Genomic DNA, 72,089 nt, shown 5'->3' with positions numbered 1-72,089 from the left:
TTTGCTGTATTTGTCATTATCCTTTTGAGCTGAGGCTCCTAATCCCTCAATTGAAGGCAGCATTTGTCCCCAAAGTAAAATAATTGTCCTTACAGTGCCCTGACCCTTCTGGGCTTTAGCTTTCCATCCTTATGATGATGATTATTAATCTTTTCCAATCATTCCCCCCCTTCATCATCTGTTTAGGGCAGGATGCCTGAAATACAGCCGTTAGTGCAAATGGCCGGGCCCCGTAAGAGAGCCCTAGATTCTAATCCCAGCTGTGACCACTGAGTCACTCAGTGTGAACAGCAAACAAGTCTGTTGCTTGACCTCTTTGTAACTGCTCAAACCCAGATAAAGCCAGACTACAAGTAGGACATCCTGAACAACAAGACATAGCATTTCCCACTAAGCTGGCCTGGAATGAGAAATGACAAAGCAATGCTCTTTCTTGAGATGAGAATCTGGAGGAGTGAGAGGTAAACCTAAAAGTGTGCAGGACTTTCAGAAATGACTACAACTTATGCCTCCCACTCCTCTTGCAAACTCTCTTAATGAGTCCCTTGCCACCAATGTAAGGTAAAAGGACCCCTGACCATTAGGTCCAGTAGTGGCCGACTCTGGGGTTGCGGCGCCCATCTCGCTTTATCAGCCAAGGGAGCCGGCGTACAGCTTCTGAGTCATATGGGCAGCATGACTAAGCCACTTCTGGCAAACCAGAGCAGCACACGGAAACGCCGTTTACCTTCCCGCCGGAGCGGTACCTATTTATCTGCTTGCACTGTGATGGGCTTTTGAACTGCTAGGTGGGCAGGAGCAACAGGAGCTCACCCCATCACAGGGATTCGAACCGCCGACCTTCTGATCGGCAAGCCCTAGGCTCTGTGGTTTAACCCACAGCACCACCCGCGTCCCTTTGCCACCAATGTACATGGAGCATTAAAGAATAATGTTAGTGAAGAAGGAGGAGGTATGGAGGAAGAGGAGGAGGAAGAGAAGAAGAAGAAGAGTTTGGATTTGATATCCTGCTTTATCACTACCCGAAGGAGTCTCAAAGCAGCTAACATTCTCCTTTCCCTTCCTCCCCCACAACAAACACTCTGTGAGGTGAGTGGGGCTGAGAGACTTCAAAGAAGTATGACTAGCCCAGCAGCTGCATGTGGAGGAGCAGAGACGTGAACCCGGTTCACCAGATTATGGGTCTACAGCTCTTAATCACTACACCACACTGGAGGACAGGATATTGCCAGGGACTGGTTGGACGCAGAGGAATGGTGGGAGGAACCAGCTGGGGAACCACCAATGGAAGAAGGCTCAGAGGCAGCGGAGAGCTTGGGAAAAACCCTAGAGAGGAGGGGACTTAAGCAGCTGTGGGAAGGTGGGGCCCTTCAGACTCTGCAAGCCATTCACAGGGGTGAGACCTACCAAAGAGTTGCTTTGCTCATTAGGCCTGACACTCCTGTGCAGATCCTGGTTTTTCCTTGGGTGTTGTAATCAACCAAGGTACAAGCAGTGCCTCTGTTGTTCAGCCTCCATGGCAAGAATTGGTCTTAAGTTGCCCGAAAACATTCTACCAGATATAGGAACTCTGGCTGCATTTTTTCCCATTTCCCAGTTCTCCATTATCCAAGGTGACTTTAGAGGATGCCTGCAAAGAGGTTTTGTTTGGGGGTAGCTTTTATTTTTCTTTCTTTTTTGCTGATGGCTCCATGTATTTGTTTCATCAGCACAAAACCCAAAGGAGATCATGATGACAATACTAAAGGCGGTCAGAAAAGACCCAGCTGGATCAAAAATAAAACAGAGGCCAGCTGTTCTCAGCAGTAGTAGCTGCCGGTTTATTTTTTTTATTTTTGCAAAGGGCCTTTGTGGGGTCACTCTTCTTACTTCTTCTGCATACCGACTTTACGAAATAAATGCAGGGCCACCAGCAAAACAGAGTGCAGGGAGTTTTGTATGTTCAATACTTTGGTTCAAGCATGTGCTCAGTTGGAAGATACATCATTGACAATTGCGCAAACAGACCACATTTTACTGTTATACAGGGCTGACCTCACCATTATTTATTTTGTTTTACCAACCCATCACTATAAGGTCCCAGCACATATATTACAACAATAGAATGAATATTAAATGTAAGGGGAGTGGGGAGGAATGAAGGTGAAAATGAAGGTACAAAGAAGGAGAAGAGACAGGGAATGTGTTTGAAAAAGGGAAGCAGAGGCATGAAAGGATATGAAGAACAGGAGAAGATGGTGGCTTCTCAATTGGGTGGGAAATGAAGAAGAAGAAGAGTTTGGATTTGACATCCCACTTTATCACTACCCGAAGGAGTCTCAAAGCGGCTAACATTCTCCTTTCCCTTCCTCCCCCACAACAAACACTCTGTGAGGTGAGTGAGGCTGAGAGACTTCAGAGAAGTGTGACTAGCCCAAGGTCACCCAGCAGCTGCATGTGGAGGAGCGGGGAAGTGAACCCGGTTCACCAGATTATGAGTCCACCGCTCTTAACCACTACACCACAATATGAAAATGGTGCTTGGTAGTTGCAATGTGTGGGAGGAGGAAGATGCAGAAAGTTACTGTGGGGGTGGCACAGAAGGATGCAGGGGACATGGACGTAGGGAGTATGTGAAGGTGAAAATGGGTGAGGCTGCAGAATAGAAGAGAGAAATGGTTTCAGAAATGGGGTCGGGATGAGCTTAGTAGCTGCTTGAGGTTGATTTAAGTCAGGAGTGGACAACCTGTGGCCTCAGGGCCATTTGTGGCCTTTGCACCAATTTAATGTGGGTGGCAAAAATTGGGGAAGCTGGAGGAAAAGGGGGTGGGGAGAGATACACAGAGATATACACACAGAAAGAAGGGCATGTCCACTTTGGACTTTGGGACTCCCTCCAGCACATGCTGTCTCTGAGAGATTACCCATGGGGGATTGCAGCTCTCAACATTCCCTGTTCCTGATTTAAATGATAGATTTCATTGGGACAATATCACTTCAAGGTAACATTTCCCCATTTCCTCGTGGCACTACCCATCCATTTATTTCAGATATGGCTGCCATGAGTCTATATACTGATACATCTCTACCATCTCTTTCCTTGGCCAGGAAACCTACACCTCTGGATGTCCAATTTCCAAGGTCCAAACGTAACTTTTAATGAGTGCTAAATTAATTTTAAACGAGCTGCAACAAAATGCAGCCTTCCCCTCCATTCCTGCTAGGACTCCATTTCTCTAGATACTGTCTGCTTCAGTCATCCTGCAGCAAAAACTGCCTGGATCAGTAACAAAAAAAATATTCTCTTCTCTTCCTTCAGGTATTGATCATCTTTGTTCATTCCCACTCCAACGCCGCCCCCCATTTCTCCACTTTCTGTTTTTCTCCTTTATCCCCATTTATTTTTGGCATATCTTCCTTGCAAGCTTCTTCTTCTTAAAGCCCCCAGCCCCAGTTCTGTAACTAAACCCCGCTACATGCCATATAATACCCCCCTTTCCACCTCTCTTTGTTTGTGTACTCTGCAGCCTCCCCATTTTCTAGCCATTTTCACCTGTTCTCCCCAAAACTATGCCAATTACCCTCAAACAATGGAATTGCACGCTGACCAACAATTCTCTTGACAATTCTCTCCAAGTCAATTCTCCCTGTCTCAGCAAAGCTGAAATCCCTGCCCATATCTCTTTTCTCTCTCATGTATCTACCGTAGAGCGTGCCGATTGTGCTTTGAGATCTCCTTTGTGTTCATCTCGGTCCCTTTATATAAGACACATTTTCTACTCCTTTTGTCCTTTTTTCCACATATATATGTATTGTACTTCTCTGCACAGTATTTCTTATCCTTCGAGTGATCTGTTTCAGGAGTTGGGCTCAAGCTTCAAGGTAAGGCAATAGGGCAAGGGCAGCCTGCCAGATGTTTGCAAGCTACAACTCATCAGCCCCTGCCAATGCTGCCATTCGTCAGAAGTGAAGGGAGCAGTCAGAGGCAGACACCAATATGTTGGCCATGTCCCCATGTAAATATAATGGGTAACTAAGGTATGTATTGGGACGTGGGTGGTGCTGTGGGTTAAACTACAGAGCCTAGGACTTGCCGATCAGAAGGTCGGCAGTTCAAATCCCCGCAACGGGGTGAGCTCCTATTGCTCAGTCCCTGCTCCTGCCCACCTAGCAGTTCGAAAGCATGTCAAAGTGCAAGTAGATAAATAGGTACCGCTCTGGCGGGAAGATAAATGGCATTTCCGTGCACTGCTCTGGTTCGCCAGAAGCGGCTTAGTCATGCTGGCCACATTACCCGGAAGCTGTACGCCGGCTCCCTCGGCCAATAAAGCGAGATGAGAGCCGCAACCCCAGGGTCGGTCACGACTGGAGTTAATGGTCAGGGGTGCCTTTATCCTTTACCTTTACTTAAGGTATGTATCTCCATCTCTTCATGTGTGCAATGTCAAGTGTTGACTTGCACTCGAGCTGGCTGAAAATCCAACCTCTGGTTTCCCCAAAACATTCATCCGCTGTAGAAACAGGGGCTAATTTTCTTCTGTTTTCTTGGGGTGCGTATGAGAAATTTATCTGACAATTTCAGTTGTCGTTTACTGTTAACTTCACTGGGTCTCACCAGGAAGTGTGGCCAGTGGGAAGCTATGGAGGAGAGGCTCGTGTTTCTTACCAGCTATATTTCCCAGAATGCCTTGGGAACAACTTGATGTGCTGTCACATGGCATCACTCCCAAGGCATTCTAGGACACCTGGTTGGTGGGAAACTTTGGACAGGGAGTCTGGCACTGCTGTGAGTGGCATGGTGCTATTTTTTATAGTTAAAAAGCAATAGAAAAACAAGAACTCCATGTTGTGAAGTTAGCTGAGGTAGCATGGTAGCCACCTTCCCCAAATGCCAGAGAAATATCTTCACCTAATCTATCAAGAGGGTTTTGTTTCAACCCCCACCTTCCCAACAAAGTGGTGAAAGAAGGGTTTGTTTTGGCACAACAGAAAAATACAGCACCTCCCCAATATCTCCCACCTGGAACATGGAAGTGTTCAGTGTATACAAGCAAAAAATGGGGAATCCAGTTCTTGAGTGCAACAAGACAGTAGCTGTCCTGCGAGTATTTGTGTGGGTAGGAGGTGGGTAGGGATGGCACCGCAACTTCTCATCCTGCCACCGATCTTCATGCATTCAGTGGTCAATTTGCCTAGACCTCAAACACATACAGCCAGGCTCTCTTATGCATGGCCTCTGCTTCCATTTTCCCCAGTAATATCCAAGGCAACACGGTGACCAAATACAAAGATACGATATCAATATACACTCTTTATATAATACGAAATAAATGATATCACATAAACAGAAAACTTATGAATCTCTGAAAGTCACAAAATATGCACTCTTAATGGATTCTCTTGAAAACATCAAACCAAAGAAACATAAGTCTTATAAGTCTCTGAAGGTCTTTGAAGACTATGCAAGTCTCTGAAAGAAGCAATGTATCAGATTCTTATCTGGTGCAAACAGGCTGTAAAGCTTTGTTTATGGCGTCCAACGCTGCCAAAGTAGTTCACAAACAGACGTTGTGAACAGTGATTCCAGATATATCCACTGTTTTGTGGAATTCCATTTTCCCAGGGCATGGATCACGCACATTAGTGCACATGTATAGGTTCTAATGCCCGCAGGACCCATGAATTCAGAAGTGGGGGGGGGGCATCTATATCAGGCCATTGTCCCATGGAGGTAGGGAATGATTGGGGTCCATGCAACCAACCAACCAACCAACCAACCAACCAACCAACCAGATTCCTGCTTTCCCCCTATGGATCCATAGCCAGAAGGATGTCTCTGGAAGCCGCAATCAGGTTGGCTGTCATCCGAACTGATTCTGCATTTTTAGTACTCTGGTCAGTTATGGGAAGCTGTAAAAAGGATCAGGCAAGCTGCGGGGCAGATGAAATGAAGCAATGGGCCAGATCCACGTGAGGATCGGGAGCAGGGCCAGCAGGTGGGATCCCCGACCCACCCTCCGTTCCTTCATTTCTAGCCAGCTGAATGCCTGGAGAGGGCTTGTGTGGCGGGAAGCAAGCAGCGGCATGTAAGCTCCCACATTACATGCATTCTGCCCAGAACAGAGGGAGGGAGACGCCTCTTAAATAAATTCGCCTGGAGGGGGGTTGGGGTTGGAATGCTTTTCTGTCAATTACACTGTGTACACCCTCAGCCATGTTCATTTTTGCCATACTAATGACCCCTTTTATGTATTTTCAAGCACCCCTGTAATGCTGGGCAGTGTTGCCTCTTGGCTCTTTCTGTTATTTGCTGCTATTTTTCAGCTATTGATGTGTTCGGGCCGGAATACAGCATTCCAGTTATAGTCTCCCAAGAGCAGCCTAGAGTGGAACTGCCACTTCCCCAACACAGCACATGACAGCATATAAATCACCCCAGCTATTTTTTATTATTATTATTTTTTGCCGACATACCATATTTCAAGCTCAGATGCCGCCTGCACTATACTCTCATCCCAGAGTTTCCTATCACATCCTTGCTATCTCCTTTACAACTACCTGTGATTTATCTGCCCACGAACTGACACCTATTGTACTTTTCTAATCCTCTCTTCTATAATTCCTCTTTGGTGCATTTCCTTAATTACCCTTCTTCTGACCTTCTCCTTTGCCTCCTTGTCCTTCCCATCACCTTGCTTTGGGGAGTTTTCTGTCCACCGCAGCTACATTTTCTTTATTTATGGTGACGTATATTCCTCACACCCCCAACTCCTTTTCCAGGCTCCTGTTCAACAAGACACTTAAGCATTAAGTGCTAAGCTTAATTCAGATCCAAATGCTGCCCCCCCCCCCAGACACTGTCTCCCAAATAATGAATGGCTAATTGGGAAACACCATCTGTTCAGCATATATAACTAATAATGAACTCTTTCACTGTATGTAGCCAAAACAGCACCATCCTGAGATGGTGAGAGCCAGTGTGGTCTAGTGGTTAAGAGCGGTAGTCTCGTAATCTGGGAAACCGGGTTCGTGTCTCTGCTCCTCCACATGCAGCTGCTGGGTGACCTTGGGCCAGTCACACTTCTTTGAAGTCTCTCGGCTCCACTCACCTCACGGAGTGTTTGTTGTGGGGGAGGAAGGGAAAGAAGAATGTTAGCCGCTTTGAGACTCCTTAAAGGGAGTGAAAAGCGGGATATCAAATCCAAACTCTTCTTCTCTTCATCCTCTCACAAGATGGGGAGCTCCAGATTCTGCAGAAGTACCCAAAAGTTTTAATAACACTGCTCTCACAGCTCTCCCCACCCCACCCCTTGCAATCACAGCTCCCCTCCCCTTCCCCTCACACCTCTCCCCAAAACCCCTCCCTCTCCTCTCACAGTTCACCACAAGCCCCTCTGAACCACAGCTTTCCACACCCCAACCCCTTTTCAATGAGGGTGGGAGGTGCTTCAGAGAGCCGTTTGCCAAACTGCTCTCTGAAGCTCCTCCTACTCTGATTTTAACAGCTCAGGAGGGCTGCCTGTTGGTGGCGACCCAAGAAACTGCAGTGTGACAACAGCCTTACAATTTATCCCAGCCCAATGTAGACTGAGCATGCTCAATGGGCACAGAATGCAGACTGTTGATGTTCTGTGCACATCCACAGCAATGCCCCAAAGGGAACTTGCTTGGTGTAGACATGTACAACACACACAGGCACCTTTTTAGGGGGGGGCATAAGCACATGACAAATTGTGGGAGGGACTTAAGTTGGTGGTGGGTGAAGCCAGAGGACAGATTATGTGTGGTCACCCCCTTCTCTCTCTTTCTACCACCTCCTTCTCTCTCTCTCTCTCTCTCTCTCTCTCTCTCTCTCTCTCTCTCCATTCCCCCCTCTCCCTCTTTCTTTCTGTGATTCCCTTTACTTTTCTTGCCACCTCCTTCTCTCTCAGCCTCCCTTCCTTCTGTATCCAGAGGGCTACTGAGGATCACTTTGCCATAGCTCTGAACTGACTTCTTACACAGGGCTTTTGAAATCAGGCTGAGAGCCACAGATTTCCCACTCCGGGTATAAAGGTTTCTTAAGCTCACCCATTCCTTCCACATGCCATGAATTCCAGTTTAGACGTTGCAGGTGACATTCATAAAATGGAAGCCAGAGGCACCATCTCCATCCATTGGATGGGATGCCACTTAATGTCCAAAAGTGGTTTTATGCAATGGTGAACAGAGCTGGAACAGGTATTTGCATGTTTCCCCATTCTCTAGTTTTGCTTTTTTAATTTTTAAAGTGAAAGTTCACATTGTGAATGGGAGGTTTTGTGGGATGTGATGTATAAGTAGCAGTCAAGTACAACATTCCTTGTTTCCCTAGAGTGGACATGCGGGGGAATGTTTGGTCCAGTCACTCGAAAACTTCCTGTTTCCTCCTGACTGGGACATACTTCCTTTGCATGTGACTAGAGGTGGGCGTGAACTTACCTGTCCAGGTAACAAAAGGACAAGGCACACAGCACACCATCTCTCTTTGACTTCCTCCATCGTTGGAACAGCTTTTAGCTAGAATTGCTCTTTTGGCAGAGGACAGAGGACACTGGGACTATCTCCATGTGAAATAGATCCACATGTATATACTTTGTAACTAAGTCTGCCTTCAGTGATCCAACTATGAACTGATGGTGTGAGTAAACCTCTTTTATATACTTTACAGAGGATTGTGGCGTGTTTATTCTTTTAAGAGGGATATAAGGGAACTTATCAGGAATCTAATATTGAGAGGCTTAAGCAAACCTGCAACCAGCTATCTGCTGTGTGTTTAAAAGGTGAATGTAAAACTCTACGAAGTTATAGAACTTACTAGAGCAAGTTAGGAAGGATATTAATAAACAATATATCATCTCCTGCCTCCCTGAACATTCTCACAAGTTTCACCTCAAAAGGTGAGTGCTTTAGACTTCTTGACATCTCTTGATAATCTTGGCAGGGATCAAAGTTCAAACAATCCATGCTACCTATCAACTGCTGTCCGATACTAAACAGCATTGCATGTCAGCTACTAAAATCCTGTAGCACAGTAATGCTGTTATATATCAAGTATGATATACCGTCAAATATTGCATCCCATGCCTGTGCGCTTATATGTATGCTGCTGGTGGAAAATGAGAGAAATCTGGAGAGTGCATTCCACATGCCAATTTAAAACTGTCAATAAGCCTTCAGACCAAACACACTTCCCTAGCTCTGCTCTCAAAATCAAAATTTCAGCACCACGAACAGCTCCCTCACAACAGCAGCCTAGAGGTTTTTGTTGCCTCCTTCCCTTTAGGGAAGGAGACTGGTTACTCATACAGCGTCTCTCATCTCCCCCTACAAGCAATCCAGCTACAAAACCAAAATGAAAGAGTTTGAAAGCATAAAGAAGGTAGGTACTTTTCTAGACAGGGAAGCTCACATGCAGCAATAGCTTATTGGGGTGCAGTATCTGGGATACTGGGAGGGACGCGGGTGGCACTGTGGGTTAAACCACAGAGCCTAGGACTTGCTGATCAGAAGGTTGGCGGTTCGAATCCCCGCGACGGGGTGAGCTCCCATTGCTCAGTCCCTGCTCCTACCAACCTAGCAGTTCGAAAGCACGTCAAAGTGCAAGTAGATAAATAGGTACTGCTCCGGTGGGAAGGTAAACAGCGTTTCCATGCGCTGCTCTGGTTCGCCAGAAGCAGCTTAGTCATGCTGGCCACATCCGGAAGCTGTACGCCGGCTCCCTTGGCCAATAAAGCGAGATGACTGCCGCAACCCCAGAGTCGGCCACGACTGGACCTAATGGTCAGGAGTCCCTTTACCCTTTACCTTTATCTGGGAGAAGGGCAACTACTTGATACATCACGAGGACTAATGGAAACCATAAAGCAGAGAAGAGTGAGAAGGCTCATACTGAACAAACAGCACACTCCTCTGTCCTACTGTCCACGAGGCACTGAACATCCAACATGGGGCTTAACAGTTCCCAGGAATAGCTCTCATGTGCCTGGTCTCGATTAATGGATGCTTTGAGGGTTGCCATGCCATGGGTTGATGCGCTGCTGAATACCTGGCATGGTGGGAACATTCACATCTTGAACGTCATGCTGGGTAACCAGGATCACAACACAAGTCTCCAGCTGCTGTGGGCAGTCCTGTATTACCTTCTGCCCCACTGACAGAACAATGGTCTAGGTCAGCCTTTCTCAACCTGTGGGTCCCCAGATGTTGTTGAACTACAACTCCCATCATCCCTAGCTAGAAAGGCCAGAGCTCAGGGATGATGGGAGTTGTACTCCTATAACATCTGGGGACCCACAGGTTGAGAACCGCTAGTCTAGGTGATACGTGGTCTTGATTGCAGGTGGGACTCATGCGGTGCTTTCTAGCAAATGGTTAGAGAATATGGATGGCCATAGTTCAGGGCAGAGCACATGATTTGCATGCAGGGAGGTCCCAGGTCAACCTCTCTAGCTAGGTCAGCAAAAGTTACCTGTCTTAACCACAGAGAGCTGCTGCCAGCAGTGTAGACGACAGCACCGAACTAGTATAAGGGGGCTTCCTATGCAACTGAGCTAGGCTAATTGAGCTTCCCTGTCCTGGCCAAGTGAAAAAGAGCTGCTTCTTCATCCAAATATCACATTCCATACTCATTCCAGATTTGTAAGAAACGGATCTTTTAGCGGGGCAGCACTTACGCATCAGAACTCCCTGCCTATTGACACCAGGAAAGCACCTTCATTGTTTACTTTTTGGTGTCTGCTTAAAACATTTTTGTTCAGGCAAGTCTATCTACATGTGTTTTATCTCTTTTGACTCTCATAATCTTTTGACTGTTTTTAAATATCTGTTTTAACTGTTCTTAAATCGAGAATGCTAATGTCTTATTTTATAGTTTTGCAAACTACTTAGAAGGTGTGGGTTGCGTGTGTTTTGCTTTTTTTAAAAAAAAAATCAAGTGATATATAACTTTTTGTTAAATAAAATACAGTGGTACCTCTGGTTGCGAACGAGATCTGTTCTGGAGGCCCGTTTGCAACATGAAAAGAGCGCAACCCACAGCGGTGTGTCTGCGCATGCGTGGGTTGAGATTCGCTGCTTCTGTGCATGCGGTTGACATCATTTTGCATTTCTGCGCATGCGCGAGAGAGAGTGGCGAAACCCGGAAGTAACCCTTTCTGGTACTTCTGGGTCGCCGTGGGACGTAACCTGAAAGAATGTAACATGAAGGGGACGTAACATGAGGTATGACTGTAAATAAATAAATGAGTTGCATTTCTCTTGAGCCAACAACCTTCTAGACTCTGCCTCACTTCCTCTTTCCCCCAAGCATTATGTAGTTTGGCAGGGGAATGCCATGGGATGGACATAGGCACCCTGGCTCCCAATGTTTCTACAGCTCCTTTGTGCCTGGGATGCTACCATGGTGGGGAGAGTGGCACGCAATCTGAACCATCGAAGATCTTCAGGTGGATTGTAATCAGTTCATAATACAACTGAGCATTGTGAGCTGGACAAATCCATATAATACGAATTTCAGCAACATCACTAAAGTGATGCTGGTCCCCATGGCAAGAATATTGTCTAGACCATCTCTTCCTATGGCCTTAACAGACGCAACCTTTTTAAAAGGTCCGTGGCTCACTGGTATCCTTAGATAAGTGGCTGGTATAGGGAGGACTGATTATCAGGTGCTTAGTTTGGACTGCATGGAGCTCGCCAAACAGAGTCGAGAGAAAGCAGAGCAACACACCCAAAGGATGAAAAATGAAGGGAAAAGAATGAAATAAGGGGAAAAAACATTTCAAAGCAACATCAATACGGAGTGGGGGTCTTCCACTGAGATTTGATTGCCTTCAAATGGAATTGGCTACGAACAGTCCAAGAGAAAACCTCAATATGCTGTAATAAATTTTTGAGGAGATGGATGGCTCCAGTGCAAGTTATTGCAGAGAGAAGGGAGTTGCTAATGATTTGCTGAAATCACTGCAGCCTGGGCAGCTGCACCAGAGGGCTGAGAGAGATAGCAACAGCAGCAGCAGCAACCGGAATAACAACAGCAGCAACAACAAATAAAATGAGGCTTCACCTATACTTGAGAATTTAGAAATGGAACAAGTTTCAGAATTTGGAAGGGAAATAAATTCAGATTCATTCCAGAGAGGAAACAGAAGAAAGAAATGCATTTAGGGGAAAATATTTCTTGCTGCAGTTTTTCCCACAGTATTCCTTCACCTGAGGAAAAAAATAAATCAATTTTCCTTGTTCCCTTTCACCCTGATCCAGCTAAGGGCTCAACGTGAGCAGAATCAGGTTTCCGTGTGAGCATCTGTAGCTGCCGGGGGAATTTGCGTAGACCGAAGCCACTGTACACCACACACACACAATCCCCATAGCGTTTCCCAGAGGACTGGGTTTGTGCATGCATTAGCTGTGTAAAAGAAGCTGGAATTACACTGATCAGGTGCTTTGAAGAGGGGAAACAGGGGCTCGATTCAGTTCCCCCACTCCTTCCCTTCCAGCAAACAGCTCGCAAGCATGATTCTGCTTTCCGTTAGAGTGCTAAGCAGTGGCTCCTGCCTGCCAGCATGAATGGCCTGAGGTTTTCGTCTTCCGCAAACATACACGCGGGTGATAGTGCAGGTGCACAACATATATTTAAAGCACATCCAATGCACAAGAATCCTGGGAAATGTCATTTGTTAAGGGTATTGGGAATTGTAGGTCTATAAGAAAATTACAGTTCCCAGGATTTCTTTGGATGCACTTTAAATGTATGGTGTGGAACTGTCCTTACACCTGTAAACTCATTTTGGGAAGGATGTTGACCCCAGGATAAAAATGTTATTGGATTATACTGGTGCTGCTGTTGTTGTGCTGCTACCTTAAGTTTTCTAGGTCCTGCACAGAGTTTAAGATTTCAACAAAGTCCCTGCTCATAAGCTGTGATGTGATGCAAAAGGAAATAAGGGATGGTGAGAGAAGAGAAGCATGAATTTGTCATATACCGTACTTTTCTGTGTGATATGATAGCCATGTTCAAATATATAAAAGGATGTCACATAGAGGAGGGAGAAAGGTTGTTTTCTGCTGCTCCAGAGAAGCGGACACGGAGCAATGGATCCAAACTACAAGAAAGAAGATTCCACCTAAACATTAGGAAGAACTTCCTGACAGTAAGAGCTGTTCGACAGTGGAATTTGCTGCCAAGGAGTGTGGTGGAGTCTCCTTCTTTGGAGGTCTTCAAGCAGAGGCTTGACAACCATATGTCAGGAGTGCTCTGATGGTGTTTCCTGCTTGGCAGGGGGTTGGACTCGATGGCCCTTGTTGTCTCTTCCAACTCTATGATTCTATGATTCTATGATTTTATGTGTATAAGACAAGGATTTTTTTACTCTAAATTAATGTTAAAAAACGGGGGTTGTCTTATACACGGATAGTGCATAGGGGGAACTGGTGATTGGTTGCAGCTTGTCAGCAGTGATTTGGTGGGTGATTGGTGGCTGTGGAAAGTGCTGCTTTGGATTGGCTGCTGCTGCGTTAATTGGGTGGGTGATTGGTTGCTGCAGCAATGGCTGCTGTGGATTGGCTGCCGCTGTGACAATTGGGCATGCAATTGCTGGCTGCTGTTGGCGAGCAGGTAGATGCTTGTTTCCTTTTGCGATGGGATCGATTGTCAGCATTTGTCTGTCGGGTTAGTGATTTACTGCAGTTCCCCTCAACAAACTTGGTCACCCCCCCCCGAAAAGCTCCACAACTCTGGGCAATCCTCCCCCCAAAAAAGCTCAATGACTTTGTCCATCTCCCCCCATTTCCTTAAATTTGAGTCCCCCCAAATAGGGGACGTTTTATACACGAAAAAATACGGTAGTTTCATCAATGTTCCATGACCAGGTGGCCACAAAGAGGGACACTTCCAGGAGGGTAAGAGCCAAAGAACTTGTGGTCACAGCCTGGATGATGGAGTGGACCATGTTATCTCACTTCTCAGTTAGGTACAGCTAGGTAGGGTGGCTATTAATAGTTTTGGGAGATGAACCACCAAATAGTAGTTAGCCCCAGCTGATCCAACAGAGCCAATATGGAGGCCCCGGTTCTTTCTGCCAGTCTCCAGTCTTCAGGGAGGACCATAACACATCTACCTTGTATGCAGGAGGACACAGACTCAATTCTTGGCATCTCCAGGTAGTGGTGGGAGATGCTTCCTGCCTGAAACCCTGGAGAGCTGTTTCTCCACCCCAATACCCATAGGTCTTTTAATGTTTCTGTCCCCTGCATAATCCTTTCTCCACCCTTTTAGACTCCCTTTACACAATTTCCCAACAAACAGATATCCATGTCACTCGCAATAAGAATATTCTTTTGCAAAATCTGAACGATGTTGCAAATGGCATTAATTCAGGGCTGAAAAATCAAGGAGATGCAGTGCATTCTTAATCTGTGTGCCTGATAGGAAGGGAGATGTGCGCTACTCCTCAAAAATTTCAAAGTATGTGCTGTTTCTGACAGTGCGATTACGATCTGTGTCGGGAAGAGCAATTCAGTCTGCATTCCTAATCTCACTTACGGGCGGCAACCTTCATTGTAAAGAGTAAACATGCATTGGATTGAACTGTGTGTCATCCTCAGACACTCTGGAAAACAATAAGAACCTAATAATTGTCTTGGTAGATCAGACTAAGGTCTATCTAATCCAGCATTCTGCCTACAACAGAGGCCATCCACATGCCCTGGCACCCACAGACCTGGGTATGCATGAGAAAATAAATGGATCAAAGCTACTCACTAGGTTCTATGCATAACTCACCATCACGGACTTTGATGCCATGCTATTTATTCCTTACACTACTTAGCTCCGGAAGCCTAGACACAAACCATTTAGAAACATTTTGCACATGCCTCCCCCATTCTTTCTTCCCATTTTCATAGCTGCTCTTATCACGCTCCAGAAGGTCAGTGAATAATTCGGCAATGCAGCTCATTTGCAACTCATCACAAGGAGAAGATGTATTTAGCAGACCCATTCGTGCATAATCACGGTCCATTCCTAGAAAGCTACTTCTGAACTATTCTGCTGTTCGCACGGGCCATATACCAAACTCATTCCCTGAATTGCTGAACTGAAACAGCATCACCCACATGGAAGCTGGAGGTATCAAAATGTTTGGTGGCACTACTTTGCAGAAGTACAAGACCACTTTAGGAAAAAACATAATACGTCCTCCTCAAACAGCTCAGTATAGGTGTGAACTGTATAGGGCTGAGGTGTCTTCAGTCCCGCCCCCATGTCTGTTGGGGCAGGGCTGAGCCTCCCAATCTTGAGGGGGCAGAGGAGGCTGAGACCTTCCTTGCCCCCCCCTACCTTTGTCCCCTGTCCTCTGCCACCTTGGGAGATGCCATGCGGCCTGCAGCAACTTGGATAACTTAAAGGCTAAAACTAGCTAATCTAAGCTTCCCTTTAAGATGCAAAGGAAGGGGAAATGTGAGGGGGGGATAATATCTGCTAAATATATCCTCTCCTAGAATCTATCACATCTCAACATAAAGCCCAGTATTCAATGCCTGGCTTCTCCTGTTGAAGGGTTTCAAATATAGCAGGGCTGGGGTGAGTTTTGCAATAAAAATTTAAGGTCTTATATATATAATAAATGCTCATAAATGCACCAATGTCTGCAGCAGCACAGGAAGACCTTCCTGAAACCATTTTGACTCCCTGAAACCATTTTGACTCCCAAACTGACCAAATGTTTTCTCTGCAAGGAGGGAGGGGGTGAAGGAACTTTCCCATTGTCTCAGGAAGTGGGTAATCGTAATCACCATTTCAAAGGAATGGGCAGACTACCAGGAAAGGCAATCAGATAAGGCATTATCACAAAACCTGCCAGACAGGAAAAACAACAACACTCAAATTTCTGTTGTAGACCGCCTTTTCTGTGATGTAGGTATGATGTTTGTGGGGGGTGGTCTTGGGTTACACCCCTTCTGTGATGTATGTATGATGTATGGAGGGGTGGTCTTGAGCTCCAGGGCAGGGAATTTAAAATGTCTATATAAGGGCAGGCACACCTTTGTTCGGGGTCCTCCTCCTTTCCTGTGTGTGAGGGGAGCACCCTGTTGCAACAGATCAATAAAGATCAGGCTTACTAGCTGCTTTGCTTCTCAATATTCTCTGGTTGGCCTCTTTTATTTTCTCCTACCAATAGGGAACCCACGTAAGGACTTTATACGGGCTCTTGGATACCCCATGAGGGAAAAAGGGCAGATTTTGTTTACAACAGTTTCTGCTTGAGAGCTTGGAGAGCTACTGCCAGGATTGACACCGTTGGGCTAGGATGACTGTAGCTCAGTGGTAGAGCATCTGCCTTGCATGCAGAAGGACCAAGGTTCAATCCTCTGCATCTCCAGGTAGGGCTGCAAATGTCCCCTGCCTGAAACACCGGAGAGCCGCTGCAAGTCAGAGTAGCACTACTGAGCTAGATGGTCTGACTCAATAGAAGGCAGCTTCCAGTGTAGATGAAACAACTTTATATGTTTGGAGGCACAACAGTGGATGGACTCTCCTTGTGATGCTGTCCATTTTCCCCCCTGTTCATTCATGGGAGATTCAAGACCTTAGTTCTTGAATGGTTCAATTTGGGAAATGAGAATTATGCCACGTAATTTGACTTGAGATGGTGGGTGGATAATCCCACAGGGACATTGAGCTTGACGTCTTTTGATAAGTGCAAACTCTTCAAAGGTCCGTCTGCATAGCCCCTTCCCCCGCCAGGAGTCAGCTGTGCTGCGCTTGGAGGTCCTGAAGCTACAAGGAACATAGGAAATTGACGTGAATGCCTTTGACACCCTCCTCTGCTAAAGTACAAAATATTCATAAGACTTGCCAAGTTCCCATCTGTAGTTCTGAAACATATAGGAGTCTCTCCCTCTTGTCTCTTTGAGTTGGTGGTTTTTCAAGGCTTTGCTGTTCCTGCTCATCTCCTCTTGCAAATATTAACTTATTCTAATCAAGTGGATCTTATCCTGATGACTCACCAAGAAATCTTCCCACTCTTGATCTGCTTCCTCGCTTACTGTATTTATTTATAAATGCGTGGAGTGACTGCTTTTTGAATATAGCCCTTGGGGCGTCGTCGTTCTTTGATGACCTCTCCCCTTCGCCTCAGCCGTGAAGTGAGAATCTCTGCTGTTCAGCTTCATATGTAAAGCTTATCATTTCATCAAGTGCTTGTGTGATGAGTTATGGATAAGGTAGAAAAAATTATTAAAAGAACTTACAAAGCAATGCAACAATTACGATTGTGCATACAGGCATTTCAGTTTGTAGAGATGAATTTACAGATCTCTTCTTGCATCCCCCTCTAAATTAATTGGGGTCGAAATTCCCAGGCTGGTGAAAGCATTAGAGGGAGAAGTATCTCAGCCAACCATAAGAAATAACCAAAAGCAGCAGCAGCAGCAGAGACAGAGTTAAAAACATTGCCAGCAAAGTGCACCTCCTGCACTCCTATCAGAGGGCCTTGAAACCGAAGAAGCATTTTCCTTTTTACCTCTCTGCCACTGTTGGATGTGCAGATGGTGGATGGCCCACTGCGAGCATGAAATTAGCTATTTTGAGGGCTATTATGAACTGTGGAGTTTCTCAGTGGCTCAGCTCAGAGTTCTGCAGCACAGGTGTCCCTGTAATTGTAATACACTTTGAAAATTAATAGCATTCAGCCACCCAGAGTTTCATACTGCTCCTCCATGGTGTACCCAGTTTACCATTAAACTGCAATATCTAACTCATCAGAATATTTGCTGGCTTCACATCGACTGAAGATTTTTTGTTATTATTATTTCCTACGGTGCCTTTTTTGGCTTCCTTGTTAACCAAGGAGTTCCTCCTTTCACTTTGTCTTTACACATCTCAAAGCTGCAGGGAGAGAATTGCTTTTTATAAAGCATATGAACAGCAATATTGGGAGGGTGGAAGGAAAGACCTGGAAGCTGAATCTTAGGCCAGTTTTCCCTCTCATGGTGAAGTTGATTCTTCCAAGTTGGCACGCTAGAAAAGCCAGGAACTTTCTGCAAAAGCTGTTGACACTTCCATCTTATTTTGGAAGGGGTTGTGGCATATACTCAGAACCAGGTATTTTTGTTCAAGTTGAGCAACAGATTTAAAAAAGAAAGGAAAGACACAACTTCAAACATTTTCCCTGTCATATAATTACAGTGTTAAAGAAACAAGCCAAATAATAAAATGATAAGCCCATCTTGGAAGCCAAGAGCCTCCCACAAGGTCTGCTATTGCTCTCTTAGCACGACTTAGATTTATACAACAACAAGAAGAAAAAGATAAGCCCATAATGAGGCTGAAATGAATGGGAGTTTTGTTATCAACTCTACAGGGAGCAGGGGCAGGGACTATATATTTATCTAGGGGCAGAGCCCATATATTTATCTCTGTGTGCATCTGTATTTACCCCAGGGATGAGCAAACCAGTTTAAGTTAAATGCACAATGACCTGATCCTTTGAACAAACAAAAAGCCAAACTGAGCCCCAAATTTGAGGTTCAGAAATCTTATAAGCATCCCCTCCTGCTTGTCTTCCTCTCTGTTGTTGCTGCTGCTTCTTACTTTGGTGTGTTGAAGGCAAGAATGTAAAGGTCTGTAATACCAGGTCATCACTCATCCATGCTTTGCTTGTGGAGAAAGATACTGAACTGGTGTTCATCACCAAGACCTGGGGGAATCAGCTGGGTGGTCTATATATATATATATGGACCTGGGCACTTGTTCAACACCAGTTTAGGATGGTGGACGCAGGGGTGAGGAGTTCCTGTCATCCATAGGGATTTGATCTCCCTTGCTAGGAGACAAAGGTGCTTGGGATCCAGATCAGAGGGTTTGTACCTGGCCTTCAGTCAAGAAGCAAGGTGGGGATTCTGTTGAATATGGTTCAAAAGTGTCCAAGAGAGGTGGTCTCTGGGGAAGTGTTAGAAAGCTGGGGTGGTGATAGTCCTGGAGGATTTCAATACAGTGGTACCTCAGGTTAAGTACTCAATTCATTCCGGATCTCCGTACTTAACCTGAAACTGTTCTTAACCTGAAGCACCACTTTAGCTAATGGGGCCTCCTGCTGCTGCCGCGCCACCGGAGCACAATTTCTGTTCTCATCCTGAAGCAAAGTTCTTAACCTGAAGCACTATTTCTAGGTTAGCAGAGTTTGTAACCTGAAGCGTATGTAACCTGAAGCGTATGTAACCCGAGGTACCACTGTATTCATGCTTAGGCCACCTTGGTAGAATCAACTTGGTAGAATCAACTGAGGACTTCCTTGCCACCTCAACAGACATGGGGCTGTCCTCATGAGGCAGATCCCCAATCTCTGTTTGTCTTTTAATTGGATACCTTGTTGATGGATCTGTCGGTAGGGCAGTTATTACACCAGTGTCATGGAGAGGGTCATAACTCAGTGGGAGAGCATCTGCTTTGCATACAGAAGGTCTAAGTACAATCGTTGGCATCTCCAGGTAGGGATGGGAAGATATCAAACCCTGAAGAGCCCCTGAAAGTCAGTGAGGACAGTACTGTGCTAGATGAACCAGTGGTCTGACTTGATTTAAAGCAGCCTCATGGGTTGCTATGTTCATTTCCTGGGAAGATTTGATCTGATAGTAGGATAACCTCCTTCAGGGATTGGACCAGTTAAGAAGGTGTGCACCCAGAGATTTAAGGAAATCATTTACAGAGTGAATTCTCTGGAGAAGTTTCCAGCTAGCCTCCAGTTGAGACCCTAGACCAGGTGAAGCTGAGGTCCAGGGCATGTGCAAAAGATGGTGTATTTGTAGGGACTCGGGCAGAGGTGCAGATACCCAGAGAAAGCTGCAGTTTGGGTTGCATGGCCCAATGCAACCCATGGCTATCAACAGGCAAGGCATCAGGCAGGAAGGAGAGGCAGGCAATGCAGGAAATCTGTACAAAGAGGCTGAGACCTACCTGATTGACCGCTGTATCATTCCAAGAGGAAGTAGTAGGCACAATGCCACTGCTCTCATTCCTGCCTGATTCCCCCTCTGTGGAATCAATGCTGTTGGGCAGAGGCACCAACCTTGTGGGGTGCTGGTGCTGTTTCACCAGTCTCCTCAATTTACAAAGTTAGGCTGGCCAGTCTTCAGAGCTTAACCTGTCAGGCTGTTTGGGGCACTACCATGCCCCCAAACTTGCATAGCACCATCACACAGGACCTGATATTCCCACTTCCCAGCTTTGAAATGAAGGGATCCAATCCTGAGGGGTGCTGGTCACTGCTCCTTTGCAAGCATCTTGCTTCCTTTGCATGCAGGGAAGTAACTTGCAAAGGAGAGGCCCCACACAGGATAGATCATGTAGCTCACCAGGTGGTAAGCAGGAGGATACAATCCTGCTCAGTGCTCCTCCCCAAAGTCTCATGTTATGCTAAAATAGGGTTTTCAAAAAGCCTTAGCCCTGTCCAGATACGTTCTTTGGAACAGACCCAGGGTGGAATAAGGAGTCCGTGCAGATGGGTGGTCCCTGATCTGCCTCAACCTGGGTACACAAATTGGACCTCTGGAATGAATCAGGACAGTGGCTGTGCACACCCCCCCCCCCAGTCATTGGCTGGCAGATGTAGGGGAATAAACAGAAGCTGAATGAGACAGAGGTACTGTGGTTCGATTGTTCCCCATTCCCAGAAATAGGAAGGTGGCCTGATCTAAGTAGGGTTGCACTTCATCTGAAATAGCAGGTGTATAGTCTGGTGAAAGTCCTGGAGGCCCAGGTGGCATCAGGAGCATGGAGTGTCATTTTCTAGCTCTGGCTGATTCACCAACTATCGTCGTTCCTGGACAGTAATCCATGCAATAGTAACCTCCCGACTGGATTACTGTAACTCACTCAACATGGGGCTGCCCTTGAGGATGAGCCGTAGACTTCAGATTACTAGCCCCATGCGCAGCATTTTGCTAAAGCTGTGAAATGCACTTCTGAATAGCGACTAAGAGTCACAGTCCTTGGTGATGTTGTGGAGAGTCGTGGAGCTGGCTGAGGACAGCTCTGCTACCCAGCCAAATTTTCTGCTGAATAATTTGGAAAGTTAAGGCAGCTCCCTGACCTTGAATAGATGCCCAGGGTACAAGCAGCCTTTGGGCTTCTGTGTTTTGTTTTTTAAGGTTAGTATTATTATTATTCTGCTGAATAAGGTTCTTGATTTCAGCTGCTTCTAATGCTAAAAGGCCAGTATTTCCCTCAGTGGGGGCGAAAAAGCTTGTGCCCTTCAACCTAAGTCATGAATCTAAGCCATTTCATGTCTTTTTACATTTTGCATTCTGTATGCTATTACAGCTGCCAGCCACTTCAAGAGATTTTAAATGGTGAATAAATGCAAATAATGATAATAATACATTTTCAGCTAATCCTTAAATGGATTTTAAGAAATGTTAAAAACCAACTTTCAGCAGGAGAGATTAATTAATTAATTACTAATTTAAATATCTATTAATCCAGTCTTCTTCTTCTTCTTCTTCTTCTTCTTCTTCTTCTTCTTCTTCTTCTTCTTCTTCACTTTTCATCCGCCATAAAATATCTACTAATTCAGACATTTTCTATATATTACATTTTCTACTCATCCTTCACTGTAAGATGCTACGTCAGGTCACATCGTTAAAAGATAATACAACAAAACAAAACAAAACAAACCCATCCCAAAATACCATACAATATATACACATCAACAAACGAGATGGGGGACACTGACAATGATAATCAATTGTCAAATTGCCAAAGACCAAGGATAAGAGGTGCATCTTCAATGACTGGTTGGTTTGTTGGTTCTCGTTAGTATCGTGTATTTTGTGCTTTTATATTGTATTTTTATGTTGTGAACCACCCTGAGATCTGTGGATGAAGCACGGTATGCCAGTAATACTAATACTAATACTAATACTAATACTAATACTAATACTAATACTACTGAGATGGTGTATGAGGCAGCCCTCTAGGGAGGGAGTTTTGTCATTTGGGGGCAGAGAAGGTCTTCTTGTGGGTCTTCTGCCCTTGCATATCCGAGGGAAATGGAACCATAAGAAGAGCCTGTTCCACTAGCAGCTGGAAAGAAGGAACAGGTGGAGCGTTGTAGCTCCCCTGACTTCCCAACACAGTGGGCCTTGCAATAAGTGCCAGAGACCTTCTAGGCCATGAGAGCAATGTCGTCCCGCCTGTGCCATCTCACCATCTGCTACAGCCTGAAGGTAGATGAGGCATCACTTGGGACATAGTTGATCTCTGTGTGGTCTTTTAAGCCTTGTGGTGCATGCTCTAGTTATCTCTCGCTTGGACTACTGCAATGCACTCTGTGTGGGGTTACCTTTAAAGGTGACCTGGAAACTACAATTGATCCAGAATGCGGCAGTTAGACTGGTGAAAGGGAGCAGCCACCAAGACCATATAACACCACTCCTGAAACGCCTAAATTGGCTCTCCCCCTGATGTCTAGGAAATAAACAACTATCTGACTTTTAGATGACACCTGAAGGCAGCCCTGTTTAGGGAAGTTTTTAATGTTTGATGTTTCAACGTGTTTTCATTTATTGGAAATATAACTAACTAACTAACTAACTAACTAAGTGAAATACATTGGAACTTCCAAAGGCCCACCTGGAAATTTTCTGCTTAAGAGATAATAGGATATTTTATGACTATTCAGTGAATATCTCCAAGTACCTTATGTTGGTATTTGACATCCAATAATGTTTAAAACTGATATGTCATTTTTCAACTGGGCTGTATTTCGTAGCTGATATGCAATAGTATTGGTATTTGACAACATACAGATGTGTTTTTGATAGCTAACTGTTCGTGAGATTTTGTATTTGATGTTTTATTGTGTTTTTAATATCCTGTTGGAAGCCTCCCAGAGTGGCTGGGGTGGCCCGGCCTAATGGGCAAGGTATAAGTAATAAGCTGTTGTTGTTGTTGTTGTCTCAGAGCCTTGTGCTTCTCCAGAACTATGGACCAGCCCTGTCCCTCTGTCTCTCCCTGCATATACAGTGGTACCTCAGGTTAAGTACTTAATTCGTTCCGGAGGTCCGTTCTTAACCTGAAACTGTTCTTAACCTGAAGCACCACTTTAGCTAATGGGGCCTCCTGCTTCTGCTGGAGCACGATTTCTGTTCTCATCCTGAAGCAAAGTTCTTAACCTGAGGTACTATTTCTGGGTTAGCGGTCTGTAACCTGAAGTGTATGTAACCTGAAGCGTATGTAACCCGAGGTACCACTGTACCCTGTTGGACTGTACCCCCTCACTTACAAAACAGCCTGCTGACTGGAAGGAGGCAAATCCAGGGGAGAGACTCACCCAGAGAGACAGCGGGCAGCCTCCTCTGTGGATAGATGCTTTGTGCTCACCGGTGCAAAATAAATTAACAAATTAATCATGTCTCAGGAAACAGCGTGGGGATTTATGACATCACGGGAATACAGCATATATTTCCACATGGAAATTAATAATGGTATATTACATAAGCATGCACCAAGCAGTAGATTTTCCCAGGCAGTCAATTAATCAGGCCTTTAAAAAAAAAAGTGGCTCTGACTGAAGATCCTCTTGCTGACCACATTTAAAACAGAGAAACTTTAATAGACCTCCTATAAATTACTAATAGTTCCAGCTTCCTTTTGGAGCAGGAGCTAGAGGCCGGGGTTGCTAATACAGACAGAGGCAGATGGGGCAAGGAGGTTGAGGGCTATCAGGATAGTTAACTTAAAGAACCCCCCCCCCCGAACATCTTCTTCATAATTAATAAATGAAAAATGTTGCTGCAGCTAATCAATAAAGTTGTTAGAGGGAATTGATCGGATGAGGAAACTCTTTTTGTGGGTACAATTTTTCACCTCTTTGGAACAAAAGACTCCCTCGGGTGCTATCAAACGGATAGACGTTTAGGCGTCTGACCCAAACAGGGATAAAAATAGAATGTCAATTAATTAAAAACAGGCTGTGGTGTGGCGGTGGAATATCTCCGCTTTGATTTCTGGGGCAGCGAAGCAGATTCAGGCACGGAGAGAGTTAAAAATGCTGCTCTCAGGATTTAGCAGCCTAAAAGGGGGTGGCAAGCTCCAGAGCAGATTCCCCCATCGCTGACGCCTAACTGTGGTTTCCTCCCCCCCTTTCTTTCATCAAGTTCTGATAGACAAAAGACCCATCCTGGTGGAGCTTTTTCCTTGCACCCTGCGTGGCGCTGCAGTGCACAGCCAAGAATGCGGGAAGGGCTTGTGGAAACGGCAAGTACCATTTCCTGCAATGCTCATTACAAAAAGCCATGCACAGCTTCTGGTTGGTTCCTGCCAGCTACGTGGGGTGACAGGAATTAAAATGTGCAGGAGCACTCAATGAGCATCAATCCAATTTCTGCGTTCGGCAGAATCAAGTGTGCACCTGTTGAGACCTATCCGGAGGGTGGGCAATGATAGAGCGGGACTTTTCTGTGGTAGCTCCCGGGTGATGGAATGCTCTCCACAGGAAAGCTCACCTGTCACAGACATTGTCATCTTTATAGCTTTCCGTACACCCATGTACAGCCCACGTCTTCAGCACCTGCATGGGCTGGGTGTCAGGAGCACCTTCTCCGATGTTCCGATCACAGGAACGCAGGAACAGCAGCACAGCATTCCCGAGGAATAGGTCCTGGTGCAGTGGACTCACATTTGCTGATGTGAGCACTTCAAAAGCAGCAGAGTAACGCAAGCAAAACTGTGGAGGTTTTGTTGCATACCTAATATATTTCTGCTGATTAAACAAATAAAAGAACATAACAAACATGTACGAGAGATACAGCTCTCTCATACTGCCATCTTGTCTTTAGACGGATCAAAGAAAAACCAACACAGTACTAGGGACAGAAGTCTGGAAGAGTAGATCCGCCCCCTCCTTTCTCACAGACAGAAAGTAAAAAAATTCTGGTGATCCTTGCAATGGGAGGGATGAAAATACTGACAACAGCTCCAGGTGAAGACATGTTTATTTTGCTTACTTATTTACCATATTTATAGGGTGCCCTTCACCTGAAAGTCCAAGGATGGACATATACAAAATCAAACAGTACTGCTAAAACCAGCTAACACCAACTCCACCCAAATAAAATGGTTTGTATTTTATTTTCTGTTCTGTAAATTGCTTTGGGACTTCTGCCAGTTGTGGGAAGTGATTGAGAAATCTGACAAGCATTAATAATAGTAATAAAAAAAACTAGAGGAATTTGCCAATCTTGATATGAACTGACCTGATCGGCACTAACTAATTTGCAGATCAGAGCATAGTTATCCTTCAGATTCTGCAATGTCCGAAAACATAAATAAAAAAATTGATTATGAGTTTTGAGACAAGATTCATTTTGAAATGTCTGTTTTGAGATACTTTTCAAAGTTGACTGCCATTTTTATTTTACCTACTATTTTTGTCTGAATGCCACTACCTGCTGACATGTGTGTGTGTGTGTGTGTGTGTGTGGAAATTGGCAGGAAACCTGCCACCACTGCCATTGTAGGCTCTCCATTTCGCCACCCTGCCAAAAAGAATGTCAAAAAACGGCTGATGCTTTTACCACCTGTGACAGGTGTACTAGATATGAGGAGAGCATTTTAGGAGGACCCTGCTGATGTGAAGAGGAGGCCTACTTCTCCCTGAGGTACCAAACCTGTCTGGCCTCTCCACTACAGACTGTCCAGGTGGGCTCCTGAAATGCAATGCTGAATAATAATATTATTATAAAGCATTGGTTGCATTTAAACAATGCCTTCCTACCAATGTACCCACCAAGGTTTACAACGTTAAAATACTGAAACAGATAAATAATATGAAATCCAAAGTTGGATGGGGTGGTGGGGGGAAAGCCCCACCCAAAATGTGTTGCCCAGCTGAGTCTGTTTTACTCACGAGAAAAACAAGAGAATTACCATCGGAAAGATTTATTTCAAACACGGATGAGAAAGGTGCAGCATAGATCAGAAGCTGAACCCCCAATTACATTCGGAAGCAGACTTTTATACCACTGAGTAAACAACATAAATTAAACCCCAGGTGAACAGGACCCTAGCTGCCAGCCCTAACTGCCATAGAAACCACAATACCTATGTGCAAAGGTCACATTAACCACAATGTATATTTCTTTATCTAAAGGTTATCTAAGTCCCCCTCCCTTTTTGCTGCTTAACTCTGCAAACAGCTTTGTCTTGCTCATGCTTTAAGTGTGCATTCATTGCATAGGTAAAGGTAAAGGGACCCCTGACTGTTAGGTCCAGTCATGGCCGACTCTGGGGTTGCGGCGCTCATCTCGCTTTACTGGCCGAGGGAGCCAGTGTACAGCTTCCGGGTCATGTGGCCAGCATGACTAAGCCGCTTCTGGCGAACCAGAGCAGCGTACGGAAATGCTGTTTACCTTCCCGCCGGAGCAGTACCTATTGATCTACTTGCACTTCGACGTGCTTTCGAACTGCTAGGTTGGCAGGAGCAGGGACCGAGCAATGGAAGCTCACCCCGTTGCGGGGATTCGAACCGCCGACCTTCTGATTGGCAAGTCCTAGGCTCTGGGGTTTAACCCACAGCGCCACCCGTGTCCTGCATTCACTGCATAGTTACATACAAATGTGGTTAGTCCTAAACCAAAATGGAGTCAGTGTTGCTTCTTTCCTACATCTAATCCAACTGGAGGAGGTCCCGTTGTTATGCCCGCCTGCCTGCCTGCCTCCCTCTCTTTGTCCTTCTGACACGGCAAGATGGTGTCCATTAGTACTGTAGACGGGAGGGGGCAGACTGTCTGGGGCAGGCCCAGCGTTTTCTTTGCCTGCCTTCTTCAGTCTAACCATGATCGTCTTCATAGATTCCTATGTCATGGAGGAAACTAGGCCAAAGTCTCTGTTCTTGGTTTCATGAGGAGCCACTGACTGTATGAGCCTACACCTGGAGTCTGAAAAGATGCTAGGCCTTCAACCCTTTCAAGCCATTCTTTCTCCACAGAGCTTCCAACCTACACAGACCAAGGGAAGAAGAAAAGGCGGGGAGGAGGGGGAGGAAATATTGGATTCAGCACAAGCATTAATTATAACCATAATGAATTATTTCAATATCCACTAACTCAAGACATAATAATGAGATGATATTTTCATGCTGAATTAAAAAAAAAGAGCAGCCTATATTTTTCCCAGACAGTCAATTAATCAGGCTATTTTTATATGGTTCAGAATGAAGACATTCACTCCTTTGAACTTAAAAACGGAGAAACTTTAATAGACCACCTATAAATTATAAATACTGCGGCTGCCTTCATTGAGAACCGGCCAGACTTTGCCTGGCGGAGCTTTTTCCTCCCCAGAAGAATCAAGGCGTTGCCACAGCGGAGGGGAGATGCTGGCTCTGAAAGCAATCTTTAGCCTGTCCCCTGAGGTAAATCCAGATTCTGCCTGCAACTTCTGAAGTCTCACTCACCCCCAGTAATCCCAGAAGCAGCGAAAGGGGCATACCCCAGCTCAGTTTGTAACAGACTCTCCTCAACTGAAGTAATTTCACCTTGACTTGGTTCACCTCGACTCAGATGAATTCCTGTTACCTGATTCTGTCTCTCAGCGGTGCCATCACCACTCTGGGCTTCGCATTCCTTGGGATGGATTGCTTGTTCTGATTCACTCTCTGTAGTTGTCCAGAGAACTTGCTAAGAAGAGCGCTGCTGGTTTATTTATGTTTATTTATTCGTGATTACTTTCATATCTCCAAGGAGCCCAAGGTGATGTGTGATATGTGGATGCTGTTAAATAAACAAATAATAAAACCTATCATTCCTTTGTCATTTGCATTTCTACCCTGCTTCCTGTCCAGAATGTGTCAGCTAAAATTACTGTTATCCACGCCGACACTCAATATATGCACAATGACATTTCAATATAAAATTATTAAATAGTTAATCAATAATGCTTGATGACAGTAATAGACTATATGAGGGCTGACAAGCTGAAGCTAAATCTGGACAAGACAGAGGTTTTTCTGATCAGTGGGAAGCCTTTCAGTTTGGATGTTCACCAGGTGTTAGAAGGGGCTGCGCTACTTCTGATAACTAATAACTCAATTTTAGTTTCCCTACGACCTCTTGGATCTGGCCTTAAACCTGGATCTTCAGGAGCACCTTTGCAGGATTAAGCCGAAACCTTCCGGACTGACACTGCAACTTATCTTGATTACTGTAATGTGCTTGATGTGGGGCAGCCCTTGATGATGGTTTGTAAGGCTTCTCACACAGCAGCCAGGCTTTTCACAGGGGTGGGATACAGTGGTGTTGCACTGGGGGGCATGGGGGGTGGTACGCCCTGGGTTCCATGTTTGTGGGGGTGATAAGAAGTCACCCTGCAGGGGCTCGCGGCAACGAGAGCAGCTATTGCGCCGCCATCGCCACCTTTGGAGGATCCTCTGTTCGCGGCTGTAGCTGTGAGCAGAGGATCCCAGCGCCGACTGCAATCCGCTAAGTACAGCACATGTGCAGTGTTGCACACATGCGCTGTATATAGCGCCACCGCACATGCACTGTATAGCAGTTTGCCGCTGGCGCTGCTTCAGCACCATACCAGGAGGCTGCCAGGATCCCTCCATCGCTACTGCAGTCACGAACGCTGGAGTGGCACTGGCGGCAAACCGCTATACAGCGCATGTGCAGTGTCGCTATGTACGGCGCATGTGCTGTATGTAGCGATGCCACACATGCGCTCTACGTCATGACGCCTGCCCCAGGTGTCACGATGCCTTCCTTCGCCCCTGGTGGGATATAGGGCTCATATTATCCCTTTTTGTACCAACTGCACTGGCTGCCTTTTCATTTTGAGTGCAATTTGAAGTGCTGGTTTTGATCTATAAAACCAATTATTTGTTCCCCAAAGGCTCTCCAGTCGCTCCAGTGGCTGCATGTCAGGGGGTAGATGTGGCCCATAAGTGGGCATGGCCAACACACAGCTGGCATGCACATGAATACACACCCATGACATACACACAGGAGAACACACTCACAATTATATACATATCAATCCCTATAGTGGTGCTGAGATGGGAGGAGAGGTTTTGACTTCCCACCACCCCACCACCAGGATCAAGACAAACCTTGTTGCCTTTCCACACACACCAGATGATAGCGGGAGAATCTCAGTTCCAGTTTCAGCACATCAAGCTTTCTGCTTATCTTTGCACCACAATTGGGTGGAACATGCAGAAGACCAGCAGGGAATGGCAGGGGACAAAAGTAGTAGGTGGCAGATGAGGGGTGTGTGTCTTGTGGGAAACTTTTCTGGGGGACAGATAGTGTGTGCCCATCTGCCTGTGTGAAGTTGTGTCCAGAAGTGCTGTTTTGCTCCTGTTATTGTGGGGGCTAACGTCTGGCGTCAGGCACCACATCGTGGGACGCACCGATGTAGCATGCATGATGTAGTTGCTCGATACTGAGGAGGCCCAGCTCCATCCTTAAGAACTTGGAGGGGGGCAAAGTGCCTTGGGCCCCCCTAGCTGGCACACCTGGTTGTGGCCATACCAACAGCTTGTGGGAGCTAATTTCACAGCTTAACTTTAGAATTCTAGCATTGGAAGAGACCCTGAGGATCATCTAGTCCAACCTGATGCAATGCAGGAACATGAAGATGTCCCATATGGGGATCGAACCTGCAACCTTGGTGTTATCAGCACCACGCTCTTACCAACTGAGCTATCCCAGTCCAGTACTTCTTTTTCCCCCTCTCCTGAATCTTCAGCTTCTTTGGATGACCCTACTGGGTTCTAGTACAGTGGTACCTCGGGTTAAGTACTTAATTCGTTCCGGAGGTCCGTTCTTAACCTGAAACTGTTCTTAACCTGAAGCACCACTTTATCTAATGGGGACTCCTGCTGCCGCCGTGCTGCAGGTGCACGATTTCTGTTCTCATCCTGAAGCAAAGTTCTTAACCCGCTCGGTGCCTGCTCTTGCCAACCTAGCAGTTCGAAAGCTGGTCAAAGTGCAAGTAGATCAATAGGTACCGCTCTGGCGGGAAGGTAAATTGCATTTCCATGCACTGCTCTGGTTCTCCAGAAGTGGCTTAGTCATGCTGGCCACATGACCCAAAAGCTGTACACCGGCTCCCTCGGCAAATAAAACGAGATGAACGCTGCAACCCCAGAGTCAGCCACGACTGGGCCTAATGGTCAGGGGTCCCTTTACCTTCACCTACTCTTTCTGGGTTAGTGGAGTCTGTAACCTGAAGCGTATGTAACCTGAAGCGTATGTAACCTGAAGCGTATGTAACCCGAGGTACCACTGTATTTGAGATAGGGAGAAATAATGGCCTCTCTTCCCTTCACCTGTTCCCTGCATTATTTTGTCTGCCTGTTTATCGCTGTCTGGGAGCAGAAATGAAAGAGCTGGTTTTCATTAACTGGCCTTTTCATTTCATTTGCTGGCCATCGGCAGCTTTCTTTAAAAAAAACCCAAACCAAACCAGGATCTCTTTTCTTTCGGCAGTTGGACTTTTGCCGCCTGCCTTTTGCCAAATGCCACTGATGACTAAGCTTGCAAGTTTGCACATTAGCAGACTCACTTTTAGAAGTCCCTGCTCGTGCATTCAGGTCACAGCACAACTCTTTGTCAAATGTGACCTACATCCTAACACACTAAAAACTGCATCCACCGAACAAGAAAAGTCCATCAGAGATAAAGGCCATATAATGGAAGGGGGGTGGGTGGGAAACCTGGCCTCAGAGAAGCCATTTGAATTATATATATATATATATATATATATATATATATATATATATATATTTAAAAATCCCTCTGCAGTCTCCAACTCCTAGGACTGTATTTTATGCTTTTAGCAACCTGGGAGTTGCTACACTGTTCTTCCTTCCTTCTCTGATTTATAGAATCAGACTCTGCATGGGGAGAGTCTCCTCTATGACTCCTTTAGTTGTGGAGTTGTCCCATTTTCTGGAAGCAGCAACACTGGCTAAGAGTGGCTCGGACAACCCAGTCAGATGGGCAGGATATAAATATATTATTATTATTATTATTAACATTCCTATTTTCATCGGGGAAATGCTTTAGAGTATGCAAGCCCAAATCCTTCCATCCACGGCATTTGTGCATTGGCGACAGCCCTTTGTAAAGTTCTGCTGCAGTACACTGTGGTGTAGTTGTTAAGAGTGGTGGACTCGTAATCTGGTGGACCGGGTTCGGTTCCCCGCTCCTCCACATGCAGCTGCTGGGTGACCTTGGGCCAGTCACACTTCTCTGAAGTCTCTCAGCCTCACTCACCTCACAGAGTGTTTGTTGTGGGGGAGGAAGGGAAAGGAGAATGTGAGCCACTTTGAGACTCCTTAGGGTAGTGATAAAGCGGGATATCAAATCCAAACTCTTCTTCTCTATGTGCTTAGGAACTGTTTTCCTGTTCACTTTCTCTAAACTTGGTGGTGGAGGGACTGTGTGTGTGTGTGTGTGTGTTTCCAAACCGCAAGGAATCGACGGGCGTATAATCTTCTAGCTAGTTGCTTGTCAGCTCCCACATTTAAAAGATGTTTAGCTTTCTGTACCTTCCCAATCCTTCCAGCGATTGCACCTGCCTATAACCTCCTCAACTGCCGAGCGAGGATAAAATGACATCAGGATTGCTGAAACTACAGCAATCATAGAAGATGGTTTAAGAGCTCTGTTTCCGTGACTCCCATGACAATGTGGTCTGGCTACAGCCCGACTTGTGTGGTTCCACAAAGCTTGTCTCTTCAGAGTTCCTTACATGTTCCCTAACTTAATTACTTGTACAGACATAAAAGCATGATATAAAATTAATGTTGTGGGAAAGGATGCACAATTCTAAAATCTTCTTTATTACGATTTTGGGCTGCCCATTAACCCTAATTTAATTACACAAACATGGCCTCTACTGGTATCTTGAAGATAAGAAGCGGTATTGGGAGGTTGCAGGGCAGCGGGAGGGAGAGAAAGAAAAAGGGGGAGAAAGAAGCATGTTCATTTTCTATGACAAAGAAATGAAATTGGTACTCTGACTCCATCCCCCAGCCTGTTCCAGCTGATCTGGTGAAATACAATATTGCCCCAAGCATATCTTGATGAAAAACTGAAGTGACACCAAGAATATGTTGTGGGTTGTATATATCGGCACACCCCCTTCTCTTTTTCTCAAATTCCTTAGAAAATTTAAAGCAAAAATTACAGGAGGAGTGAATTCACATCAGCTTAAAACCAGCCGCTGATACGCCTTCCAATCTTTGAGAATGAAGAACTCACATGTACAGGGAACAAGGGAGTTTGAAAGGGAAATAGCAAGTCGATTCAGTCCGGCTTCCCATTCCCGGATGCCAACAGCATTCACTCACTAGCCTCCTGTGCAGACAGTGTGTTACAGTGGTTGGAGTGCTTCCTGTGCTTAGGCAATACTTAGAAAGGACACTTGCAAACACACCTTTGCTGCTTCAGGAGCAAGGCAAAGAAAAAATCCACCAGGACAGTTTTTAAGCACAACACTAACTTCAACATCGGACTTGGGTCTGCCTTATAAGTTTGCAATTCAGGTCCAGCTCTATCATTAGGGAAAGCAGATACCCCTGCGTCAAGTGAGGTAGCTAGCTCACCCCATAAGCTAGCCATGCAGCCCTCAAGTGCAGTGGAATATGTTGCCCTATCTCCATTGCTGAAGTAAGATCCATCTGCTCTGTACATGGAATTGGGCAGAATGTTGTAAAATTCTATTCCACCTTTAGTTACAGACATGGAACTGTTGCGTGTCACATGTCTGTTTACACCCCAGCACAGTCTGCTGGGAATTTCCGTTTGTGTATAGCTTTTGCTTTTGCTTCTCTCTCTGACGAGACGAAAGAGAGATGACATGTTTTCTTTGTCCTGATTTATGCTTAATAAAGCTGTAGTTTGTTAGTACGCCTCCGCAAGCCTCACGCCACTTCTGTTTGCGAAGTATGCTCTGCTAATATAGTGTGCTCAGGCTTTGAAGTCTGAGTCGCTGGGTCGTCACAGCTTGGAAGGGCATGATCCAGCTGAGGGCTAGCCAGTTGGCATCTCGACCCCTGAAGGATGCCGACACAGGTGATGACGGTCACCTCCAGGCTTGACTACTGTAATTTGCTCTACGCAGGGCTGCCCTTGAAGCTGTCCCAGAAACTCCAGCGGGTGCAGAATGCTGCAGCGAGGAAGGGGACACCCGCCTAGCCAGCCAGATCAGCCGAATCAACCCTGGCGATCAATGGGGTGACAGATGTCACAGCCAGATCACCCTCACATCGAAGTGGCAGAAAGATATTTCTAGATTTGTCTGGCAGGGCAAGAAGCCTCGAATAAAATTTAAGATATTAACCGATGCTAAAGAAAGAGGTGGATTTGCCCTGCCAGACCTTAAACTTTATTATGAATCGGACACGTTTTGCTGGCTGAGAGAATGGCTGCTTCTTGAAAATACTGATGTGTTGGACCTAGAAGGTTTTAACAACGTATTTGGGTGGCATGCATATTTGTGGTATGATAAGATTAAAGCACATAAAGCGTTTAAAAACCATATTGTCAGAAAAGCACTGTTTAATGTCTGGATAAGATATAAGGACTTGCTTGAAAATAAAACCCCAAGGTGGCTGTCACCAATGGAAGCGAAGGCTCAGAAAAAGCTCAATATGGAGGCCAATTGGCCGAAATATTGGGAAGTTTTGGAACAAGAGGGAGACAGATTAAAATTGCAGAGTTTTGAAAAACTAAAAAATAGAGTGCAAGATTGGCTCCATTATTACCAAATAATGGAGGCGTACAATTTGGATAAAAAAATTGGCTTCCAGGTGGAAAAATCAAAATTGGAAACAGAACTGTTAGATCCCAAAACTAAGAACTTGTCAAGAATGTATAACTTGCTGTTGAAATGGAATACTCAGGATGAAACGGTGAAATCAACTATGATCAAATGGGCACAAGATGTAGGACATAATATGTCAGGGAACTGACATCGGAGCTCGAGGCAGAGGGAAGGCTCTCAAATGATGCTGGAGAAGGGCCCAGCAGGGAGAGAGGCAGCTCCGCAGAGGGGGAAGCTAATCAGCGCAACACCAGGGAAAGAGAGGGACTGATGGGGGAATTGGCGAGAGGGCTCCAAGACTCTTCACCGGACACCAGCGGGGAGAGCACGGGTCCTCCGCTACCCACGCCCACCCTGCGCAGAAGACTTCCGCGCAGAGAGAGTAGGAGGAGACTGGGTGTCAAGCAACTTTTATGTTGGAAAAGATTTAAGAAACGCCCACTGACGGATTCTGCTAGCGACTGAGGCAACCACGAATTGAAGGGCTGTCCAGACAGAAAGGTTTAACAAGGCAACATAGCAGGGAGAGAGGCGGCAACTTACGCACGAGCAACCCCATACCATTATATAATATTATGATGGCTGACTGGGAACAGTTATGGACCACAGGTATGATGTTTACGGCATGTAATGCCCTAAGAGAGAATATAATGAAAATGATCTACAGGTGGTACATGACACCAGTCAAGCTTGCAAAAATATATCATTTGCCCGATAATAAATGTTGGAAATGTAAAGAGACTGAAGGCACATTTTTTCACCTTTGGTGGACATGCCCAAGGATTAAGACATTCTGGGAGATGATTTACAATGAAATGAAAAAGGTATTCAAATATACCTTTCTGAAGAAACCAGAGGCCTTTCTCCTGGGCATGGTCGGCCAATTGGTGCCAAAAAAGGATAGAACTTTTTTTATGTATGCCACAACAGCAGCAAGAATACTCATCGCGAAGTATTAGAAGAAAAAGATCTACCCACCCGGGAAGAATGGCAGATGAAGGTGATGGACTACATGGAACTGGCGGAAATGACTGGCAGAATCCGAGACCAGGGAGAAGAGTTGGTGGAAGAAGATTGGAAGAAATTTAAAGTTTATTTACAGAAACATTGTAAAATTAAGGAATGTTAGAAGGATGTTGGAATGAAATAATGCGGTTTTAGCAGAAATGCTATAAAGGATTAAGGAAAAATAGATTGCTAAATGGTGAAGGAGGGAAAGTAAAGTTAAATTATATTAAGATAAAATAGAGGACAAAAACTGGAAAAGATGGAAAGGATTTGCTGAAATAGCTAATTGAACTAGAATACAAAAATGGGAGGTGTGAGGAGGTCAAGGAAATAAGCAAATGAAAGATAAGTTATGGGAAGATTCATTGTATTTTTTCTTTTTTTTCTTGTTTCTTTTTTTATTGTGATGTGATGTTTTGTATTTTTTAAATATGCTGTTTTTTAATTTTTTCTTTTTGTAACCCTTTAAAATTCAATAAATATTATTTTTTTAATAAAAAAAACAAGAATGCTGCAGCGAGGCTCCTCACAGGTCTCTGCCATGGGAGCATATTCACCCAGTGCTTTTCCAGCTGCACTGGCTCACGGTGGAGTACAGGGTCAGATTTAAGGTGCTGGTTTTGACCTTTAAAGCCCTTCATGGCCTAGGACCCTCATACCTACGGGACTGCCTCTCCTGGTATGCTCCACGGAGGACCTTAAGGTCCATATATAGCAACACCCTAGAGGTCCCGGGCCCTAAGGAAGTTAGATTAGCCTCAACCAGAGCAAGGGCCTTCTCAACACTGGCTCTGGCCTGGTGGAACGCTCTGTCTCATGAGACCAGGGCCCTGCGGGATCTGATTTCTTTCCACAGGGCCTGTAAGACAGAGTTGTTCCACCTGGCTTTTGGCTTAGAATCAGTTTGATTCTCTCCCCCTCTTTCTCTTTCTCTTTCTCTTTGTTTTCTCCTCCTGTGAAGAGGCTGCACCCTAATGTTTTAATGTTGTATTTTAATCTTTTTTAAAAATTGTATTTTAATCAGCTTGTTTTTATTATTGGTTGTTAGCCGTCCTGAGCCCGGTCTTGGCTGGGGAGGGCGGGGTATAAATAAAAAAAATATTATTTATTATTATTATCTTGCGCTTTGCTTCAGGTAGCAAAATGTCTTGAGCTGGTCTTGAAATTATTGTGTTTTACTCTCTCCTCCTTCTCCTTGTAACACTTCATCAAACTTATATGCACAGGTTCCTCATGTTTCTCTGTCCCCATCAACAGCAAATAATTATGTGATTTTGCCTACTGATCGATTTACTAGTGCAGTCTATAGATCAAAATTAGGAACATTACGGATACGGATACAATTACTGTATAGAAGAGCAGCATACAAATAAATTACAATAGTAAGTAACCACAAAACTTATGCCTCCTCCACCCCAAGGACAATACCTGGAACAATAAAATCAGGCTATCCTTTCACTCTCTACTTGATGGTTTCCCTCTCTGCCTCAATTTCCTGATTTCAATTTTTCCACCACAAATGAAACTCCAGGAACTTTGTCTGACAAGAGGTAAGTTACCCCTAAACTTGCTGACCTACCTAGCAAAGAGGAAAAAAGAGAAGAATAATGGGGTTGCAAATTCCAGAATAAAAAGTTGTCAAAATAAGAATCCAGACATGACTAGGTATAGGCAAAAATGTCAGTTCTGGTTTCCCCCTGTTTCTGATTTTTCCAGTTTTAAGTTCATTTCTCTACATTTCCTCCTCAGTTTGTTGTCATGGTTTTTAAGTTTGTTGTCATGCTGCCAAGGAGTGTGGTGGAGTCTCCTTCTTTGGAGGTCTTTAAGCAGAGGCTTGACAACCATATGTCAGGAGTGCTCTGATGGTGTTTCCTGCTTGGCAGGGGGTTGGACTCGATGGCCCTTGTGGTCTCTTCCAACTCTATGATTCTGTGATTGTATGATTCTAAGAAGCCCTCATCCAGATACGGAAAGACATAAGAAGAGCCTGCTGGATCAGGCCAATGGCCCATATAGCATAGCTGTCAACTTTTCCCTTTTCATGCGAGGAATCCTATTCGGAATAAGGGAATTTCCCTTAAAAAAAGAGGAAACGTTGACAGCTATGCCATATAGTCCAGCCTCTTGTTCTCACATGAGTCTGTGGGAAACCGGCAAGCCAGATTTGACCACAAGAGCCCTCTTGCCTCCTGTGGCTTCCAGCAACTGGAATTCAGAAGCATGTAAATTTGCAAATCAATAATTTTTTTTTAAAAAAGACCTTGCTTCTCAAACTTAATCCATTCCGCGAGTCCATCGGACTCCTGAAACTGAAACGGCTTCCGATTGGCTGCAGGAGCTTCCTGCAGCCAATCGGAAGCCGCAGAAGCCGCGTTGGATGTTCAGCTTTTGAAAAATGTCTGAAACCTCACTTCAGGGTTGGCAACGTTCGGGAGCCAAAACATATGAGTACCAAGGCGTTCAAGAATCAAGGTACGACGGTACATGCAAGACAGCAGCAGAACTGGCAGTCTTTTGCTGGTTAGGGTGATAGTTATGATGGTAACGATGATGATAAAGAATTACTATAAATTGTTATTTAATAATAATAATAATAATAATAATAATAATAATACAGTGGATGCTCAGGTTGTGAACGTGATCTGTGCGGTTTGCACATTCGCAACCCATAGTGTTGGCAATCCGCGTCTGTGCACGCGCGGTTTGCGATTTGGCCTTCTGCGCATGCGCAAAGCACCGTTTAGCGCTTCTGCGCATGCGCGACCACCAAACCCGGACGTAACCTGTTCCGGTACTTCTGGGTTTTGGTGGTCCGCAACCCGTAAAAATGCAACCTGAAGCGGACTCCCGAGGTATGACTGTAATAATAAATGCATCCCCAAATCTAGCTTTACCTTTATGACCTGGGGGTTTCTGTTTCAGATATTTGAAGAACAGATAGGACGTGAGGACAAGTCAGCTGCCAAATTTGAAGGCGGATGATTTCCTCACTGGGCCCCTGACAACGCATTGTTCTCTCCGAGGTCTTCTTTTGATGGAAAGTACCCAAGGGACGGTGGCAGAACAGCAGAAGCAGAGGTTGTGCCCTTCGCATTCAAGCTTGCTTAATGAACTGGAACATCCTGAAGTGACTAGGAGAATGAGGTCCATATCGGTGGCTTCAGCCAAGTTTCTTTCTTATTATCCTTTTTTCTTTCCCATTATATCTGACATTTCTGCGGCGGGACAGAGCGAGCCTATCAAGCCATGTTGCGAATGCCCAAGAATACCTGAGCAGAGAATGCCTATATATATATATATATATATATATATATATATATATATATAAGCCCTCGCAAGAGAACACACCTTGCATTCATGGCACTTGAACTGTATAGGTGTCTGATGGCCAATCCATCAGGGCCTGTAGCTGTTGTGTACGATTCTAGCACATGCTGAGTACAAAATTTGCACATCCACAGACAAGGGGTATGTGCAGGGCCATAGCTAGGGGGTGGAGAGGTGGGCCCCCACCAGGGGTGGAGGCAAGGGGGGGCACAAAATCAGCTAAAAATATATCCATAAATATGTCTATAAATAAAAATTTTGATTATTGCCTCATAAGAAAAGGTTTTAAATAGAGGGTGGATTGAATGGGTGGAGGGTGGGGTTGGAGGAGATGTGGAAAAAAGAGCTAATCTGTCCATGGTTAGGGGGCGCAATCTGGACGGTTCTGCCTGGAGCGCAAGATCACCTAGCTACGGCTCTGGGTACGTGACCAGCCTGTTGTGTGCAGATATCACTGTATCCACAATCAAGGTTGTTGCCTCGGTCCAGTATACCTGAAGGAGCGTCTTCACCCCCATCGTTCTGCCCGGACGCTGAGGTCCAGTGCCCAGGGCCTTTTGACGGTTCCCTCACTGCGAGAAGGCAAGTTACAGGGAACCAGGCAGAGGGCCTTCTCGGTAGTGGCGCCTGCCCTGTGGAATGCCCTCGCACCAGATGTCAAAGAGAACAACAACTACCAGACTTTTAGAAGACATCTGAAGGCAGCCCTGTTTAGGGAAGCTTTTAATGTTTAATAGACTTGTATTTTAATATTTTGTTGGAAGCCACCCAGAGTGGCTGGGGAAACCCAGCCAGATGGGCAGGGTATATATAAATTATTATTATTATTATTATTATTATTATTATTATTATTATTATTGCTAGTAAACCCTCAGAAATACATTTTGAGTGTTTACATGCAGAAATAAAAACTGACTTCCTGGCTCCCACTAGCATCCAAAGAGTCACATGTATGGCTGGGCGATACAGTGATATAGTGTCCAAAAGCGATTTGAAATCCACAACATGATATCAGTTTTATTAAATTTAGACCTGGAAATATATCACAAATCATGATATGTTGATGTGTGTGTTAGGGCTGGGTGATATATCGTCCAAAACCAGTTTGAAGTCCATTTCATGATACCAGTTTCATAATTTTTGACCTGGCAATGTATCACGAATCATGGCATGTGTGTGTGCGATACAAAAATCACAATGTGGGGAAAGCTGTGAAGCCAGCCAATGCCTCTCTACATAGTTCCATCCTTATTTCAGACATTGTAATATGTCAGTATGTTGCAATGTTTAGCTGGCAATATAACACAATGTTGAAAACCAGATATCGCCCAGTCCTAGGCACAGGTTTCGCTGAATGAATCATATTGAAAATGCTTCATGGCAAACTATGGTAACAATTTAGTAATAATAATAATAATAATAATAATAATAATAATAATAATAATTTGTTTGTTTGTTTCCCCAGCCACCCTGGGTGGCTTCCAACAAAGATTAAAATACATCAAAATGTCACACATTAAAAACTTCCCTGAACAGGGTTGCCTTCAGATGCCTTCTAAATGTCAGGTAGTTGTTTATCTCTTTGACATCTGGTGGGAGGGCGTTCCACAGGGCGGGTGCCACTACAGAGAAGGCCCTCTGCCTGGTTCCCTGTAGCTTTGCTTCTCGCAGTGAGGGAACCGCTAGAAGGCCCTCAGTGCTGGACCTCAGTGTCCGGGCAGAACAATGGTGGTGGAGACGCTCCTTCAGATATACTGGACTGAGGCTGTTTAGGGCTTTAAAGGTCAGCACCAACACTTTGAATTGTGCTCGGAAACGTACTGGGAGCCAATGTAGGTCTTTCAAGACTGGTGTTATATGGTCTCGGCGGCCACCCCCAGTCACCAGTCTAGCTGCCGCATTCTGGATTTAAGGAAATATTATGAACATTATATGATGCAGTTAGATAAGAATAACTATGGAACCCATGAAGGGATGGAGGACAGTCTAGGGATTCAGAGAATCCTATGTGTATATGATTATGATTTACACGTGAATGCAAATGTTAAATGTAAAACCGAATAAAAATATTTTTTTAAAAGGGGGGGGGGGAGCAAATGCTTTACGGTAGCCAAGCTTGTGTATTATCAGTGTATGAATAACAAAAGCCCAATCTGACAGCTCTAGACAGGGGCATAGTTTGTGTAACAGTCTAAGTTGGGTAAAAAGGCATTTTTGGCCTCCAACAACCATTCTGAAGGGCATTTTCGCACAGAGATAAAGGATTTCATCACAGCAAATCACAGGTCAACTGAGCACAGTTCACACGGACTGGGAGGGGCATACGGAACCACAGGTTGTGCATGGTTCACATAGGGAGGGGGTATACTACAGGCAACGATTCAATTCCCTGGGGGTGCCAAGCAGAAGATTTGCCACCATGTCACGACTTTATCACCATCCACTCAGCCTTCCGCCTTCCCTCCTCATCCCAGCTGGTAAGAAGATTTATAGGCACCATAAATTGACTTTATTAAATTGACAGAGTAAGGCCTTTGACACTGTTTCACATGACTTACTCCAATACAAATAAAAAGGAAATGTGGGGTGGATTTTGCCACCGCAAGACTGGTGCGCCACTACTTGGGAACTATCCTAAAAAAGGTGTTCAGTTTCTCTCTACCTACCTACCATGGTGTAAAAAACGAGGGATCATGCTGTTCTCTTCTGCTGCCTCTGGTCCTCTTTAGTTTCTTTGAGTTGAGCAGAAGAATGGTAGATATGCTTCTGAAATGTGGGGATAATTCCAAAATGAGGAAATTTGCAAGAATTTATCCGAGTATGGGCTCATTGTTTAGAATCCCAACTAATCTAAAGTGGGGATGCGTAAATAGAAACAGGTGAGATTTAATTTAGCAGCGGTTTGACTTCACCCCTGGAGGCACATTGTCTCTTGAGATGGACGGGTGCCAACAACTCCTGCAAGGCACGATCTGCAAGGCATTGTGTGGGTTACCCCTGTTTTAAACAACATTTACCTGGCTTGGGCTGTGGCAGCAGTGAGAAGAGGGAAGCAGGAAAACGTTCTCTCTCCCTCTCCCCATCTCTCTGGCACACTGGTAGCACACAAAGCCTTATTGTGAAATTTGAAGCAAATTTTGGATGAACACATCCAACGAATTTGAAAGGGAAGCCAAACAAAAGCTGAGTAAGTCTGAAATAAGGTCAGGGTGTGTGTGCTTGTGTATGCATGTAGCCATTGGGGTGAGATCTTCCTGATGAAAACAAAACTCAGAGCAAACTCTGGAGATTGCTTCTCAGATGAACGTGCTGAAGAGATCCAAGGGAGGTCACGGCAGTCTTGATAAGAGTAACATTTCTCAGAAGGGATTTGCATGTTCCTGGTTAGATAAAGTGTCGTTCCTGACAACCGCTGGAGCAACTCTCATTGCTTCATGTTACAGCAATAACCTAGAAAAGCTATTCAAGCAAAGGCTATACCCAGCTTTCTCTCCATAATAATGTACAGACCTGACCACAGCTTTCCTTTTTAGAAAGTACAGAAGTTTGGCTTTCCCTCGTGCTTCTGAACAAGAGAGGTCAAAATAGTTCCACTGGAAAGGTAGATGATTTTTTTTTTATACATAAACACACACACACAAAAACAGATGGATTGTTTTAGACCATTTTACTTACCCGCTTCACTCTCATTCAGTTTTTCCATAACATTTCAGTCATTTCTGGTGGCAAGTGGCCTCTAATTTTGGCTTATTCAGTGGAAATTAGCAGTAATAACATAATGGACACACTGGTATGTGCCCTCAGGAGCCCTTCTGAAGGCAAATTTAATTGTTAAGTGAAAATAGATTGATAGTCTCAGGTCCTCCTGAAAATACGTGTAAGAGCTGTGGCGAGTTGCTCAAGCCATTCTTATTATCTCGCTGCAGTATATGACACAAGCAATAAAAGAACTTTATTTCGGGAGTTAGGCATGGTTTTTGAAGATGGCAGTTTGGCCATTTGGCCATTTCACCTGTAGCAGCTGGTGAGGTTGGCAGGATGGGGGTCGGTTGCGTTCTTGGCTTCCCAACACAGAAGGCAACCCAGAGGGAGAGCAGACGGTCCAGGAATCAGTGTGTTTTTACATGAGTAGAATGTGTCCTTTTATTTAAAATGCATCTCTGGGTTATTTGTGGGGCACAGGAATTCATTCATATTTTTTCCCCAAGATATAGTCCGGCCCTCCGTATGGTCTGAGGGATGGTGGACTGGTCCCTGGGCTAAAAGGGGCCAGGAGAAATGCTTGTAATTGTTGTCAGCCACCCCTGAAAATCCCCCAAATGCCCCCTTTTCCCGACTGTGATTGGACTGCAAAATTGAGAAGGAGGGATTTTGGCCCAGCACCAAACATATCCTAAATCAATAAAGTGTTCAAACCACAGAATATCCTCATGGGACTCTCTGTGCCTGGAGAGAGAAGGATTGTAGCCTTGGGTATATACATATACATATATTTGGCAATACCTGCAATGACTCTGCTTGTGAATCTTGCCAAGGAAAAAAGAGAGCATCACCGGAGATATATTGAGGATGTCAACATGCAGTGATCTTGTTTTTGCTGATCTCCTTTAGCTGCATGGGCACAAAGCTGGTGCCAGAAGGTGTCAATGCCAGGGGCTTGCTAGCGTCCCCAGACTGAAAATGGAAATCAGAGAGCAGCATGGCATAATTCTTTGTGTGCACATCTTCACTCTCCTAGGTTAAGGGGGCTTAATGTTTAAGAGGTTTCCTGCTAGAAGACCCCCATAGCCCTAGAGCCATTAAACCCATGGATGCCCAGCATTTGTGGTTCTTGTGGTTCACGGTAATTCCATTTACAGTGAACTCCTCTGAAGTTTATCCCCTCTTGCCTGCCTCTCCCAGAAGACTGGAGGAGACTGGAACATGGAAAATAGCATGTCAGGAAGAAGGTTTCCAGCTTAACCTTGAGTGGGGGAGTCAACATCATGCATGCTTCCTGTATTAAATTAATTTCCACATATAATAATCGAATTATAGAGTTGGAAGATACCCTGAGGATCATATAGTCCAACTCCTTCAGTGTAGGAATATGCAGCTGTCCCATACGGGGATCGAACCTGCAACCTTGGCATTATCAGCACCACGCTCCAACCAGCTGAGCCACCTTCAGGCTCATATTTATGTAGGTTCTCCTGTGCAGGTTCTCCCATGTTGCTTCCTTTCTGTGGGAAACTTTGGGAAACCCTACACACAGAAAACTCGCATGTCAGGAAACGTAACCTTGACATTGGCCCATGAAGAACCAACATCAAACATGATTCCTGTATTTATTTAAATTCTAGTTTAAAGGTAAAGGACCCAGATGACTCTGGGGTTGCAGCACTCATCTCGCTTTACACACCGAGGGAGCTGGCGTTTGTCCACAGACAGTTTTTCTGGGTCATGTGGCCAGCATGACTAAGCTGCTTCTGGCGAACCAGAGCAGTGCATGGAAACGCGATTTACCTTCCTGCTGGAGCAGTACCTATTTATCTACTTGCACTGGTGTGCTTTCGAACTGCTAAGTTGTCAGGAGCTGGGACTGAGCAACGGGAGCTCACTCCGTCGTGAGGATTCGAACTGCCAACCTTCTGATCGGCAAGCCCAAGAGGCTCAGTGGTTTAGACCACAGCGCCACCCGCGTCCCTAACAAAATTCTAGTTAGAGTTCTCTTTTAAACAGGTTCTCTCTTTTCACTCCCCTCCCCCAGGAGATTTTGAGGAACCCCACACATGGAAGAAAGGTTCTACCCTTGACATTCACCATAGGAGCCAACTCCTACGGGCCAAGGTCCCTTTGGCCCCTCCATAAAATATTTGAGGGGACTCCCCCCCCCCAGTTCATGAGTATTCATCAAATGGCGAGTGAACACCGTATCTTGTGATTGATTATGTGGGGCAGGGCTTACCTGGCCCCCCCGCCCCTCAATATTTTATACAAGTTGGCATCCCTGACATTCACCCGTGGAGAATCAGCATCAAACATGCTTCCTGCGTTTAATTAAATTCCATTTAGAATGATCTCCTGTGCAAAGTCTCCCCCCCCCCCAATAAACTTTGGGAGCCAGGAGCATCCTTGCCAGGCATGCTCACCTCTATCTACAAATGGGAAAGGCACAGAAGCAGCTGAGCAGACCTCACGTCAGCCTATGGGAATCAATGAACAATTAATTACTATCATCAAGTGGTACTCTACTCCGGGAAGACAGCGCACTTATATTTATCAATTACTAATTAGTAGCTCTTGCCCAGCTGACAGTTGTCTGTCAGCCAGGAGAAAAGCCGCAGTGTGTGGCTCTCCAAAGTGGTCGGTTCTTAGCGGTAATTAGTGGAGCTCTACTATGGCTCTGGGTCTTGTTTTGTTTTGAAATCCTTTCCTAACAAGGCTGGGACTTCCAAAGGGATCCTCAGGCATCTCGGTGCCATTCTCCTGATTAATTTCAGGGTGTGTTTGTGCATGCGCTGGGCCTTCAACATCCGCTTTCCTTTGCAAGTCCTTCCCTGAATCTTAGAAATCCTTCCCAGAATCTTCATTGTGGGGGATGAAACACATGCATAGTTTTTCAGATTAATTTGGCTCGGATATAGGGATGCACAGACCTGCCAATTTCAGCTTCTCTTTCCCCCAGTGTTCAGTTCAGTTCTCCCCATTTCTGTAGCGATTGCCAATGTGTTTGTTTTGAGAAATCCTCATGAAAATCTGTCAGCGTTTGAGTGCAAATTTCTTCTAACTAACACATAGTTGCATGCGGTTTGGAATGACAGACCCATCCCTGAAAGCAATTTTCTCTGATATAATGCATTTTGTGTATGTTATTTTCACTAAGCGCTCAGCTAGACTGGTAAAGAAAAAGCGATTTATATGCATTGTATGTATGGTGCAACATTGTGCCACCAGATGGCGATGTGGAGTTCTGCTTTTCTCTACTGGTTTTCCCTGTTTAAATTTACAACGCTTTGAACTGAAATGCTTCTTTGATGTGTCTAGATGAGGCCTAAGATGTGTGTTTTCCCGCAATATGTGCATACTGTTTGGTGGGAGGACTGCATTGGAGAAGTCCGAATTTTGAAGGATACCTGTGTTCTGGTTCTCGAGAAGTACAAATTAAATCATATGTCAGTGGTTGGCCCTGTCTCCCTCCCTATTTCTCTCCAGTACACCTGGAGATGGGCGGGTAGGTTTCCTCAAGGAGTATGGTGGCAGAAAAGACTATGTTTCTACAGGTCATTGTATGAGTAATGGCAGCTGCCTGGTACTCATTGATGCATCAGGCTAATAAAATAATAATAATAATAATAATAATAATAATAATAATAATAATAATATTTTATTTAAACCCTGCCCATCTGGCTGGGTTGCCCCCTAGTGGTGTGAGCAGTGTGGAGGCTGCCACTGTGATTGAGAGCAGCACTTTTACCTTACAGGATTGTGCTGAGAAAATGTATCTGAAGATTCTTCATCACTTTAAGCCAATGGTGGGAAACCTCAGGTCTGGGGGCCACATGCAGCCCCCCCAGGCCACTCTGTCTGGCCCTTGAGACTCTTCCCAGACCACCCACTCACTAGCCCAACTTTGAACCCTTCTTGAGAGTTTTTGCCTGGCTGCAATGTCTCCTTGAACTCAACGCTTCCTGCTGGTCTGCATGACAAATATAAAGAGGTTTGTGTGTGTGCAGAAACTAGCCTAGGGTACAGGTAAAAATTACATTTGTTGCTCCAATCATTTCCCCCTCTAGCTTCCCACACCCCTCTTCTCCTAAGCACAAATAGAAATGAATATTGTCATTATTCTTAACTTACATGAAATGTAATAGTGGCCTACTGATAGTTTACTGTCAAGGGATGACTAAAAGCTTATTGCTTCTTCAGTAGCTTTTTGTATAGCTTAACCCAGGGATGGGGAACCTGTAGCCCTCTAGAAATTGCTGGACTACAACTCCCATCATTCCTGAACATTGATCAGACTGATGGGAGTTGTAGTCCAGCAACATCTGGAAAGCTACTGGCTCCCCTGCTTTCAACATAGACATGATGAACATGAAATAACTCATCAGAAATAATGCATGCCAAACTCCATCGGCTTTGTAACCACAAGCAGAAGATACTTAATTTCAAAACTCAACAAGTCAGCCGCTGGAGTTTAGAACCTCAGAAATCTCATCAAATCCTGAAGCCCACGGAGAAAATTCTTCCTGAGATCATGGTTGCATAGCGATTCCCTCCCCCCTTCCCAGTTTAAACAACAGTTTAAATATTAGACTTTCCCAGGAAGGGAAATATCTCTTCTCACCTGACATTGCTAAAACCCCTGGCTCCTTGCTGAGTAGATTATTAATGGCAGGGACCATTTAATCTCTCCTGGGTAAGGCATCCAAAAGAGTCACACTGTTGATCCAGACGCAAGTCAACATGTTATCGCTGCCGTGACGTTATCACTGCCCCTAACAGTAAGCGGGTTGGGGGTGGGCAGGAGGAGGTTAGTAACCTGGTTCCTTCACATTGTAATGTGTGCATCCCAAGTTGCCGTTTGCAATTAACTTGCTCAAACAAAACTCATATAAATCAATCATGCCTGGGCTAATAAATAAATCTTTGATCAGTGACTATCTGGTAAATGTGTAGACATGGGTCAGTACCTCAGATTTACAGCACTTCCTTGCTGGGCAGCAGGATTAAAACAAAGACTAATGTCAGAGGCTGGCTTGTCATGTCTTCTTATTTAAAACTTGTGCAGCAATGCCATTGTCAGGGGCCCTGTATCATTTTATTTGCAGTCATGTAGCTGTCCCTCCAAGTTAGGGGCTTTCAGTTATTTACTTTTCAGTCTCCCCCCTCAATGCTTCCAACAACAACAACAACAACAACAACAACAACAACAACAACAACATAATATATTTGAAAGATTAACAAGAGTAAGCAATGGAAGCAGCTATAAATTCTTGGAACATGGCACACATTTTTTCCTAGATTCAAATCAGAGGCACATTTTGGTCTTCAGTTTTGTTTGTTTCAAAGCATATATTTTCTCAATCAGATTCCAAACTTTTGGGCATGCATCGTCATTATGATGAGAAAGGTAGGTAAAATTCCCCTAGGTATGTGCTAGATTGGCCTAGGTATGTGCTTTTGGAGCAAGAAGAAGAAGAAGAAGAGTTTGGATTTGATATCCCGCCTTTCACTCCCTTTAAGGAGTCTCAAAGTGGCTAACATTCTCCTTTCCCTTCCTCCCCCACAACAAACACTCTGTGAGGTGAGTGGGGCTGAGAGACTTCAGAGAAGTGTGACTGGCCCAAGGTCACCCAGCAGCTGTATGTGGAGGAGTGGGGAAGCGAACCCGGTTCCCCAGATTATGAGACTACCGCTCTTAACCACTACACCACACTGGCTCTGAGCAAAGGTGATGCTTCTGGGTTCTCCCTGCTATGTGGGTTTTGCACCAGAGAATTCTACTGTGCCTCACATAGGAAGGGACCTTATCTGTGGCCCATAAGGGAAACTGGGGGACTGCCCCGTCAACCTTAGCCTGACCTCAGCCAGCTCCCCCCTCCTGTCTAACTTAGCTGGGAACTGCATTGCAAAATTCAAAGAAATTGAATTTTGCACAAACAAAAAAGGATAACAATCTTCCATTCTGCATGTTAGGTACAGATCAGGTCAGCTCATGTTGGAATTCATGGGGATCACATCCCTTAAAGGTAAAGGGACCCCTGGCCATTAGGTCCAGTCATGACCGACTCTGGGGTTGCGGTGCTCATCTCGCTTTATTGGCCAAGGGAGCCGGCGTACAGCTTCCGGGTCATGTGGCCAGCATGACAAAGCCGCTTCTGGCGAACCAGAGCAGCGCACGGAAACGCAGTTTACCTTCCCACCAAAGCGGTACTTATTTATCTACTTGCACTTTGACGTCCTTTCGAACTGCTAGGTTGGCAGGAGCAGGGACCAAGCAATGGGAGCTACCCCGTCGCAGGGATTCAAACCGCCGACCTTCTGCTCGGCAAGTCCTAGGCTCTGTGGTTTAACCCACAGTGCCACCCGCATCCCTTAAGCATTCCTAAATCAGAGTTGGGGTGTGTGTGTGAAGGCTTCCAAACAGCACCAACGCCTTGGCTTCGGAAATGGAACTTCCACGTAAGACCCGAGCTGAGGTTGGGAAGGAAAGTTCTGACACAGAGATGTACAGATTCAGAACACATCGGCAAATGAAATCCATGATAAAAGAAGAGAATGTGTTTGGCAATTTCCAGCTAACTTGCCACTTGGCCAGGTAGCTGGGGGGGGGGTGTGGGGGTGGCCTTTTGCAGATAAAATCTGGTTATATAGAGCTGATTCTCATCAATATACCCTTTAGAAGAGTCCTCTCCCATCTAAAAGCCTGCCTCAACATTTGAGTGCTCACAATTAATCCAGGCAGTGCCATGCTCTTGTTTTAATGGCATACAGACGCTTAGTCATTTCCTCTGTCTTGTTTTCGCTTGATGCTCCAGGGAGTAATTACCCTGATATTTTGTCCCTTACCTTGGCATCGTTAGACATTTCTGCTAATTCCAGAGCTGCATTTCTTAATCTAACTACTACTAATTCCAGGAATCTAACCCTGCACTTTAATGGGCCTTTGCCATCAGAGACTCTCCAAACACTTTGCAGTTTTCATGATATGCCAGGCACATCATGGCACAACAACAGAGCATGCTTCTCTCAGGGGAGGATATTTAGGCCTGTAAGCAGTAAAGGGGTGAGGGAGATAAAACAAACATCTGCCCAGAATTTCTGACCAAATGTTTGCTATATCCTTTCGGTTCAGAAATCGTAGGTAAAAGAAGGGGGGACTGCAGCAAAATGTTGCAGTGCAGAGTGCTCCTTCTCAGTGTCTCAGTCAGTTGTTTTTTTTTTAAAAAAAGCACAATTCCATTCCATCAACTAAGCATGCTCAGATCTCACTGGGTAATTTGTTGAGGTTCACACTTTTTTTAAAAAAAGAAAAGTTTGTATCCCTGACCTTGAGGTTCCCATGAGTCTTCAGATAATTCTTTCCTGTGCACTGGGTCCGTGTGCAGTTTTATTTACAGAAGCAACAGCTTTCACAACCTGAACATCAGATACAAAGGGAATGAAAAGACTCTGTCTTTCATATTTCCCTTTTAATTCCATATTACAGTAACACACCAGACCCAAGGTAGCCTCAGAAAATAAGCAGCTTTGCAATTAGCTCCTCCCTGCCCTTGCTCAGTTAGAACTGGGCCACAAAGATTAGTCAACTCTCAGAGCCAAGTATGGACGGTTCTGTGACCCTGATATAATTTTATACCCAGAATACTCATTTGAAGTCAGATTGAGAAATTGGCATTCCAAGCACCACCCACTCATTTTCAGGAAAAGAATTTAGTTCATTGTCTTTACCCTGAATAAATATTACCATTGGCATATCTTAAAGTTTCCAAGCATTGTGATGTGCACAGATGCATTCTTTTATGTTACAGGGAAACAGTTAATGTGCAAGAAAAAAATTGTGTGCAAAGTGCAAACATTGTGATGTGCAAGAAAAACATTGTGTGCAAAGTCACCTTTAGACCCATCCTTGGGCCAGAGCTCAAAATGCAAGGGCCATCTTAGAAGATAAATCCGAGAAGTGACAAATTCTGGTCTCAAGGGTTCTGAATGTGAGATGAAGCAATCCATTTCTCCCATCCATTCATGCAACTGTATGTTAAAGAGTAGATTGACAAGCCTTAATCTGCTGGCTGATGCAGTGGCAAAGAACTGAGAAGTACCAGGTTCAAATCTCGCTCCATCCATGAATTTACATAGCCATTATCTCTCAACCTCCAACTTAGGCTGCATAAACGTCACACATTTAAAGCACATGACTTCCCCCCCAAAGAATCTTGGGAGCTGTAGTTTGCTGAGAGTGCTGGGAATTGCAGATCTGTGGAGGGTAACCTAAAGTCCCCAGGATTCTTTTGAGAAAGTCCCGAGCTTTATAGATGTGCTATAAATGTGCAGGGCATGCACAGGCTTAAGGACCTGCGCCAGCACTGTTGACTTCAGCACCCTGGACAGCTGCCAGGGTCATGAGCCCCAGCAAGACCCACCTTGGTGGTGGATAGTACAAACCACCATTTATACCCACTCTGGAAGAATGGCAGATGAAGGTGATGGACTACATGGAATTGGCGGAAATGACTGGCAGAATCCGAGACCAGGGAGAAGAGTCGGTGGAAGAAGAGTGGAAGAAATTTAAAGACTATCTTCAGAAACACTGCAAAATTAAGGAATGTTAGAAGGATGTTGGATAGAAACTAAGAGGTTTTTAGCTGTAATGCTTTAAGAGATATGAAAAAAGGTTAACAATTGGGTAAAAGTTTAATGGTAAGGATTTGCTGAACTAACAAACTGAACTGGAATACAAAAAAGGGAGGTATGAGGAGGTCCGGGGAAATAAGTGTAGGGAAGATAGGTTTGGAAAATCAATGTCTTTTTAACTGTTTTATTTTGTATGTTTCCTTTTTATTCTTTATTTTTTTGTTATATTTTAAAAACGTTATTCTTTTTTTTGTACTCTTTTTTTTTGTATTTCTTGAAACTTTAATAAATATCATTTAAAAAAAACCAAAAAAAAAACCACCATTTAAAATGTACGAACATATAATTGTTGCCAGACGGGGAGGGGGAATTTCTTCAGGACTCTCCCTGAGTTACTCCCCACACCCCTGCTGGACCTTTTTTTTTTTTTTTTTTTTTGCCTGGGTGTGGTGTATCCTTGAACTCTGTAGCTCTCAGTTGCCACTACGGAGCACAGAGAGGGGGGTGTCTATGGGTGTGAAACTAGCCCACAGTAGAAATGCAAAATGTGCATTCATTGCTCTGATCACTTTTCCTTCTGACCCCATCCAGAGCTGCCATGTGGTCTGTGGAAGGTTACCCAAGGGAATTCTCTGCTCTGGGGCATTGTGGGAAATTAAATTAGCAGCCCTGACCAGCTCTGATCAGAAGAGGAGAACTGGTTTGCAAAACTATCCAAGGAGCCTACTGTGGAGCCCTGGGCTGAAGACTTGCTGTTTTTGTTGGGTTCAATTGCATCTTGTTATTCCAGTTGCCAGTGTCCTTGGGACCAGTGGGATATTCAAACAAGCCTGCAAGCCAAGACCCAGCCTTGCGTACAAATAGGGAGCCAACCCCTAGTATACCTTGAGTAACTTTCCCCAGCCTTGACTCCTCAGCTAGTGTTGGACTACAAATCCCCAACCAGCACAACCAGTGACCAAGGATGATTGTATTTCTAATCAAGCATCATCTGAAGACCTCAGGGTGGGGAAGGCTGCCCTAGAGAAAGTGGAAAAGTACCAAGAAGCTGAGGCCTGGACCGCAGCAGGGATTGCCCTTTTGAAAAGCAGCCAAGCTCCTAGTCCTCATGCCAGAACTGGCCAGTACAGGGGCTTCGCACTGCCTTCCAAGGGTAGAGGCTAATTTTGCCCACCCTATTCACTTCCATTGGTGCTGGAGGAGACTTGAGAGTCCCATAGACTGCAAGAAGATCAAACCTATCCATTCTGAAGGAAATCAGCCCTGAGTGCTCACTGGAAGGACAGTTCCTGAAGCTGAGGCTCCAATACTTTGGCCACCTCATGAGAAGAGAAGACTCCCTGGAAAGGACCCTGATTTTGGGAAAGATGGAGGGCACAAGGAGAAGGGGACGGCAGAGGACGAGATGGTTGGATAGTGTTCTCGAAGCTACCAGCATGAGTTTGACCAAACTGCGAGAGGCAATGGAAGACAGAAGTGCCTGGCGTGCTCTGGTCCATGGGGTCACGAAGAGTCGGACATGACTAAATGACTAAACAACAACAACATTCACTTCCATGTTTAGAGAGAACCCTGAGGTTCATGTACACACACTCCTAGACAACTCATCAAGCTACTTCTGAGCCTCTAACCAGGAGTTCCTGCATTTCCTGGAGGTGAACGGAATACTGATCTGCCTTGCCAGACTGTTGTGGAGATTACTCCAGAATGAGCTCTACCAATGTAGTTATAATCATCAACACAAAATGTGCATCCCTCCATCTCTCAAGAGGTATAGCCTTACTGCTGAAAGACAGAAAATAGACATCAACTGAATTTTACTATCCATTGCAGAGGCTTCTAGCTCCCTCAAAGGCTGTTTGATCATGCTTAAATCATTCCGACATGGAATATGAATGACCGAGCCAAAGGAACAACACCCCCCCCCCCACTTTCTCTCCTGCTCAAGCGTGACAACAAATCAAGTCAAATGGATTCGTTTCCCCCCCCTTTAAAAGAAACACATGCTCAAATACAAATTAAATGTCCGCATTCCCTTAGGTTTCATTAATACTTTTATTAGTCTTATCTGACTCATTCCTATTCGGCCCTCCGCTTTGTCACCAAAACCCTGTGGGATGGTAAACACATCTTTGTACTTTATCTTTTAACCTCCGAGTAACCTTTGTCCTTGGACTCCTAGCAACTTTCAGGACCTAAAAGCATTACAAATGGGGAAAGTACTTATAATGATTAATCTTGTTGGCTGGAGTCATTATGAATAGATGCTCCCTCAGAACTACAGGGAAGGGGGCTGGGCCCCTGACATCACCACGGACTTGCACCTAAGCGTTTCTTGTTAGCGGTCTGTCCTCAGGCGGCAGGGGGCTGGTGGTCTCTGAAGATGGCTGCCAACCATGTTCTACTCAGGGCAGTCCCTTGGGAATGAATAACAAAACCACAGAATTATAGAGATGGAAAGGATGTTGAGGGTTATCTAGCCCAACCCTCTGCAAATGGATTTAAGCTAGTCATGTCCAGGGAATGCAATGGGTCTACTCTGACTAACATTGGAGGAGGAGGAAGAGGAAGAAAATAGAATAATAATATACAGTGGTACCTCGGGTTAAGTACTTAATTTGTTCCAGAGGTCCGTTCATAACCTGAAACTGTTCTTAACCTGAAGCACCACTTTAGCTAATGGGGCCTCCTGCTGGCACTGCACCACCAGAGCACAATTTCTGTTCTCATCCTGAAGCAAAGTTATTAACCAGAGATACTATTTCTGAGTTAGCGGAGTCTGTAACCTGAAGCGTATGTAACCTGAAGTGTAGGTAACCCGAGGTACAACTGTATTAAGGATGGAATAACAAATAAAGTGAATAAAGCAAGAGTAACAAAAAAAATAGGGACGTGGGTGGTGCTGTGGGTTAAACCACTGAGCCTAGGGCTTGCCGATCAGAAGGTCGGCGGTTCGAATCCCCGCGATGGGGTGAGCTCCCGTTGCTCAGTCCCTGCTCCTGCCAACTTAGCAGTTTGAAAGCATGTCAAAGTGCAAGTAGATAAACAGGTACCACTCCAGCGGGAAGGTAAATGGCGTTTCCGTGCGCTGCTCTGGTTCGCCAGAAGCGGCTTAGTCCTGCTGGCCACATGACCCGGAAGCTGTACGCCGGCTCCTTCGGCCAATAAAGCGAGATGAGCGCCGCAACCCCAGTCGGCCACGACTGGACCTAATGGTCAGGGGTCCCTTTACCTTTTAACAAAAATAATAGGAGGTAAAGAAGATCGCACATGGGTTGGATGGAAGTACTGGGCTGTGGGGGAGGGAGGTGAAGGTGTTAACTGAAATTGTTAAAGATTGGTATAAGATTTAAGAAATTTAAATTTTTATAAAGATTCTATAAGGAAAGCAGAAAGCAGCAAGAAATATCAAGTAAAAGTATCGGAAAGGAGATCAGTGTAAATGAAAACATGAGACTTATGGTTTTGTTACATATGATTTTATTTTGGAGTTGTCTGCTTATTTTGGAGTTGTTTGCTGTAAAGAATGTATATTATGTGAATAAAATAATAAAGGATTTGACAATTTATTTATTTTTTAAAAAAGAAAGAATAAGATATAGAGGAGGAAGGAATTATTTACAGAGGAAGGATTGCTATTTTTAACCACCATTCATCCAAAAAGATCCCAGGGTGGTTTACACATCTGTCCTGTTAAGTAGTTGAGTACAGTTACGCAGTGACAGCCACTAGGATGCTGGTAGTCCAGAGGTGGAAAGACAACAAGGTCCCTACCAGAGTAGAATGGCAGAACAAATTGCTGGACTATGTAGAAATGGCAAAAATGACCGTGGAAATCAGAAATCAGGAAGATCAAAACTTCAATAAAGATTGGGAGAAATTTATATTATATTTGAAAGACCACTGTCAATAATAATAATAATAATTTATTATTTGTACCCCGCCCATCTGGCTGAGTTTCCCCAGCCACTCTGGGCGGCTTCCATAGAAACCAAAAATACAGTAAAATATCACAGATTAAAAACTTCCCTGAACAGGGAACACTGTCAACACTTGAACTCTTTAGCTGGTTTGAAATAACTCTTGCAAGGTAACAAAGACTTTGGCGTATGATATGCAGTAGAAAAGGGCAAACAAAGAACCCATGGAAGGAAGTCAAAAGATTCGGAAGAATCTTGTTCATTTGGGTTTTTTTTATCTATGATTGTGAATGTAAACATTAATTTGTAAAATCCAATAAAATTATATATATATATATATATATATATATATATATATATATATATACACACCTCCCCAGTTAAAACAGCAAAACACACAACCAAGCATTAAAACATAAGCTAAAAAATCAAGTAAAAAGTCCTGCTAGTAAAGAATTGGATTTGTACCCCTGGCTTTCTTCCGAAGATCTCAGGGGAGCAGCACAATGTATTTCCGCAATACCTTCCCCCCCATGGTACATAACCACCATTATATATTCACAACATCCCTGACAGGTAGATTAGGCTAAGTGAGACTGACAGCACAAAGCCTTGCAGTGAACTTCCTGGTCAAGTGGGAATTAGAACCCAGGGCTCCTCATTTCAGTTTCGGCACACTGCCTGTAACATGTGCCTGATCTCATATATTAAGGTTGTTCTCATATATATTTGGTGGTGGTGCGGTTTCCTTCCAAATTAATATGAGAATGCATTTGGGTGTTATTTGGGAGAGGGAAACATATGATACAGAATCACAGAATTGTAGGGTTGGAGGAGGAGGAGGAGGAGGAGGAGGAGGAGGAGGAGGAGAAGAAGAAGAAGAGTAGTTTGGATTTCATATCCTGCTTTATCACTACCCTAAGGAGTCTCAAAGCGGCTAACATTCTCCTTTCCCTTCCTCCCCCACAACAAACACTCCGTGAGGTGAGTGGGGCTAAGAGTGTGTGACTAGCCCAAGGTCACCCAGCAGCTGCATGTGGAGGAGCGGAGACGTGAACCCGGTTCACCAGATTACAAGTCCACCACTCTTAACCACTACACCACACTGGTCATCTAGTCCAACTCCCTTGCAATGCAGAAATCACAGCTTTGCAGTATGTATGTACTCTCCATAAATGATTCGAGGCATGCACATTTTATGTTTGAAGGCAACAAATGGAGTACAGCATTTCAGATAAGAGGAGCTCTTGAAATTTCATTTGCAAAACATCCTAGAGAATATTGTGGGGCTGGGGCTGGGCGGGAGGGAAGCCCTATTACATATTACTGTCGTCTCCAGGCCAGGATGAAAATTCCACACCGATATTGCCTGCCCTGGAGATTCTCCTCTAGACAACCTATTTAGGAGTCTCTGTTTGTTTGCCTTTCTCTCTCTCCTTTCTTTTCTGCAACAACAGGATCGCTTTGAAGCCTGCAGCTGCACCTGACCACCAGATGCTCAGCAGACCAGCAAAGACAGGCCTTCGAGAATCCCTAAATAGTTATGGATCTTGTCCTGAACGGTGGAAAACCACACATTAAAAATTGAAGCTTCGAGTCCTTGCAAACAGCAGTGGGAGATGTGGCAAACCTAGCTCCAGACTGTACCACATCCTTTAGATTGCAGATTGGAGCTAATGGGGTGGAATGCTCACCGGTCCCTGCTTATAGAAAGCCAGCAGGCTGAGAGATGGTGTGTGTGTGTGTGTGTGTGTGTGTGTGTGTGTGTGTGTAAAGGCTATGCTAGAACCCTTTGCCCTGACAAGTTCGCTTTTGCATGCATGGAGAATATATTTATTTTTGCATGGAAGAGCATCAAGTGAAACTCTTTGAAGATTGCACACACCATTTGAGAATGTGAGTGAAGGAAATTGTTGCAGCACCTACTCTGCAATGGAAAAAGGTTTCCAGGATGAATCCTGAAACCAGAAGCAGGGAACATTTTTCAGATTGAGGGCCACATTCTCTTATGAGCAGCCTTCCAGGGGCCGCATGCCAGCCTGGGGAGAGTCCAGAGGACCAGGCAGAGGGGCATGAATAGCCGCACTCCATACCCTCCAACATTTCTCCTATGAAAATAGGGACATCCTATTCAATAATAATAATAATAGTAATAATAATAATAATAATAATAATAATAATAATACTATTTTGTATTTATACCCCACCCATCTGACTGGGTTGCTCCAGCCACTCTGGGCGGCTTTGAACACATATAAATACATAGTAAAACATTAAACAATAAAAAAATCCTATACAGTGGTACCTCGGGTTACAGACGCTTTAGGTTACAGATGCTTCAGGTTACAGACTCCGCTAACCCAGAAATAGTACCTCAGGTTAAGAACTTTGCTTCAGGATGAGAACAGAAATCGCGTGGTGGCAGCAGGAGGCCCCATTAGCTAAAGTGGTACCTCAGGTTAAGAACAGTTTCAGGTTAAGAACGGACCTCCAGAACGTATTAAGTTCTTAACCTGAGGTACCACTGTACAGGGCTGCCTTCAGGTGTCTTCTAAAGGTTGTATAATTACTTATCTCCTTGGTTCAGGGGTCTCATAATTCCATTCTATTCAATGAAAATAGGGGAGTCCTAAGGGACATTCTGGGATCAAATCAGAACCCCGGGAGGCTTCTGTAAATCTGGACCTATCCCTGGGAAATAGGGACACTTGCGGGGTCTGACATACAGACACCCCACTCTGGGTGTATGCAATGCTGAGATACATAGGTCAGTGGTCTGAAGGCCACATTCGCACAATAGATTTGAAGCACTATGCTACCACTTTAAACAGCTGTGGAATTCTGGGAACTACTGCTTTTTAAGGGTGCTGAGAATTGTTAGGAGACCCCTAGTCCCTTCCAGGAGACACAGTTCCCAGGGTGGCTTAACCATCGGGAGCTGTGGGAATTGCAATCCTGTGCAGGGGCAAACGGCAGCTCCCGGAATTCTTCGGGGGGAAAGCTTTGACTTTTTGAAGTGGCATCAAAGCGCTTCAAATGTATGATGCAAACATGACTTCGGTTTCCTGTGTTCCTCTAAAGCCGGAGACTCACAACTGTACAGGGTTAAGGCTCACCGTAAGATCTCCTTTGAAAGCAGCTCTGAAGCCCGGAGCAAACGGCCAGCAATCTCACCGGGGCAGGAGGGGGGGGGGGAGGCCCAACCTAGACTTCCATCGCCTGCTCCTTTTTTCCTTTCCTTTTCCCTCCTCTTCCTACCCCCAAGCAATACGGCTCTGCTTCATATATTTTTCATTCCGACTGAGGGTCCGCAGCAGCAGCTGATGACCTCTGTCACACGCCACTGCTTCCCTCAATGTAAATGCGGCTTGGGCTCGCTTTCTTCCAACCCTGTTCCACCTCTCTCTCTCTCTCTGCCTAGCCAGAGAGGCAAGTGTATTTATTTTATATATTCTCGAACTGGATCTATATATTTTAAACCTGCGGTGGCTCTCAGGAGGCAGCTAAAGATAACAGTGACATTAAACGCTGAGAGCGTTTTGTTAAAGAAAATGGAAAGGGGTAGATATGGAAAAAAATAAAAATAAAACCACGACCACCGGCAGCACAGCACCACCCAACCTCGCTCAAGTATTCAGAAGTCTCCGAGTCAGATAACATCAGTCTAAAAGGACTGCTCTGCTGAGAGCAGGACTTGGAAAGCAGTGCCCACTGCTTCTCCCTGGGAATATTGATTTTTTTTAAGGTTGGAGGGGGTCAAATTCAAATCTCTGGCACAAAAGAGCAGCAGTTTCTCCTCGACACTGTGCCTTTTGACAGAGAACAAAGTCATGAAGTGGGGTGGGTGGGTGGGAGGGAGGGAGAGGGAGAGGGAGAGAGAGGAGGGGAAGAACAGAAGATGAAGACAGAAGATTGAGGCTCACATCTCCACACAGGCAGAGAAATGCCGTCCTCTTGGGAGAACTTGCAACCAGGGTCACATCCATGCCATACATTTAAAGCAAGTGCCCTCCCCTCCAAAGAATCCTGCAAAACAGTAGCTTACACCTCACCGAACTACAGTTCCCAGCACCCCAAAGAAATGACAGTTCCCATGTTTATCTGGGGGAAAGCCAGGTGCTCTCAGTGGGCTTCTTTCGTAGAACGTTCAACTAGGATCACACCCATTAGTATACATATGAAGTGCCTGGCTCCCCTCCCCCAGGAATCATGGGAACTGTAGTTTGCCCACCACAAAACGACAATTCCCAACACCCTGAAGAAACTACATTTCCCAGGATTCATTGGGGGAAGACATGGGTCCTACATTACAGAGGGACAGTCAGCCACTAGGAGGGCTGTTTGGTCCGAGAAACAAAACCAGGAACCTTGAAAGTGGCCGGCAATTGTCCGCACCTGAGCAGGGAGGAAGGCTTGCTTCAGTTGTCTATGTTCTGGTCACCTCTAGGCTGGGTTACTGCAATGTGCTGCACACATGGGGCTGCCTCAGCAGTTCAGTGAGTGCAGAAGATGGCAGTCCGACTTTTAGAAAAGACAGGAAAGTGTGGGGCAGATGATACCAGTTCTGCTCCATCTACACTGGCTGCCCATTAGTGTCTCTGGGCTCAATTCACTGTGCTGGCATTGACCTTGAAAACTCTGCATGGCTAAGGACCCCACTACCTAAAGAAACGTCTCTTTTCATGTGAACCTGCCCAAGTTCTGCGTTCAGCAACTGAGGCTCACCTCTGTGCCACACCTCCAGAAGAAGCAACAAGGCTGGTGATCATACCTTTGTCATACCTTTGGAACAGTCTCCCTAGGGAGGCACACTTGACACCAGTTTTACTATCACTTCAGCACCAGGTTAAAACATTATCATTAAAGCAGATGGCCAGCTTTAATGATATTGGTGTTAAGGTTACTCAATCTGGGCATGTGTGTGTGTGTGTTTACAATGGTGGTTGTGCTGATAATGTGCATTGCTTTATTATGCTTTATTGTATTATATACACGGGGGGGGGATTAGCACAAAGTGATATACAGTGGTACCTTGGTTCTCAAACTTAATCCGTTCCAGAACTCCGTTCCAAAACCAAAGCATTCTGAAACCAAGGCATGCTTTCCCATAGAAAGTAATGCAAAATGGATTAATCCATTCCAGACTTTTAAAAACAACGCCTGAAACAGCAATTTAACATGAATTTTACTATCTAACAAGACCATTGATGCATAAAATGAAAGCAATAAACAATGTACTGCAGACACACAATCAATCAATCAATCAATCAATCAGTAGCTGAACTGGGTTCCACACAGTCACAAAAACAAAACAAAAAAGTTGCAAAAACAAAAACACAAAATAAATAACAAAAACAGACAGACCTCAGCGTAGCACTCAAAACTGAATTGTGGCACTCAAATCGGAAGCGTAACACTCAAAACGGAAGTGTGGCACTCAAAACGGAGCATGTTTGGCTTCCGAAAAGAGTTCGCAAACCAGAGCACTTACTTCTGGGCTTGCAGTGTTTGGGTTCCAAGTTGTTTGAGTACCAAGGTGTTTGAGAACCAAGGTACCACTGTACAAGTCTAAGAAACTGGTCAAATCAATCAAACAGTTTAGAAGTCACCTGGACCCACAGTCTTCCCCACGATGCGCTGGATTTCTAGTTAAACCATAGTAATCCTAATCTTGCATCTATACAAATAACTTTGTACTTGCACATTTTATGCAGTTCTGTCTCTTTTGCCATGCATAAGCGGTCGCCTGAACTGCTCTTCTCATCCCTTCAGGACATATCTATTGCAAAATCCTATATTGGCTTTATAATATGCTCTGGCAGTCCTTGTTGACCCAGGATCGTCTCCGTTCCTGGTGCATAGCCTTGATTAACACTGTCCTTATTTTGCCTTTTGGATGGGATTAAAACAAAACAAAAACAAAAAACCCCACTGTGTGCAGACATGTCTATTATTTCCCCATCCACCCTCCTCTTCCTAATAAGCACTTATCCGGACAGTAAATGCTGTAAATGTGTTTTGAGTTGCAGCTATTCTATAACAGGCACAACCGGATCAATTGTGTAATTAAACATTCTCGACAGCAGGGTCCTATGCATGTTTACTTGGAAATAATCCCCACTGTGTTCAATTGGACTCATTCCCAGGTTAGTGTGCAGAGTGCTTCAGTCTTCCTAAAACTGACGTGTTAGAAAGCAATGCAAGGCCTGCGATTGTTATCACCGCAGAGAGCAGGCAAAGAAGAGCTTCAACGTAGACTCCAAATGTCACCATATTATCCAGGGACAATCTTAATTTCTCGCACATGTCTCTAGTAAATCACTTCCCCTATCTAGACACGCACCCCTTCCACACTCCCCCCCCTTTGTTTTCTGCTTTTCAGGAATATTTAAATTTGTGACTGACACTCTATCAGTATTTAGCAGATTTTGGCCTCTTCTCAAACAAGTTCCCCACATGGCCCTCCAGCCAGTGTGTAGTGGTTAGAGTTTTTGGATTAGGATCTGGAAGACCAGGGTTCAAATCCCTACTGGGCCATGAAGGCCACTGGGCAACTTGGGGACAGTCACTGTCTCTCAGTCTAACCTACCTCACAGGGTTGTCGTGGGGATTAAATAAGGATGGATGGAGAAACAGGTATACCAACCTGCTCCCTGGTGAAGAAAAGTGGGATATAGATTACGAGCTTTCTTAAATCTTTTTAAAAATAAAAATACAGTGGTACCTCGCGTTAAGAACTTAATTCGTTCTGGAGGTCTGTTCTTAACCTGCAACTGTTCTTAACCTGAGGTACCACTTTAGCTAATGGGGCCTCCCGCTGCCACCGCACGATTTCTGTTCTCATCCTGAAGCAAAGTTCTTAACCCGAGGTACTATTTCTGGGTTAGCGGAGTCTGTAACCTGAAGCGTCTGTAACCCGAGGTACCACTGTACTACCCAGATTTAACCGCTGTGAGAAAGTGATAGATCGTTCCTGTTCTGGGGTCACCCTTGCATCTGAAGGGAAGGTGCAATGTCACTACAGGTGCATTGTGGGAAGGAAACATGGCTGCCCCTACTCCTGTATGCAGCGGTGGAGCAAGCCAATCAGGCGCCTGGGGCAGCGCGCTAGCCCTGCGCCCAGGGCTGGGGCCAGCCGCCCATGGGAGCAGGGTCAGCCACCCGCGGGGCAGGGTGAGTCAGGGCAGGACGCTCTGCGGGGCCTCCAAGGAGTCTGCCCGCCTTTTCCCACTCAGCCACCCTACTGCTGAGGGGGAGGCAGTGGGCAGACCGTTTGGGGCAGCGCGGAGCCTGCGGGCGCCCAAGCCACTGTGTCACTCTCAGGAGAGACACGTGGATCGGGTGTGCTGCAGGGCCCGCGGTGAGTACCACCTGGCATTTTGTCACCCCCCTCAGTGGTGACACCCGGGGTGAACCACCCCCACCACACACCCCTTCCTCCGCCCTGCCTGTATGGCAGTGAGGGCATCCAGGTTTCCCCTCACGGTGCACCTAGATGGAGGCTGCATCCCGATGCAAAAGTCCTGTGGGGCAAAAGTCACTGCAACCACTTTCCTAGACCAGCAAAAAGGAGAGAAGCCTTTACAACTGATTCATGGCCTGCTAAACTGTGCCATGGAAATGGCATCTTCTTCAGCCTGCCCCTCTATGAGCAGAAAGTGCCTCCCCAGCTCACTGAGAATGGGGCCGCAGAGGGTGAGGAAACATTTGCTGATGAAGATCTGCATAAAAGTCTTCCTGTTCTCAGCTGAGCTTTCCTCAAGGAACAAGGACTTCTTGAGCCCCGCCATTTTCCTGTACAGTGGTATCTCAGGTTACAGACGCTTCAGGTTACAGACACTTCAGGTTACAGGCTAACCCAGAAATAGTACCTCGGGTTAAGAACTTTGCTTCAGGATGAGAACAGAAATCATGCAGTGGCAGCGGGAGGCCCCATTAGCTAAAGTGGCACCTCAGGTTAAGAACAGTTTCAGGTTGAGAACGGACCTCCAGAATGAATTAAGTTCTTAACCCGAGGTACCACTGCATACCTAGAGTGGGGAAGTGAACTAATCCAAAGGGCCAGATCCAAATGTGGGCAGGCCACATTGGCATTGAGGCAGGGCTGCCCATGTGCCAATCACTTGGCAGCACATGATGTCAGGTGATTGACACTTCAGGCTGTAGCTGCAAATAAAAAGGTTTTCTTTTGCAACCCTGGCCTGAATTTGTTGCCTTTTTAGTGTGAATTTCTTCTGTCCATATTCTTCCTCTGCAGCCACAGCTTGAGTTCCTATTTTGAACTTCCCTGCACCTGTTGTCAAATGATGTCGGGTACAGGAAAGGAGATTTGGTTCACCCCAAACAGCATGTCATGCCAATATCAGAGGATGTGAAGATGTATTTAGGCCTATAGGCTAGAGATTATCCATCACAGCTCTATTATTTGGTTCTGATGTCTGACTTGCAGTTTGTTCCTTGCTCCTGCCTTCCCCTTTGACTTATAGTCTTGGCTTATTCTTTGGTAAGTCCTGTGGTTCACCCCATGGTTGTCTCTATTGAGGTGAGGGCTTGATCCACACTATGCAGACCGCAACCATTGCAGAAGCCTTCTGGCCACCAGCAGCATGCCCCAGCAATTTCCTGCTGGTATCCCAAGGCCTGCTGAGATCCTCCTTGTCTGTATACCTTGTCTGCCTCTTGCACTGAGCTCACACAAGCAGAGCACAGCCCTTGGCTTTCTGTTCCTGCAAAGATGCCGACGCTGTTGTCAGAGTTGCCAGTCTCCTCCAGCATCTTAAAACTGTGCAAATGGCATATTAAAAACACCACTCTCCAGGAAGTCTCCCATATCCTAGGAAACAAGGAAATCATTATACACTGGGAGGCATGCACACTGCTGACATAGGGAGAACAAGCCACAGTGCCAGACCTAGGAATAGCAGCTTCAAAGGTCTGGGCCTATTGGCCACCTTCTGCTGCATCAGGCATGTAGTTCTGTGGCAATCAGTACATAGTACTTCTTCCAGACTTCTCTGACCACAAGTCAGAGAATGGAGAAGGGTGCAAATAAAGGCACACGTGTAGCTTTTCTTAAGGCGGCGGAATCCTTAACTCTCCCAAGTAGAACCTCGCAACACAATTTGCCGGCATAGAATTAAACTCTCCCATCCACAGTCACAGCCTCCTGCCTTAATTAGCTCACATTATCCGGTCCACGAGAGAGGAGCGAGACAGGTAAATTGGTCGGGCAACAAGACAAACACACAATTGAGCTGCGTTACATGGAAAGCTTCAGTGATCAGGAGAAAGTGCACGGGTTAAAGAAGGTAATGCATGTGACCAGCGTGCTATAGACAGTTAGCAAAGTGATGTTAATTTTCTGGCCCTAATGGTTTCAATATGTCAATTTGCTGCACTGGCTGCATTGCTGGAGAAAAGCTCACTGCGGGCTGGTTAATAAACCTGGTTAGGAAAAGTGAATTCCTACTAAAAGGAAGTGGAAGCGGGGGGAAGCTAGGAGGGAGAGAAAATGTTTCCAAGTTTTGAGCCTGCTGATAAGAACACACACACTCATCAAGGTAATCAATAGGTGTTCTCAAGGTGGGAGAGAGAGAGGGTGTGGCCTGTGGGTGTTCTGAGGGCCACACAGAGAGACCTGAAGGGCCATGTTCATTCCCTACTCCTCGCCTTCCCTAAATTTCAAAGGAACAGACAAAGGGAAGCATTTCTTTGCTCCAGGCATCATCAGATGATGTATGTTAACACTACTGTTCAATGAGTTTTTAAACACTCATAGAAATTGTACCTGCCAATATTGTGATGGCCTGGAACTCAGGCTCGGAACCAGAGGAGTCTCAGTCCGCACCAGATCCTTTGCCTCAGGCAGCATCTAAACCAGGTCTGGGGCCTGATTCTGAAGAGCCTCAGTCTGCACAGGTTCCCCTGCAACAAGCACCAGCTGGGCCGAGTCAGGGGCCTGAGCCTGCCCTGGCTCCAGATGCGGGCATTACCTTGTTGCCTTCAGCTGGGCAATCACTTACAGCTGCTTCACTACCAGTTGGGTTATAAGAGGCTGAGGCGGCCTCTGGGTCTAGTAACCCACCGACATCTCCCGAACTGCAGAGACTAAGGTCTGAGAAAAGGAGAGACCTGAGTACTCACAGGAGGAGTGCTCGCCTTTGGGCAAGACAGGGAGGTCAGTCACCGGGGGATCAGGACCGGCCATTACCCTGACAAAGATAAAAGGCTGTCGGACCACCACCCCAGGTTGCAGGAGCAACATTGCTGTTTGCTAGAACCTGCCTGAGACCCTGTGCCTGACCTAGCCTGGTTTCCTGCCTTGGCCCTGTTGGACTGACTCCCTGCGGAATCCTTGGATTCAGGACCAGACCTGGACCATGTTGCTCGGGTTACCAGACCTGGACCACGAGCCCTGGGCTCAGCACAAATATCCACTGAAAGTTAGACTTGTTGCTGGCTATTAGACACTGCCAGATGAATAATAATAATAATAATAATAATAATAATAATAATAATCATATTTATACCCCGCCCTCCCCAGCCAAGGCTGGGCTCAGGGCGGCTAACAACCAATAATAAAAACAAGTTGAATGAATACATCTTAAAAACAAGATTAAAATACAACATCAAAACATTAAAATGCAGCCTCATCACAGGAGGAGAAAAGAAAAAAGAAAGAGGGGGAGGGAATCAAAATGACTCCCAGCCAAAGGCCAGGCGGAACAACTCTGTCTTACAGGCCCTGCGGAAAGAAATCAGATCCTGCAGGGATCATGAGACAGAGTGTTCCACCAGGCCGGAGCCAGTGTTGAAAAAGCCCTGGCTCTGTTTGAGGCTAATCTAACTTCCTTAGGGCCCAGGACCTCTAAGGTGTTGCTATTTATGGACCTTAAGGTCCTTCATGGGGCATACCGGGAGAGGCTTCCACATGTTAGAGGCAGTGTACCTTGACCTTTTTCATCCAACAGGTGGCAGGTGGCTATCACACTGTGTCAACGCTCCTGAGCTTCCAAAGGCAACTTGCTGAGAAGGCATCAAACCCTGGGATGCCCCACTCACTTTCCCCGCCAGCAGGCCAAAAATCAGCTGGGCAGTGTGCATGTGGAATTGCTGCTGGGGTTGTGCTTGCTTCAGCCTGGTCCCTTGAAAGCATCATAGGACCAGAGGAAGCTGCCTTATACTGAGTCAGGCTATCACTCCATCTCACTCAGTACTGCCTACTCTGACCACCAGCAGTTCACCGGGGTTTTAGGAAGGGGATATTCCAAGTCATACCTGGAGATTCTGAAGATTGAACCTGGTGACCTTGTGCATGCAATCCAGGTGCTCTGCTACTGAGCAATGGGCGTCCCACCACAGTTCTTGAACGAGGTCCAATTCTTTGTGAGAAGAAAGCATCTACTTTGTGAGAAGGTGAGCCAAGTCTCGGGAACATCAAGCAAGCAAATTGGATCACCAAGCTATTTAAAAAACAACAACCCAGCAGCCTTAAGACAGATGTTCATCAACTTGTTTTGTACAACGGAACAGCATCTACTATAAGTTGATTACAAGAGGCCCATCCTTGGAACTGATCGAGGCCCATAGAAAGCAACAAGGCTGCATCCTCCGGGATGCAACTGCAAAGCCCAAGAAAGAGTTAAGAATCTGAGACAAGCAAGCTTTTTCTTGCTGCAGCACAGATAGCTGAGCCCACACAGCACAAAAGAGATATAAGACACTCTGTTCCCTTGTTCTATGTGGGAGCACATGCTGCTATCTCAGCTACAAAGGAAAACTTTCAAGCAATTCTCTTCTTCCTTTGCTGCACAGACAGCACAAATCTCTTGTCATTGCACAGACAGCAGATAGCTTTGAGTAGTCTAAGATGCTGCAGTCTGTTATCAACTCTCATCTTATGCAGTCATGACAATCCATGGCTGAAGAAAAATCAGGAGCTTTAAAATTATGCGGCTGGGTCCTTTTATTCACGTCTTGAATTGCATCCATTCTTTTTATATTATTATTATTATTATTATTATTATTATTATTATTATTATTATTATTCCTTTGCAACTATGATAGCAGGAAACAAGGGCCAAACTCGCTGTTCCCTAAGAATATTTTTGACACTGTTGAAAAAAATATCTTTGGGTGTTAGTCCATGAAATCCTTGCCCTAGTGCAACAGGATTTCACCCCTCTCCCCCTCCTGTGTACAAATCTGCTCTGTAGGATTGGGGGAACCCCCAGAGCAGAACAGATATGTTATTGCCTCCATCTTAGCTCTGGGTGAGTGCTGGGTTTTTTTTAAGGAGGGCACAAGAGGAGGAGAGGCTAAGATGGAGGCAATAACATATCTGCTTTTATTTTATTTTTGAAAAGCAATGAAATTCTCCAAGATGATCAAGGGAACCTGGAGGTTTGCAGAAGCAGAAAACGTCTGCATTTCAATGATGACTAAGTGGCCATGAACTGCTGAGTAATGTAAAATCAGAGGGGACGTGGACTTCAATGGAGTAACATAAAAAGGGCATGGCTGGCTGGAACACTGAACAGGAGCACACTAGGACACATGCAACATTTCCCCAATTCTACTACTATGGGATGGTTGAGATTTAAGAACTGTTGCTGTTCAGCTAGGCATGAATATGTTATGAGAGATACAGAGAGAATTTGCAGAACAAAATTTTATCTAGTCTTGCATTGGTAGTCAGAGCTCTCTCAGCAGAGCAAAAAGAAGACCAGCCTGGAGGGTCTTGCAGCACTTATTTCATAATGTCAGTTGTGGAAATTCACCATCCAAGCTATTGTCCCACAGGAATGCCTTGAAATTGTTTCCTAGACGCAGCCTAGCAGGAAACAAAAGCAGTGGAAAATAAAATGCAAAAGTGGAAAACACATAGAAAGCTGAAGTAAAGCAAATAAAATAAAATCTTCCACAGCAAGGTATCATTGTTTATTAGCTTTTACTATACACCGATTTTTGCTTATTGAAAGACGCAGGCATGCAATCAGGAGCCAGACTATTGAAATCTTATACCGAGCCATCTGTCTTTGTTGGATGTGACTTGTGACATTGAAATTGCTGAGCAATGTGATGTCAAAACATGCATCTGCTTGAGTTAAATACAGTGGTACCTCGGGTTAAGTACTTAATTCGTTCTAGAGGTCCGTTCTTAACCTGAAACTGTTCTTAACCTGAACCACCACTTTAGCTAATGGGGCCTCCTGCTGCCACGCCACCGGTGCACGATTTCTGTTCTCATCCTGAAGCAAAGTTCTTAACCCGAGGCACTATTTCTGGGTTAGCGGAGTCTGTAACCTGAAGCGTATGTAACCTGAAGTGTATGTAACCCAAGGTACCACTGTATTGGGAGGAGATGCAGAGAGGGAATGAGGAGAGGATACCAACCCCCAAGCTTAAAGCAATGTATATTCAGCCCCTCATAAACAGTGATTTGTCTGAGTTACTCAGTGAGACTCATGACCGAGCAGATCTTTGAAGCTGGGTTTCCCAGGCCCAAACCAGACATGGACACCTGAGGCGTCACACTGAACAGTCATGACTTCAAGTCCTCAGGTAAGAAGAAAGCTCTCCTGCATTTGGGGGCGCTCCTTAAATTTGGACATTTCACAAAATCCAAAAAAACCAACATGAAGGGTGTGGGGAAACCAGGAGCTTTACAAAACAGCTGAGCATTTGGGCTTTCCATCCCAATTACATTCTGAATGTGTTTAAGGGCTCCTCCAGATTACCTGTTTAGTGAGCATTCATCTTGATTTGCTTGCAAGGAAGTTAGACTAGGTCTGGTTTTTAGGAAGCATTTGGTCTGATTTGTTTGCTGGGCGCATATATATATATGACAATGAATATTCATCCCAATTCACTTGCAGGGTTCTTCCTATCGGTCATATGTTCATTCCACAATTTGTAACTTTCCTTGTCAGTTTCCTGACAGCAAACAGTCTTCTTTTTTTATAGTGGGATAAGGTGCTAGAGCCCTTTGATCCGCTTTAATTTGTGCAAGCCAAAATTTCTGGAATCTCTTTTGCAAAAACTATGATAGTTTTAAAGGGCCACCCTAAAATGCGGAGAAATTCTGGCAACCGTGAAACCTGCACCATGGAAACCCAGCACTTTTGTACCCAATGCTCTCACTTTTTGCCAGCGGCCAGCAAAAGCAGAACCCCGTCTAGCACGCATGGCTGAGCATCCCCCTTAGATATACTTTCCATGAGAGAAGCAAAATGTACAGCAGAGATTTCCTGTACACCAGCAGGACAGTCACATTTAATAATAAAGCAGCAAATTTACGACCTGGGCCCATTGTGGTACATCCATTCCCATCAATTGAGACCTCATGCACCATAAAAGTAAAATGGAAGGCGCACACTCAGTAAGTGCGAGCAGGGCAGCGTTATTAGATCATTTAAAGCTAAATACATTACTATGTTGTTGCCTTCCTCTTGACAGATATATCAGCAAAGGGAGGCGGGGGAGGAGAAACCAGAGGGATGTCAACTTACCTGCCTCTATAGAACTCTGGCCTTTTAAATTCAGCCTTGTAATTTGCTGAGAGAGCAAAGCCACTGCTAGAGGTGGCCCCGTGTGTTAATTTCCCTTTCCTCCCAGCTTTGCATTCCCTCCCAAGTCTTAAGTTCAGTTTGCATTTTTTTTTAAAAATCATCATGAAAATTCACCAGTGTTTTAGGGCGAATTTCGCCTCATACAGTGGTACCTCGGGTTAAGAATTTAATTTGTTCCGGAGGTACGCTCTTAACCTGAAACTGTTCTTAACCTGAAGCACCACTTTAGCTAATGGGGACTCCCGCTGCCACCGCACGATTTCTGTTCTCATCCTGAAGCAAAGTTCTTAACCCGGAAGGTATTACTTCTGGGTTAGCGGAGTCTGTAACCTGAAGTGTCTGTAACCCGAAGTACCACTGTATATACATTTTAGTCTACAAGAGCCAGTGTATCAGAGCTCTAGCACCAGGGCAGGGGTGGAGGAAGGGGGGTGGTTGGGGCGGTCCGCCCCAGGTGTCACTACTGAGGGGAGTGACAAAATGCCGGACGGTACTCACCACGGGGCCTGCAGTGCGCCCAAACAATGCGTCTCTCCTGGGAGTGAAGTGGTGGCTTGGGCGCCTGCAGGCTCCGTGCTGCCCAAATGGTCCGCCCACTGCCCCACTCCACAGAGCATGTGTGCCACCCTAGGCGCCCAATTGGCTTGCTCCACTGCTGCACCAGGGTTCAAATCTCACTTGCCCATAGAGCGCGATGTGTGTGGACTTGGTTCAGTCTCTGCCTCTTAGCCTAACCTACCTTACAGGATCGTTGTGGAGATTAAACGAGGAGGAGAAAAAAGTAGGATATGAATGCAAGATTATAATGATGATTTATAACTTGTACCTCACAAGTGAGCACCTAGGGGTCAACAGTCACCCTCCACACCACTTCCTGGACATGACCCAAGTGGAAGGAGCAGAGACACTGCATAACAGTGCCCCTGACTTCCAACCCCCCCCCCTTTAAATTGTTTGTAATCTTTCCTTGTATACAAATTTCTGCAAAGCAATTTCCCCAAATGTGATGCAATTCAGTATGTTACTTTCAATAATATATGCACAGACACTCACAATTTGTCCACAGTACTTGGCTGAAGAACTGCACTGCAAAATTCAGAGAAGTGCAAAATTCCGAAGGTTGGTTGTGTTTCAGTTTGCATATTGCTTTGGTAAGTTTAAATGCAAACTAAGTGATGTTTCTGCCCCTTCATCTCCAGTTGCTGTCGGATGTCAGAGACTCTGGCTTCCCCCCAGAAACTCCTAAGCAGATGCTTTTACTGGTTATCCACAGAAGGAATTTGTGAGGTTTCTTATTATTATTTTTTGAGAAAACATAATAATAGCTATTTCTCCCATGCAATTAAATTTAACTGGAGGCACTGGGAATGAAAATGGACTTCCATTTATAGAGACAGGATAGTGAAAGAGCACACAGTTTGATAACAAAAATCCTGACTGGAGCCCATTTAGGCGGCTGGGAGAACCATTTATTCAGTGTATTGATCAACTTTTTAAATGCGAGTAATTAAGACACATTGGTCAAGCCCAGTACTTAGCTTGAAAATACTCCCTTTTATAAAATAGTTCCCGGCCCCTTACGACATGGAGGAAACAATTCAAGATAAGGAGATGCAAGCAATTCCTAAGGCAAATGAAAAGAAGGCTTAAAGGAAAACGCAAAAAAAGAGGGGGGGCAACAGAAGCTTCAGATTTCCTTCCCAATACCATATATTTTGGGACGCGGGTGGCGCTGTGGGTTAAACCACAGAGCCTAGGACTTGCCGATCAGAAGGTCAGCAGTTCGAATCCCGACGACGGGGTGAGCTCCCGTTGCTCAGTCCCTGCTCCCGCCAACCTAGCAGTTCAAAAGCACGTCAAAGTGCAAGTAGATAAATAGGTACCGCTCCGGCAGGAAGGTAAACGGCGTTTCCATGCGCTGCTCTGGTTGGCCAGAAGCGGCTTAGTCATGCTGGCCACATGACCCGGAAGCTGTGCGCCGGCTCCCTCGGCCAATAAAGCGAGATGAGCGCCGCAACCCCAGAGTCGGCCACGACTGGACCTAATGGTCAGGGGTCCCTTTACCTTTACCTACCATATATTTTACATCTCATTTCCCCGGCCAAAAGCCAGCACAGTGGAGGCTGCTCCATTAGGCGACGCTGCCTTTCCCACAACGTCAGTCTGCCCTCGGGCCACACTGACCTGGCTGTCTTCTTACTTACAACCAGTTGCGGGGATACAACTGGCTGCCAACCTCCTCCTTAGACCCAGGTTGCGCACACACCACACATTAAAAGCAGACATCTCCCCCCAAAGAATCCTGGGACTGTAGTTTGTTAAGTGTGCTGGGACTTGTCGTTCTCTGAGTGGCAAACTACAGTTCCCATGATCCTTTGGGGAAGTCATGTGCTTTAAAGTCAGAGTTGCTATTAATCATTTCTTATTTCTTCTTCTTGAATGTTGTTGTTACAATTATGATTATGTTTTATATACTGCCCTGTATCAAAAGATCCCAGAGATACCATTTTTGGGGGTGGGAAGAAGAGGCTTCCAACCACATGGGTAGGCTAGATTGAACATTGTTGAACTTCTAGTGCTATTTTTGTGGGTGCCACTGGACCTGAAAAAAGCCTAGAATTAAATTGGAAATATAGTGGTACCTCGGGTTAAGTACTTAATTCATTCCAGAGGTCCATTTTTAACCTGAAACTGTTCTTAACCTGAAGCACCGCTTTAGCTAATGGAGCCTCCCACTGCGCGATTTCTGTTCTCATCCTGAAGCAAAGTTCTTAACCCAAGGTACTATTTCTGGGTTAGCAGAGTCTGTAACCTGAAGCGTATGTAACATGAAGCGTATGTAACCCAATACATATACTGTGTATATGTGTGTGTGTGTGTGTGTGTGTGTGTGTATCCCCCGCCCATCTGGCTGGGTTTCACCAGCCACTCTGGGCAGCTCTCAACAGAATATTAAAACAGAATAAAATATCAAACATTAACAACACCCCTAAACAGGGCTGCTTTCAGATGTCTTCTAAAAGTCAGATACTTGTTTATTTCCTTGACATCTGATGGGATGGCATTCCACAGGGCGGGCGCCACCATCGA

At 45.2% G+C, this 72,089-nt stretch overlaps 1 long non-coding RNA gene across 1 annotated transcript; it reads left to right on the top strand.

The window, feature by feature from the left end:
- Window positions 1-40,535: 40,535 nt before the first annotated feature.
- LOC308458851 lies at window positions 40,536-56,036 on the top strand. The gene is made up of 3 exons (XR_013977734.1): window positions 40,536-40,647; window positions 41,704-41,771; window positions 55,887-56,036. It is a non-coding gene; the product is annotated as an uncharacterized lncRNA (long non-coding RNA).
- Window positions 56,037-72,089: the final 16,053 nt, after the last annotated feature.

This window comes from Podarcis pityusensis (genome assembly GCF_964106645.2).
Source record: "Podarcis pityusensis genome assembly, chromosome: 11".
In the NCBI taxonomy this organism is placed as follows: Eukaryota; Metazoa; Chordata; class Lepidosauria; order Squamata; family Lacertidae; genus Podarcis; species Podarcis pityusensis.
Note: the sequence above shows the minus strand (reverse complement) of the source record. Positions and strands in the feature narration are given on the sequence as shown.